Source organism: Manacus vitellinus, unplaced genomic scaffold, assembly GCF_001715985.3.
Source record: "Manacus vitellinus isolate BGI_N305 unplaced genomic scaffold, ASM171598v3 scaffold_0_pilon, whole genome shotgun sequence".
NCBI classification, from domain to species: Eukaryota; Metazoa; Chordata; class Aves; order Passeriformes; family Pipridae; genus Manacus; species Manacus vitellinus.
Genome location: NW_021938789.1, coordinates 43,559,098 through 43,627,851, shown reverse-complemented (window position 1 = coordinate 43,627,851; position 68,754 = coordinate 43,559,098). Strand labels below are relative to the sequence as shown.

Genomic DNA, 68,754 nt, shown 5'->3' with positions numbered 1-68,754 from the left:
GAGAAAGAAGGGAAAGGTGTGTTAAAGACCTACTGCTGTCCTTTCTGCTCTTTCTGATCAACAGAGAACACTAAAGGTTGAAGTTACGTACTTGACCTGCAGGTTGCAGCATGAGGCACTTGAGCCCCAGGTGAGCACCACGCTCACTGCAGCCCCCCTGCAGCAGAGCAGGGGCTGGTGGCCCCGTCCACAGGGGAACACAAAGGAGGAAACTCCAGATACCAGGCCACGGAGAAAGGAATTACATACTTCCTACAGCATGGTGTAAAAACATCCCTGAAGTGTTTCTGTTGAGAAATCTCCTCCTTCCTTCCAAGCTTGGAGCCTGCACCTGTTTCTTTCAGATGCAGGAGCAAGGCACCATTCTTTCTCCCCCAATTTTGCCATTAGTTCAGATGTTTGGAGTACTCAAAACCTTGGCATTCAGGTCCTCAATGCCTGAACAGATTCAGACCATCATCTTCCAGGATGTAAAAGGCTTAAAGTACTCTGGGGTACACACAGGCACATCACATCACCCAGTCCTTCTCATCCCACATAAAGAAGTACTTCCCATCATTATATGAAGGAGTGGGGGAAGGAAGAGGCTGCTGCTCCACTTCCTTTTAAGATGGGGTTTATTTCTCAGTGTTAAGACCAGTGCCATCCTCTTGACTCATAATCCCAGCAGAACCAGAGCTCTTACTGCTGAAGGTGGCCATGGGAGAGTTTTCAGGTTTTTTTTCTTTTACAACCCAGCCAAGCTAATCTAGGTTAACCTGTTTCTTCCACTCAAGGTTTGCTTCAACTAACACATCAAGTACTTTGTCTTCATAGTATTTTACACAAGGAAAACCATCCTGGGCTAAGTACACTTCCTTATAATGTCATGGCAACACAGCTGTACACTCCTAAATCACAGCAAAAAAACCAGCCTAGTGACTGGCAAGAACAGCTTGGGATTGTTGTTCAGCTTCCTTTTAGTTTCCACTGCATTAGCTACTGGAACTTCATTTGGATTTTCAGGCGTAATCATCTTCCTCTTATTTTTCTGCTCCTGTTGTGATTATTTGTAAAAATGACAGCACCATTATCATCTTGTATGTAAGCCTTCATACAGACCACTTTGGTAAAGAGATTTAACTGGAGGGGATGGCTTAAAGTGCAGTTTGCTCTGAAAAGGAATGGGGAAAGTGGCATCCTGGGGCTCCCAGTCTGCATTTCAATTACTGTTGTAGGCTGTCTAGGCTAATGTGCCTGATTTGGAAAGCAGAGAGGGGGGGGGTGAGGGGGTGGCATTTCCCCCCATCTATCCCTCCCCAAACAGATGCAACAGATCTCCTCTGACTAGCCCTTCTCCCCACCTGTGTAGTCCTGGCTCTGTTGATATTTGTACAGGCATAAAGCTGGTCAGATGGCAGGAATCCAGTTCTAATTAATGGGAGCAAATGGTTTGCTATAAACAGAGGAAGGGTTGGCATGGGGGGAGGTGACAGATGTCAAGCAAGGGGAAAACATCTATTAGCTGTTCCCTCCTCCAACAGCCCCCCGGGGTACATTTTCTTTGCATGACAGTCCTTCAGTTCAGGCCCTGGTTTAAAATATCCAGACTCCACATATTGGATCTGTATTTGAACCTTTGCAGCATCCACGTAGCCTTCCTAAGGCAGGACAGGATACTGGAAGGGACCATATAAGGCAGAATTTTAAAACCTTGAGCTTGCCTGCTCTTCAAGGAATTATACTCTTATAATCAGTAACCCTGGCAAATCTCCCCTTCTGTCTCTCTGCTGTTAACACTCTCCATACCAGAAACAAACAGGCATTTTGTCAGAGGGCTGCAGTTTGCAGGCATTTATTCCCCCAGCTCTGAAGATGAAAATGATTGCTCATTTGCACCACAGCATTCCAACATCTCTGGTGCAGGATGCAACTAAGAGCAGCCCGTTTCCACCTTGACCCAGCTCCTGTAGCACCCTGCAGAAACTCCTCAGCTGAGCTGCTCCAGCGAAGACAGGGACTAAGTCCACGGCACAGCGCACGTGCCTCGCAGAGGACATTCTGGGCTTGTCTTGTCCAAAATGCCAGGCAATAAATACTAGCACAGAGGAAACTCATCTGTACCAGGCCAATGACACTGTGAGGAGATGCCAGGGGATACCAGCCAAACCAAAGGAGGAGAAGGGAGTCTGACAGTTCCTGGACCACTCGAATTGCCAGGCACAAATCCCAGCCATGTAAGGTGACAAGACAAAGATAAGCCTCTCTCATGGGACTACCAAGAAGAAATTTTTAGATCTGCTCTCTTGATAATTTTCCCAGCAGCAACACACTGGCATTTTACAGAAGGATTTGTGTCTCAGGGCTTCCTGGCCCCAGTGCAGGCAGAACACAGCTTCCAGGTTAAATCAAATTGAAAACCAGATGTGCTTCTGACAAGGAAACCAGGTCAAGTGTAGCCACGAGGTTTCAGATCTCCTGCAGCTGTGCCAGTTACATGAAGAAAACAGTGCCACCTCCTCCTCCAGCACATTCTCTATTGCTGCACAGCAGCAGCTGCTTCCTTGGGAAAGGCAGGCAAGCAGTTTAGTTACACATTCTTAGACTCCTCCCAAAAAAACACATTTTAAATGCAAGGGAAAAAAGAAAACTTCAAAAAGTCTGAAGAGGACAAGTTTCCACGAATCCAACAAATATTCCAATGTGCTCTCTTCATGCATCTGCAGTTAAGTGCTATAGAACTACCCAAATACACAGCTAAGTACAGGTATCACAGAATCACAGAGTGGGTCAGTTTGGAAGGGATCACAGTGGGTCACTGGTCCAACCTCCCTGCCCAAGCAGGGTCTTAGAGCACATGACACACGATTACATCAGACTCTTCTTGAATATATCCAGTGAGGGAGAACCCACAACCTCTCTGGGCAGCCTGGTCCAGTGCTTGGTCACCTGCACAGTAAAGTTCTTCACGTTCAGGTAGAATTTCCTGTACATCAGTTTCTCATGTCCTATTGCTTGGCACCACCAATAAGAGCCTGGCTCCATCCTCTTGACACCCTCCCTTCAGACACTTGTAGGCATTGATGAGGTCCCCTCTCAGTCGTCTCTTCTTGAGGCTGAACAGACCCAGATCCCTCAGCCTTTCCTTGTAAGAGATGCTCTACTCCCCTCATCATCCTTGTTGTCCTCCCCTGGACCCACTCCAGGAGCTCCATGTCCTTCTTGTACTGAGGAGCCCAGAACTGGACACGGCACTCCAGATGTGGCCTCACTGGGGCTGAGTAGAGGGGCAGGATCACCTCCCTTGACCTACTGGCAATGCTCTTCCTAATGCAGTCCAGGATACCACTGGCCTTCTTGGCCACAGGGGAACACAGCTGGTTCATGGACAGCTTGTTGTCCACCGGGACCACCAGGTCCTTCTCCACAGAGCTGCTTTCCAGCAGGTCAACCCCAAGCCTGTTCTGGTGCAGGGGGTTATTCCTTCCCCTGCATATAGTCAGGTACAGCTGACATTTGACCACCTGGGAACACGAGCAGCCATTTTATTCCTCTTCCTAAGAAAGTAGTCTGCTGCCAGTTGATAGTCACAAGTTACACATGGCTGTTAAATGACATTGTGGAGATTTACCTAAAAAGAAAGCCATGGTCTGTCACCCTAGAAAAGCCAGTGCCCTCTTCCAGAAGGGCTATATGTTATACTTGTGCTGATAAAACACTAACCAAAGATCTGCTGCATATGTGATGCCTGCCTGCTTGGCTCTAAAGCACAGACTAAGCAATGAGCAGACACTGTTTGATCCATGGAGGGCCCTGCTGCTAGCAAGTATTCCCAAACTCCTGGAGAAGAGCAAACAAAGTTCTTGCTTGTTCAGTTAACACTGATCAATTACAGATAAGAAGAGAGATTATACATTACACAACTTCTTGCCACAGAGGCTGGAAAGAGATCTCTCCCCTGCCACACACACACAAACATCTTCCAAAACACATCTGGGTTCCTGTTAGGAAGCATGGTTACCATTTTTAAACGACTGCCAGAAGAGAGTCAAGCCTTCAGTGCAAGGGAGAGCATGGAAGCGCTAGTCCGAGACATGCCCGTCAACAAGGAAGGAGATTCCTCCTGCCACTCAATCCAAATTATAATAATGCATGTGCTGGGCCAGAGGGAGACAACTATGCCTAAGGAGAAGCATGACTTGGTAGTAGAGAAGAGCTCTGCTGCCTGTTCTTTTTTCTGCTTATGGATGTGATGTTAATATTAAACAGCACATTAAAAGACAGTGCTCAGAGATAGCACTTGACCCCTGCCTTTGCCTTCACAGGCAAGCACCTTCCCCAGTAGGTTCTCTCCTTCCCCAGCTACAATTTAAAAGTGGCCCAAACAGAGGTGTGATGCTTGTCAGGAGCTCGGTTTCCCCAAGAAATGAGTGTGCTTTGATCAGAACTTAGGCAGAGGAACTCTTTGCTTTGGGGTCAGGTCACACGTCCCTACTGTCCACACTGTCCACGGCTGTGCTGTGGGACTCCCATTCCGAGCAGCCCTGGGCAGGTACAAAAGCAGAATCCATCTGTTCATAGATGTCAGGGAGATTCATCACCTCCAGGGGTAAGTAGTGACTGAGCAGGGAATATACGGATTGCAGTCATGGATTTCAGCATCTAAACTCTGCTTAGAACCTACTTTAGGTATCCAAGCCCCTAAATTCAGTTTCTGGGTCACAGTTCCCTTCCAAAAGGGTCTCCTCCAAACCACACAGGAATGTTACAGCAATAAATACATTAATAATTTAAGTGTTCAGATACTGTGGTAACAGCACCTGAATAATTTCATATGCTCGAACGGGGAGAGCTCAGCTGCTTTTCTTTTTTTCTGTTTATGTTAACTTTCTTCTTTCCTGCTTTAAACTTCCACTCCTATGAGATAAGCCCTATTAAAACACTTGGCTTTTCCTCATCTTTGCTTTAAAAATACCTCCCTTTACAGAATTGTTCCATTGTCAATCTGAAGTTTACATAAAAAAAAAAAGAAAAAAAAGAAAAAAGGGGGGTGAGGGAGAAGGAATGAAAGAGATGGCTTTCTATAAAATCTTCCAGTTCATCTAGCCCATCTCAAAGCAGGTATAGGCAAGAATAGCTGTTCAGCACGCGTGTAAAATTGTTTTACTAAATGTGGAAGGAGAAGCATTGATTCAATCTCATGGACATGAGAAGTCAAAATTGCACAGAGTTGCCATTAGTGCTCTCACTGCTGTGAAATCTGAAAGGAGGAGAACGGCCACTCGTTCAGAGGCCAACATAAAGGCAATGAAGGAAGCCAAAATTACTCTTCTGAATTTCCTCTCACTGCTGCTATAATTGGGCACCCCAAGGTATTCTCTTCTCATTCACAATGGTGAGCAGTCAAACCTGCCAGTGCACGCAGAGTAGGCAGCACAAAATTGACAGCCAGGGCAAACTTTTTAATTGATTTTTCATAATATAATCAATAAAATATTTCATTATGACTCATAAAATCCTATGTGCAACATCAAAAGATGGGAAAGGTTCTGTAAGGTCTGGAGCAAGAAAAAAAAAAAAAGCCCAAAACACTAAAAAAAGAGCAAAAACAGAGATGCAGATCTGCTTACTGCTTTTTCCCAGTAAAAGCCCATACAAAATGGTTTCCTTTTCGATTCTAATCGCATCAAGTAATAGCTAGCTGCAAGGGGAAAAAACCAAAACCCACCGGCCAGAATCAACTTTCAGGTGGAGAAGTGACACCCAATCCAACAACCATGCTTCTAGTTGTCTGGGACAGCAGGAGCAACACAAAAGGATTAGCTCTCCGCATTAGAGACGTGCTGTATTGCCTTGTTCAGAAATAACAGCACAAAACACTAAACAAAAGAGCCTGCAGGCAAACTCTACCAACCTTCAGTGAACTGTCCCAAAGGTAAAGCCAACAAGTGCATCTTGCTGCTGGTTTACAGAAGGGCCCTATCCCAAACTAATCACCCATGATCTCTAATGAGCTGATGATCCTGGGGTAAAGGGTATTTTCTACTCAAATGCATTCCGTTGTCCACTGGGGGTAAGGTAATTGGAGGTGAAGATACACTAAAGGAAGAGAATTTCAGTAAGTCTATATATGCAGAAAGCAAACACTTTCACATCCTCCTTTGTCACGGTCGGTTTAAGGGCCATTCACTTAAGAGTTGGACTCGATGATCCTTGTGGGTCCCTTCCAACTCAGAATATTCTGTGATTTTTCTGTGAAAGAATGAAGCAAATCTTTAAGTCTATAGAAAGTACATGGTCAGAAATGCTACAAACTCTAGGAGCCTTCCCAGGTTTTCAGCGTGCACAGCTTGAAACCTTTTAAAGCCACCTGATTCTTGGAATATAAGCAGGTACTTCAGCTTCTTTTTAACATCTCACATTAACTATCCAACACTCAGCTGGCCACTTTGAACAGTATTTGAGTGCAGACTAACTGTGGATCAGACTACAGTAGCATCTATTTCCATACTTATTAAAACTTTTTTTTTAATTTCCCCAATTACAGATTTACAATGATAGACCTTGTTTATACAATTTTTGATTGCTCACAAAATAGTCTAGGTACACTGCAAAACCTGGGATTTAAGTAGTACAGATTCTGGAAACTGGTTTATGGAATGAACAATTTTCTCAGGGCACTGCTTACAAGGCTGAGCTCAGCCTGTGAGAGCTATTTAGGATGGTGCTGCCCTGACCTTCTTGCCCTTTCAAGACTCCAAGAAACTCTCACAACAGCTTAGTTCTCCAAAGGTTCTTCCCAAAAGGCAATTAATAACCTTTTAAAGCACTAAGATCACAGTGGATATAGGACTTGTGGGAAAGTTCAAGGCAAGACAATGCAGCCATTCTGCAGAGTGCTTCAGAGTACCCATGAAGGTAGGAGAACTTGCACAAAAGCGAGTGAACCACACTCACCCTTGCCCTATTTGTCAGCAGTACAACAACCAGGCAAACTTTGCAGAACTCCAGCCAGGTTCACCACAGTTTTTACTCCAAGATGCACACAAGCTGTACTGAACTAGAAGCACCATCTGGTAACTGCTACCAATAAAAGCAAGATAGGGACTGGGGATTTCTGAATGGATCATATGTGACAGAGGAAAGATTGGCTTGAGAGAGGAAAAAAAAGGAAAATGTTCCATCTCAACTTTCCCCTTATAGAAAAAGAAAAAAAAACACAACAGAAAAAGTGAAAATCAGCATAATCCTGCCATAATACAGAAAAGGAAGGAGTGGAAGGACAGGCAGAGAAATTGTAACTGTTTTTTGCTGTGGATGCCATTTTACAGTTGCCTGTTGCAATGCAGGAGTCAGGCCAAGACAAAGAGGATCATTTAAGCAAAGGTAATCTACTGAGTATCGGTTTCTCCTTCATACCATGGGCCTCCATGAGCAGGGACCTGAACACAAGCTGTGACCAGACAGTGCTACCTCCAGAGCACACCCCTGGGAACCAAGCAGGAGGAGGTTGGGTGGAAAGTGAATCCACAGGAATGGCACAGAAATTGATGCAGGCAACCAGAACACAGTTTTCAGAGCTGGCACCACATGCAGCATGGGAGTACCAAGACATCAACAATGACTGCAAAAAATCTCAGTTTTCTTCAGGGTCGCATGAGTTTCTGCAGCTTCCAACTTCCCCTAGGGATTTGAAGATTTGCTTCTCTGCATCCATCTTCAGGTGCTGAAGAGATCTATCTGCCCAACATGTTAGAAACAGATTTCTTCTAATAGAGAAGATAACCAGGGTCTTTAGTCAGCACCATTACTCAGACTTTTACGCATCAGTTACAAGACCTCTTCTATCTACTAAGAAATCATGCTTTCCTCATCCCTCAGTAGTCTCAGACCTTCAAACCTCAGTGTATGCTGATTGGAACTTCACAGGAGCTATAGCACCCTTTCAGAGCTCTCCCCTCTTCTGTCAGGTTCACTACCAAGACTCAACACATCAGCTGGCAAAGAAACTTTAAGAGGAAATACAAAAAGCCATTCTGAGAATTATTAGGTGATTTCTACTTGTCTTTATGTTATTTCTGTTCATAGAGGGTTATTTTAATAAACTGTATGCTTGTGCACTGCCCTCCGTCAGTCAAAAACCAAAGAAACCCAAAAAAACCTGCTTATGCCTTCATGATACTTTCCTGTTTATTACTATGACCATCCACACTAATTCCAAAAAATTAACAAAAACCTTCAACAGAAGCTCACACAGGATCCTGGAAGGGAACATCATGCCATGTTCTGCAGCCACTGAAATGCCAATCTCTTGGTGCTTGTAGCTCAAAGTGTTTCCAAAAGATCAGAAATTATACCTACAGGTGTTCTTTATTCCCCTCCTCTTTTTTTTTTCAATCCTCTCTACCTCCGTTCATAGCAACTCAACTGTCTACCATGCCTACAGAAACCAGTATTATAAAAAAATAGTAGTAACTCGTAAGAATATTAATAGAAAAGCTTTTCTCACAAAGTGGCAAGGAACAGGATGTAAATCAAGATGCTATATGACTCAAAATTCACTGATATGCATTGTGACCCTTTCACGTCTTTCATTTTAAGAGAAGCAAAATATATGAATTAAAGCCCCTCACTTTGGATACTTTGAAAGGGAACTCAGTGAACAACAATCTCTTCAAGTGCTCTCACATGGGAGCCACACCCAAAGCAGGGGGTCATTTTTTATTAAGGCACCTTGAAAATAAGAAAGGAAAAATGGAGCTGGGGATGACTAATTCCCTTAGGCTGGAAGATGGCATGATGACTGCACAGCTAATAAAAATAAATTTTATGCAGAAAATCTGGGGGGAAAAGTAATACACTGTAAGGTAACAAGCAAACAAGAGGTAAGGAAACCCCAGGAGTGAATGCCAGAACTTCCACACACATTAGAAGCAAGTCAGTCTCACTCTTTTTCGAAGTCACACCTGCATTTCTGTAGCCAAAACAGACATCTTGTAAAATGGTCTGACTCATTCTGGATACAGGCAGCATACAAGCTTATTTATTTGGTTGGTAAACCATCAGTAAGTTGTGTAAACAGGTTAAGATCATCTTGTTCCTTCACCTGCTCTGTGCCAGCCTTACTCCTGCTGGGCTTGTCCCCATCGGATCGGGGACATACCATTGCTAATGAGCACTCCCCGAAGCCTCCACCCTGCACAACTGGGAACTGTGTCTCTGTTTGAATAGTTGCATTCCTAACACAGTTTGCTCCTTATCAGCTGGAGGGAGGGGTTTCACGCTGCTAAGTAAATGCTTACCAGCTCCACAGGAAGAGAGTGTAAGCTGTGATTTCTTCTGTAATGCACAGAAAGCATTAGCAACATGAGTAAACAGAGAGAAAGGTCAGTAACAGCCAATTAATAAGCCGATTCCTGCTTCTTAGTGGGAACGCAGTCTCTTAAAGTTAGTAAAAATCTAGCTGAAGCCTGAAACTTTTACGGATGCAGGCAGTGCTGTTTGCTTACTATCTCAAATTTCTGTTTGCTAACCCAGGATTAAACAGTATCATTCCTCTTGACAGGTGGTTTTACCTGTTTTCTTAGGCCCCAAGACACTGACTTAACTTGGACATACAAGCTCTTGTGCTCAATCACATATTTCCTTCCAAAATGTGTTACTTATTACACTAACAAAAGTCTTACCAATGCTTTATTAAAAAAATCAGACAATTGTTAGCTGTAAGAGCATTTAATCACAGCCTGAAAATGGTTCAGTGAAGGAGCAGACTTGTCCAAACGTCACGAAACTTTTCTTTTTCCACCAAAAACCCAACAAGGTTCACACACCTTTTACTGTCTCACAGTGCTTCACAATAACTTTAATCAGAGCCTCACACACCCTCCCTTGCTTCATCAACGTAACAGATGACAAAGCTCACATCACGGCTCATCTCTGGGTTTGCTTATGGAACACCTCCAGGCAAGAAGGCCGGGACAGTATTACAGACACCTTGTCCTCCCCCAGGGTCATTTTATCACATGTGGAACACAGAAAAAATGTGGACAGTTACACCACAGCACAACACAGCAGCATAACGCAGAGTGGTTTTATCATTTCCCAACTGGGTTATGTTTTTACTTAATAATTTTTTAATTTACTTTTTTAGAAGTTATACAGTAAAAACAAGGGGGTGGGGGGGAAATCAAACACCCCGTCAGTTGCCAGGTACTTTATGTCAAAGTACTTTCATATGTTTCAATGTTTTCTTTCCTGACAGTGCTGAGGGCTAACAGCAAGGAATTCAGCCCACAGAGGGACTCAAGCAGCTCCACAGGCAGCACTCCTCGAGTGGAGCTTGGGACTGTGTTAACAGAATCACTGAGCTTACGCAAAGTCCAAAGACAATCAGGTTCCTCAGAAGGAGATGCAGGGGCATACAAGTGGCACAGCCCAGGATTCCTGGCAGAAGCTTCTACAGCCTCCCTGGGACCTTCAGGCATTTACTAAGAAGCAGCATCATTGGTCCACAATGCACATCCTCTGCTTAAAAGAAAACACCTCTAGTCCTACTTTAAGAGGAGGAGTCATTGCCTTCAGACCACAACTAGCGTGGCATTTAGCTGAGATGCAGTAGATTATGCCTTAAACCCCCTCTGTTCTGGAAGGGATTCAAATTTATAATTCTTAGTTCCCAAGAAAGCATCTTAACACTTAAGCCAACAGTATCCCAGAGCCTGAGCTTTCTTCTCTCTCCCAGCAGCTGCTCATGCATTTATCATTATATGGAGAAGAGCATGAAACACTAGAGCCTCCCTCTTCACTTGAGATACAGGCACTCAGACTGTAAGTCTCTGAGGTTGCAAGATTAATTCAAAAGGTTGTATGAAGGCTGCTCCCACTGAACAACTACCCATTTGCACCTCACTGGAGAACTCCACTGCGATGCACTAGGTGAGGACTCCAAGCCCTGAGCCCAAAGAATGAGTTGCACTTACTGCCTCACATTATCACAATCTGCTTTCTCCTTCTGTTAAGCTTTGCATTTCAGCCACAGCTGCCCTTTCATGAAGGGAATTATTCTTCCACTGTACCAGAGCAATGATACCCAAGATTACTGTAAAAGAACAACAGTTCTGCTAAATCTTGTTGGTCCAGTTGCACTACAAAGAAAAATAACTTGTACTCTAAGGTGAAAACATGGTGGGAGGGCCAAGAGGCAATAAAAAGGACAGTTCTGAGTGATCTCCAACACACACTTGAACTCCTTCAAAGTTTAAGCTTCAGAATTTCTTGCCAGTTACATTGCTCAGTGCTTTCCAGACTTTCTAGTAGTAGGTACTAAACCAAACTCACCTCCTTACCTTGTTTTCCCCCAAAGGCTGCTATGATCTACCTTGAAAAGAGTCCTCCCTTCCTTTCCTTTTGTTTTGTAACCTCACTTCAGAGGCAGCCAGTGAACCCTGGGAAGGCAAAACCATCTCCTCACTCCTGGAAAGCAGCCCCCACCCCAGTGCTGGACTAGCCCCAGTCACACCCACTCTGCCCAGCTGCAAACACTCTCAACCAGCCCAAGCCAACAGAGAGCAGGTGAACACATTACTAAATAGCTATAGTATTGTGTCGAAACCAGAGCAGTTTCACCTGGATGCTTTCCTCTGCAACACTGACTGTCATTTTCACCTATAAACTGAAATGCCTATAAACTGTGCCCTTGACTGATTCTGTCTCATAGGTGTGCCAATTTATCTTTAAAAAAGTGGAAATGACAGAACCTGTTTTTTGCATTCCTACCAGTTAATTGAATTTAATTGGGTGGGGAGGAAGGGAAATCTCTCTGCACTGGTTTGGTTACTTTCTGTGTAATGCTGTAATTCAGCTTTTCCCTGACACTACAGAACCCAGCCATCTCTTGCTTAACAGCAAACTCTCATTCAGGGAGTCCAGACGGTTTCTGTGGCTCCACAGCAGTCTGTCTGAGACTGCTGTCTGGGGCACAGAAGCATAATTATTATAATTATGAAAGAGAAAAGATAATAGATACAGAAGTTCTTTTCCCTAATCAGCTCTAGGTCAAAGCTTTACCTACAGCTAACAACGAAATAATCTATTAATGAGCCCACATCAGGAACCAGCATAGTCACAGCAGTGCAAACAGAGAAAGTCATAATTTGCAACAAATGGGTTAGAGCTACATTTAAAAACAATAGCAGTCTTAGGTTTATTTAACTAAAGACATTATTATCTTTAAACTATAACTGCCTCAGTGCTTGGTCTTAGCTTAGAAAGAGAGAAGGCATCCATCCAAAGCAAGGAATGCAACACACTGAAATTTCAGAGTTAAGGCTACCAGAGTAAGTGCTGAAAGTCCAGATCCACCAATGCATTATACAAGGCATTTGGAAAGGTACTTTTTTCTTATTTCTACTGCTACGCATGCTGCTTATTCAAGAGAAAGATGCCATCCATTCCTGAATGATGCTAATGCACAGATCACCAGGACTCAGGGTGTTAGACCATCCCAGAGAGCTTCGAGCTTTCTAGAGAAACTGGACCTTTTTTTTCTTGTACAACTATTTTATTATGTACTTTATATACAAATGGAAGACTAAGAAATTGATTGTTAGATCCACACAAATACAAGTGCATGTTTTGCTTATGCTACAGCTGGATTTTTGTAGTAACAGCTGGTAGACATCCCACCAGCAGCAGAAGTGCAACAGGATGCAGGGAGCTGACTGTCAGCACTGTCAAGATGCACATGTTAGAAGTACTCCTTGCTATGCCTCTGCTATTGCTGTGACTGATAAGCTTTTCAGGGTAGCAGGCTGGAAGTAAGGCTGCTTTTCGTTTTTTTCTTCCAGGAAAGAAACCATTGCACAGACACAAATCACGACGGACAGGTGCTCTGCCAGCAGCCTGCGGTGCAGGTGGGACACAGAGTCTGGCTTTATGTTAGCTCCTCTAATTCTGTTTCAACTGTCATAATTGTGTAGTTATTGGGGGGGTTAATGTATATTTAATATAGAGCCTGCTGGAAGGAGGGTTTGGGAAGAAAGCAGTGCCAAATGCTACTTTTCCTCTGTACAAGCACATACATCCAGGGTATTGTGGTGTTAATGTCCCCTAAGGAACAAGCTATTAATCTATTTGTGGACCTAGGTTTTTGGCACAGCAGGGCTACACAAAAGGACATGAACTGCTGTAGTCTCTAGATTTTGCAGCAAAAGCAACAGTTGTGATTTCGGCAAGTAGGTTCCCCGTGCAACGCGCAGGAAAGGGCTTGATGCTCCAGAGCACAATCCATGCAAACTGCTCACTGCACCATAAGCTGGTTCAACCAGCACCAGGGAGCACCGGAGAGGAAGGAGCTCCTTAAACTCACCTCTTCAGAGGGCTTAGGCTCTTCATGCAGGGCAAGAGGAGGCCCTTCTTTTCATCTGCAGTTCAGCACATTTTGCTCTGCCCTGCCTACCTCTTTGCTCTCATGAGGAAGGGCAACATCCTTAACACACGGCGTGACCAGAGGAAGCAGCAGTTTCCTTGCCCTTCCTTAGCGGTTAGAGCACTCGCTCAGGATGTGGGAATAAAACACAGTTCCGCGTCTACTTGCTGGAACTCAGATCCATCTGTTCAGTTTCGCAAGGGCTGAATTTCCTCAGAAATTGGGGAACTGAACACCATGAGCTATTGTGTAAAAAGATCGCTCTGGAAGCTGCTTGGATCGAGTACTGCAGGGAGAGCAGTCTGTCTATGGCTCAGGTGAGACAGACGTGCCACGCCACTTAGCCCCGAAGAAAACAAAGGTGTTTCTGAGAATGGCAATAGCAGGATTGTCCAAGTCCAAGGATTTATGTACAAAAACTTAGGATCTTATAGTTTCCAAGTTTAGATGATCACAGCTGGCTGCAACAGGAGCTGTACTAGTTCCTCCTTCAGATCAGTGCCTGCAACACCCGTGCTCCAGATCAGAGGCAGGAGAGACGGCATCTCTTGTCTACGATAATCAGACCCACCAGAAGAGTCCAAGCACAGTGCTTCCCAACAACTGAGAAATAAATAAATCCTAGGACTATCTGCCCTATCAGAAAATTAAACAAACAATATCCAAGGCCATGCTTGCTTCCCTGTTACTTACTAAAATCTCCCAACAAAAAATGAAGCTAAAACTCTGTACATCTGCTATTTTGATTTGCCCATTTTCTCCCACTTCGTTGACTTGCTGAAACATGTGAGAGCACACACATGGTACAATTTTAGTGTTTTGCTTTCTATCCTTCCTGGGATAATGCCCTATGTTTTATGCCTGACCAGCAATCCAGGATTGCAACCTGAGAAACACTGATGGTTCTTCAGATACTATAATACTTTTCTAAAAAGATTATTTCATTTCTGAAGGTAATGGGGAACAGCTATCCAAAGCCAGGCAAGGCAGTACTCCTTGTCTTGTATTAAGAAAAGTCTGACAACCTCATGTCAAAGACAGAGGTCACAGCTGTTTTGTTTGTGATCACAGTTAAGAGTTCAGAGACAAATAAGGAAAGCAGTCACCGTAACAGAATTGTTAGGTTCAGTTGCAGGAATGGGAGAACTAGCTTACACTCTAAACAGGATAAACCAGCTCATACTGGTTTACATAAAACACCCTAAATAACAATGCCAACACAGTGTGTCAAATCGCTGAACCAACAGACCACGAGATCAAGTTGCTGTTGGATAATCAACAAGTCCTCTGAGACAGACTGTGCTTATCTTCAAAGAACTGGTATTCACCTACTGATTCTTTAAGGTGTCTCATGTTCTTACACTCCATTTTTCTTTATAAAAACTTAGAATGCCAGAAATATGGTAAAGTATAAGCATACTATGGAGAATATCTAATCTTCTCTGTTCAAATGCACCTTTTTGGCTACAGCTATCACACAACCCTCAACATACAGGATGGTGCTAAGCACTATGCTCCTTCAAAGTCCCCATTACATGACCCTGCACTTCTCATATTATCTTCCAGACTCCCACCCAGCTGAAGTGGCCTTGGCTGATGTACATGTAGAAACATCATCCAGAAATTGCTTTGTATTGCTGCATACTGAATTTAAACCTACCTGCAGTGCACTGGGTTTCTGGTCTGTCTGGCTCTGGCAACTCTGCCTCAGTATGTCCCTGTGCTTTTATTTCTGCAACACAGCAACAATTCAATCACTGTACAATTCTCAAATATGATTCTAGAAATCTGACATAACAAAAGTCCATTTTTATTTGTCCCAGCAATTACAAATCACAGCTGCCTGCTTCTCAGCTTCTGGGGTGCTTTGCTTGTTCCTGATGTTTTGGTGCTTTTCAGGGATAAGATTCTGTTTTGATTTGAAAACAGGAGAAAAGAAGGGAAAGTAACTGTTAACCTTAAAAATCTGTGAACACGAAGGCTATGTGTTCTTTTTCAAGTAATGCATGTTATTTCCTGCCCTTTTATTTGTGATTGCAATTATTCTTATGTTGATATTGTAGGAGTCATAAGGCAATCTGCTTGCTTTTAACTATGTTGACCATGCAAAGCAGATTTTAATCTAAACAATAAGCAGATTCAAGCCAGAAATAAACATGTTGGTGTCCAAGTAAAGGAAGCCTACAGGATGTTCTCGGAGCAAGATTTTTCAGGATTGGTTCCACTGATATTTCTAAAGTGAATTAAACAGTCCTTTTATTGACACTAACAATAGAAAGCACAGTAATTCCAATCTTGATTTCCATTTCTTAACATTTATACAGGCTACCATTTTTTTTGCTTTTTTGCCTTTTTTTTTTTAAGTGATTACACAGCATAGATGTAGTTAAACCAAATCCAAAATGCATCTGCCCGCACTTTTGTCAGTGCTGCATTTCCCCTGACCTATTTACTAAGGAAAAAATTACACTGCAGATTTATGGGGTCTGAAAAAAGCCATTAGTGAGAATTTGATTTGCATAATTAAAGTATCACAGTTGAAAGTAAATGTTATTTATTATCAGAAAAAAAGGAACAATGTTGAAGTGGTGTTATTAGGTGGTCACTTGCATTGCAACAGGGAGAAACGTCAAAAGCATTTAGCATTTTGAAAAAAGGAAAAGTATCTTCAAAGTAGGTCACTTCCAAACACCTAATTCATTCCTAACAACAATTCACTGTAGGTCCCATAATTTATGAATCCCAAGGATGCACTTAAACATCTGCAATTTCATTATTTTGCATTTCATACCATTAGCTTAACATTTTGACGAATCATTGTGCAGGTAACAAGTCGAGAAGTTGAAGATTACAGTTGCAGGAGAAGCAATGAACCCAGCTGTTCAGCATGATCAAGAAAGGATTATTTCCAATGACAGGTCATAGTAGAGGATTTTCTTGCTGTTGTTTAATACCTGTAACAGCTGAAAAAACAGCTGCTTGGTTTGAACATTTCAAAATTCTTCAATGTTTTCAGGGGTTTTGTTTTTAGGGGGTTTTCTTGTGTTTTGGGGAGGTTTGTTTGGTGTGGTTCTTTCAAGAAAGAAGAAAAAAACCTGCAGAGCTCATAATCAACTTGTTTGAGATCTTTCAATTTCATAGAATCCCCCTCCTCTTTTACCAAAGCATAATAGCCTTTCATGAAAACTAGCAGGGTAGGCATACCATAACAGCCTCATGAAAGAACCAGCACTGTTTTAAATACATTCAACATAAGGTCATGAAGTCTTGGAGCATTTCCAGAATGGCAGAGAAATATTATGCAGCCTCTCACTCCTGCCCTTCCATAGAAGCGGCCATGGCTGCTGGTAGGGCAGCATCCCTTGAGGATATCCTTTGCCTCACAGGACTTGCCTTTAGCCAGGGTCTGACCCCCTTCTTCCAGTTTCCTCTCTCCTTGTAACTACCAGAGGTGATGTCTCAACTATTCCGTGACTTTCAGATTCACACACTTTCTCCAAGAATTGCTCCATCACGACATCCAGCCATACACGCCTCTTCCATCCTTTTCTGATGCATCCCATGAGGCAAAAGGATTACAGCAACAATGTCTGCTTTTCCCTCCTCTACCTGCATTCTGCATTTAGTGTTGGACTGAGTTTAGAGAATGCAAACAGCATGTCCAATTCAGCAGTTCTCAAATAATCAGACAAGGAATACCACTACAGACTTCCTGCACCTTACTGATAGCAACTCCTTTTAGAGTTCAGCACTTGTGGCACTGTAGTTTCAAACAGGCTAATTTCACTGGCTTTCCTTCATCTAGGTCAGGATTTCCCAAGCCGTGGTTTCCACACCATGCACGATGTGCAAAGCCAGTTTGAAGAGATATGTCCTAAAACCAGACCCGCCCACAGTTGTTTCTCTGGAGGAAATGGGGACGGTAAACACTGCCCATGCAGCTGAATGCTTCCTCCTGTGCCTGCCAGCAGCCCCAGGCCTGCCACCACATCTCTTTGTGTGATAAAAGTCAATGCAGAAGGTGGAAATTAGCAATCTTCGAGCACTTACTCATCTGCACAAGAATTCTTTTGCTGCTTTGCCCTCTCAGCCTGGGTTTTCACAGAATCAGGCTCTGTGCACAAAGGTATCTGTTTCACCATTCACTAATTTCACTTCCCAGCATGAAGTACAGCACCAGAGACTCTCCTGTGCCACATGACAGTGGGTCCCAGCAGTCTCTCTGCCTTCCCTTTCCCTGACTTGTCCTGAAGTAACCAACAACTATTTAGTGAGGATGTGGATAATGTGACTGTGCAGCCATGCAGCTGTGCGGAGTCATCTGACTGCCATGTGGCACTAATTTGGAAGCTAATCTGGATGAAGCTGTCATTTCCCTCATCTTACCTTCCTTCTTTCCATTTCTCATGGAAGTCTCATAGAGATTCAAATGGCATTTTTCCATTCAGAGTATTGCAGCATTTGCCACAATCTCATTCCAACATCAAGAAAGCAAACTTCAGGACATTCAACCAAGTTTTGCAGGTGGGGGGGGGGAAAGAAAAAGCAATGACAGTAACTCCCATCTCCATGCACACTTCCATAGGAAGCAGCATGCTTCCAGGAAAGCAGTCCTCTGAGTTGACACACTACACCACTTCCCCTTTCCTGTCCTGATCCCTGTGTAAGCAGCGAGGGGGAGAACCTCTGTGGTTACTGCCTTGGCCCCTTCTGCCAGGCAAGCAAGAGCGAGGAAAGTAGGAAAGAGGACTGCCCGGGCAGCAGCGGCTTAGCTACCCCTGCTGATGGCAGGCAGAAGTGCGGGACGCCAGCTCTGCCCTCTGCTCGGGTCTTGGCCAAGCTCAGGGCGAGCCCAGGGAAGCGGCTGCCATTCCTCACTGCTCAAGACCAAGCTGGTAGGTGTTTAACAAGAGTCACCCAAAGGTCACTAAATGATTCAGTCTGCAATAAAACTTGAAAGTCGTGATGCTGTAAATCTGCCACTTGCTGTATCCACTAAATCATGTATAGAAATCAACATCTGTAATGCGTCTTCAGTTTCACAAAGCATGACCACATTTTAAATTTGGGACCTGGAATGCAAGAGACAATTTCACACCTACTTCAAGAGGGAAAATTAACTGAGGCTGAAGCTCACTGTTTGTTTTGGATAATGTTTTCATTTTAACTTAATCTTTCCGCAGCTCCCTCCCCCCCAACATATTTCCTTAAGGCCTGAGCTTCTTTTCATTTGCCTGCACCTCTTCAACCAATTTCCACATGTCACTACTTTAAGGAAATAAAGCATTGTCTCGATACAAGGAATTGGGAAAACTCACTGAATACAGGGGGAAATAAACATCTAAAAAAATTGGAAAACCATGGTAAATGCATGACCAAAAGTTTCTGCAAACATTGAAGTACTTTTTCAGTTTCTCCCAACATTTCCAACTACTGTTTTTCCTCTTGGGTCAGTGCTTGCATCATACAGGATCTTTTCTTGAGAAGACACCATAACTAGGAAAGTACCACAAGATTGCTTGAGAGCTGGATGGTTTTAAGCAGTGAATTAATCAACTGTTCCCCCTAAGAATATTCGCCTTTCAGAAGTGGTTGGGACCTAAAGTAACTGGGGAGGTTGAGGATACCACCTCCCTAACCCCTCACCACAGTCTCCTCATGTTCTCAGAATGAGAAACAAGCTGCTGTGGTCAGTGTGTGTCACAGGGTTTCGCAAATAATACAGAAAAACTGATAGGCTCTGAGAAACAAACCAGGGAAAGAGAGACCTCTTTCATTCATTCATGCTCACAAATATAAAATCAGAGCAGTAACACACAAGGTGGGAAAAAATATCCCTCACAATCTATTTGTTTCCTTCAACTCCACAGTTGTCCTAGAACCCTGATCTCTCTCACGTTTTCATCAGTATCACCTCCATAGTGCATATCAACTCCTCTCACCTGAAACACCCAGATAACTCCAGTTCCAACACTCTTCCTACAAATCTGTGCTCTACAAAAATGAGTGCACAAGCCCTCACCCTGCCTGAACACTCACTGTCCCTGGCCCCAGAAACATAAGCTCAGCAAGGAGAAAACAGTCTAGAGCTCTATTGCTGTCTAATCCACATGGCAGATCAAATTTTCCTTTGTGCAAGTTCCTCAGCTTTTCATTCTCCACTGTGCATCCCTTCTGCTGCCTTCTTGTCTCAACAAAAAATGTCAAAATGCCTCTAAAAGCAGACATATTTCACACAAGATACACATGGGATGCCAAAGGTCCATCTTCTGCTGGAATCACTTGTGGCTTGATCATACTATGATGTTAAGTTCCTGTCAGCCCTCTCCCAGAACATCTGAAATGGACCTAACTAGAATTAACAACTTCAGAATGGGAAAAGAAAGGGGGTGGAGGGGGGGAAGAAGGAAAAAAAAATGACCAAGTGTTTGCCAATAAACCAACCATAAAAGTTCCGTTGAACTTCTCCTTTCTGTGCTTCTCAGATAGTTCTCTTTTTCAGATGGAAAGGGGAACTGTAAAAAGAAAGACTTTTCTGATCCTCTTTCCAAACTGGCATTTTGGTCATCCAGGGTTTGAGGGTGTTGTTAGTGGGTTGGTTTTTGGTGTTTTTTTGAAGGCTGAGTGCTTATTCAAATTCTGCATTTCATGGTCACATCATCCTACCACTAGCAGTGACTCCACTGGGTAACACCCTGTTCCTTAACGTTTAAAAAAACGTACAGAGCTTTTACTCCTGCATTGCAGTCCCAGTTCTGACAGGATCTATGAACAGACCATTTCCCCCTGCTGCAACAGAGCAGAAGAGATGTCCATCACTAACTGTTCACACCATGCCTTGCTCAGAGTTACCACTTCCTCAAATCTGCTGATTTGTTTAGTCTAGTTATCCCTCTGTTGGCCGTTTCTGTCAAAATGCCCTTGCTTCAGTTATACAATCCAAAAACTGTAAATCTCTGAAAGCCTGATCTGAGAGGTGGAAAGCTCATGAGACATTTGCTGCAGTTAGATATTGTGCATCCACAGCCTTTTGGGGACAGTCTACTCAACTGCCTCAATCTTACCCATAAAATCTCTCTTCCAGAACTACTGCTTAATTTAACATAGCTAAATTGTGCATGGTCAAAAGAAAGACATGCAACATTTTCTAATCCCCTGACAAGAGGGAGGATGGAATAAAATTCTGCATATACTTACCTTCCTATCCCTCCTTCTCAAGAGCTTCAGGTTCAAGCAGAATACCTCTTGGCATTCCCCCTCTACCCTGCTGCACTAGGGCTTAAAATAGTAATTAGAGCACAACTTCCAAAAAGGGTAGATCTGCCTCAGCCTGTTTGAAAAGTGAAAGAGAAAAAAAAGCAAGATATCACAGCTATTTTTTGCTGGTAACACTGTAATCCAGTGAATAAAGTTGCAATTGAGTTTAACTTGGCTCCATGTCCTTTAATGTAAATATTCTGCTGCTGGCATTAAACATGTTAACATTTGAGCATATGGTCCAAACACCACACTTTTACTGAAGCAAACATCATCAGCTTGAATAAAAACCTAAATACACAGACTCCTACAACAGAATTTCTTATTAAACTGCTAAAAAATATAGTTAATTATCTGGACTGTATGAATAGTTCAACTTAGATGGCTACAGTCCCATCATCCAAATTATTTTCAGTCACCCTGCCAAAGGAATTGCCTCTAGTTTATACTTTCATCAACATGCAAGATTGAAAGTAAGAAGAAAGACAGGACCACAGTAGGCCTGTGTTATGTGCAGAAGTTTCATGTAATAAAAGATTTTAACCTCCTACCCCTGCCACCAGGTGTGAGGTGAGAGTTCTGTGTCAGTGATGTAGGAGTGTTTTACAGTAACACAGGGTAGATCAGCAATCCCCAAACACCAGCTCAAAGGGTTTGCAGAAGCAATTCCAGTGGTGCTACTTAACCCCTGGAAGGCAGCAGCACTTCACAGTTTGGTTCCGTGTCAGAGAAGTACATGTTGGTTGGTGTTGTTCATGAATGCTCTAGGATTCAGCTGACAAAAGGACACAAGAGGGTTTAGTTCCAGGGAAAAGTACTTCCTCAAGGTGAGTTGCACTTTTATGTCCTTTGGAAACACAAGGCTTGTTTTTCTGCACCTCAGCAACATGTGGTACGTAGATGAGCAAGACTTGAAGATACAACAGCATGGATTTAAGGTCCCAATATCCTACATTTTTACTATTTAGGGCATGCTAATTTAACACTTAAACTTGAGTCCTGCTTCCATGGCTGTGTTACAAGCAGCCACTCTCCTCCACATAACACATAACTGTCAAAACAACAGCACCATGACACAGTAGCACAGAAGTTGATGGGTAAGGTAAGTCTCTGGAGTTCTCCTCCTTCACATCCCAGCCACTGCCCCTCAGTAACCCACTAATGTTCACTGCTCCTCAAGGTCTCTCAATGGCAGAACAGGAATAGCATTTAATTTTTCTCCCATATCTGATCTTTTTTTAATACTTAAAATGTTAGCTCTTTGAGGTGCTATATATATTTTGATGTACCTACTACAATGCCCTCTGATCGTGATTATAAGTTCTCATAGATGCAGAAAATGGTTATGGCTGCAAAATTAGGTTTTTTCATTATTCATATTCTAGAAAATAGTATCTTTAAAATCAGAAAAAATAGCTTCCTAGTTTTGTTATACAGAATAGGTATTTAATTTTTATGTATACTCTGTGTCATCTGATGGGTCAGAAGACTTCAGTGCAACATGGTTTTGAAATGAATAATTTAAAAATAGAAATTTTTAAATAGGAAAATTTATAATTTAAAAATTCAGAAAGCAAACTCCAATTATTACAGAAGAGAACTGGGAATGAGTCAGCTACATCTATTCACTATACAACTAATCACAAGCTTATATTTAGAAAGGGATTAGGCTTTTAAGTTAATATGATAAAAAAACCCTGAAGTTTTTAGGAGCTGGTGTGCATATGTTCACTAACTGCTACAGTTTGCTTGGTCCCTTCTTGGTAAAGGGCATATCTCCCCATATCTATTTCTCTCCCTTCTCCGAAAAAATTTCTTTTACATGAGATCACTAGATCACATGTTCAGTGAAAAATATCACATGCTGTGCAACTTGCATACATTATACTTTCAGGCAGACCATAAGCACATTGGTATGATTCAGAGTAGCTATACTATATATATAACAAAGAGCTTGTATGTCACAGAAACATCATTATGATATTTTCAAGAATTGTGTCACTTCTTCCAAGAAGTATGAATTGAAGAGAGACATCTAAGGCTAATTTGCATTTCAGTTGAAGGTCTCTCCAACCATTCCAGCTCAAGATAGAGTGCTAAGTGAATCAGAGAGCGACATTTACAAAGCAGATTATCAAAATCAGGGAGGAACACCTTTACAGGCTTTGTAGATAACAGACAAAGATGTTCCAATGACACTTAGGTCCACAGAAACACAAATCTCAAATTTCTTTTTGAATTAGGACAGGAGATGCCATTTTCTTTCCCACATTTGTGTCTCCTTGTTCTCTCTTCTTGCTCTCCCAGTTGTATGACTAGCTACAACTTTCTTTTCATATGCACTTCACAATAGCTCTTACCCTGACTCTTTTCTCTTCCAGGATTTCCCTTCCACATACATAGAGCTATAGAAACGTTTTTTGACAGAATTCCAAAACTCCCATTGTCTGAACACTTTGAAGCTTTGTGCTGCCAACCTACAGGGTCAGAGAGACATCAGTCAGTAATAAGACTTCCTTGACCTTTAAAGTTTTTAAGCCACTAATGCCCACAACATTACTGTAACATAAACAGATACTATCCCTACTTATAGACACAAAAAGGGAGAGAGGTTAGTCTGGTTTGTCAGTCAGAAAACTGCCCAAGTAAAGAGCTAGGAATTCCTAAACTCTCTGTTCCCAAATTGTCACAGGCAAGGAATAAATAATCTAGTTAAATCAAGGCAATAATGAGACAAGAAGTAAATTTCAGTGAACAGCTGTCAGGGGAATTTTGTCCTCACCTGACTGTGCCTTCCCTCTCATCTCAGCTCTCCATGGAGAGCAGGCTGCCAAATGCCACTCAGCTAGACGTGATTTTTTTACTACATAGTAGGTTTCTGAATAGCAGGATATTTTCACTTTGACTCTTAAACCAGCTTTGTTCCCAGGCCTCCTATGATTTACAGTTAAAATGTTCAGAACTCCCAGGTGGTCACGAGTTACACTTTTAAACTGGCTTTTCTGCACTCCAAAACCACCATGAATAGGTCCATTAGGGGACTTTAAGGCCTGCTTAAGAATTGAGTCTAGTCTCCCAAAGAACTCACAAGGACAAAGATGCCAATTTACACCTTGAACTTTCACCACCACTGATGCTCTTTTCACTCCTAAGATAATTACCCCATCAAACAACCTTGGCAGATCAGTCTGACTGGAAAAGCCTGAGTCTTCAGTCAATCCTTCAGAAAGCCTGTTAGTATAGCTAACCTCATTGTAAACAAAGCTGGATGTATCCTATGTTTTTCTCCCCTCTTCAGTGCTGGGACAAGTCTTTGTTAGAAATCAGACCACTGATAAAAGAAACTTTTCTACTCCTGCCCAAGGCCACAAGATACCCTAAGGAGAAGCAGAATTTAAAGTTAATTCTTTGTATTCCAACCCAAGGCTTTTGACACCAGATGGATGTTTACTCTTTAGCATACTTAAAATGTGAAATACAAAATGCTTAAGAAAATCCCCAAACCTGTAGTTGGTATAATAGCAGCAGGCAGCAGTCAGTCATAGACAAATCAGTTTCCTAACATTCCAATATCCCTATCCTGATATACACATCAATAAATGAGCATAAAGCCAATAAAAGCTATGAAGTGCAACCATTTCAGTAACTACACTTACTCTCTTCATCCCAAAAGAGAAGTTTATAGGACCATACACTGATCTATTAGAACTGAACACTGCACACCAAACCAGATCTTCAGGTCTGAAAAAAAACCCCTAATTTCCAGGCAAGTATTAATACATACACAGAAGCAAACCACAAGGCGTGCAACTGAACACATAAATTTGCACATGTGTGGTAACACTTGGGTAATGCAAGTATTATTCTTCCAAAGATAATGAACAAAAAAGTTAGAATTAAATTTGGTGACATCTGTGAAGAATCTACAAACTTTATGGGAAAAAGCTGATGGGCAGCAGTGTTCTGGCACATAAGACATATTCTTCATGAAATTATTTTTGGCTTCTGCATTTTCCCTTACAAAACGAAACCTTTTTTTGATCCTTGCAAGTAGACCAAATCATCAACAAAAATCTTTCTTTTGACTCAGCATACTGAATCACTGACAAGACTGAATCATTTTTAACTTAGCAGATCGAGAATGAAAATAAAAAGAAAACCATGCAGCACTACCTGAATTCTGCCTATAGCAGCAGAACACTTAAAAACTTCTGCTACAAGAATTAGCAAAGAGTTAATTAGCCAAAGGTGACAAATAATCACAAAGTGACAATCTACTGCAGTGAGCTTGGCTTTTTTCAGTCTGCCATCTAGCCCCCATCTGTAGTTTCAGGAAGAGAGTACTTGCTGCACAGAACAGTAACAGTAAGCTGTGAGAAATCATCAACTGTGTGTGGATCAGTCGTCAGCACTGCTGAGCACTCACGTCATCTCTGCATAACCCAAGAGACTCTCAGAAAGTCAACTTAACAATAAATGCAATTGCTGCTTTCCATTATTTTCCCTCACTCAAAAGACCAAAGATTAAAGTACTATTTCTGAGCACTTCTGGGATGCAATTTCAACTTTTGTATGGTAGGTAAGTGTTCTTCTTCCTTGGCAAATGCATCCTATTGACCTCTCCAGTCACATGTAATCAGCATTATTACGTGTTGCTCTAACATTTAGGCATAACTGTTTTAAAGCATTTCAGTCACTCCTCTTTAGTTTTCTATTCATTACTTTTATTCACCTGACCCTCCTAGATCTGCCTTATATTCTTTCTGTCCTCTTCGAGCCAACTTTTTTCCAATTCGTTGTCTAAGTCCCAGAACTCCTGTCCACAGAGAGCGGAACCCAGGTTGTCAAACCTGGCAGGAAATCATCCTACACTTCATAGCAAGGGCAGAAAAACAACCTTTACACCCTATTGACTTAATATTGGGGTTGAATTCTCACTGGACTAAAATTGAACTACAAGCCATTAAAAAGACTGAATCCCAGCAAAAGCAAAGAGAAGCATGAAATAATACTTCGGTCAGCTTAAGACTGCTTTCTGCTGTGGTTCTCAAGTGTTAACACAAATGGTAACCACAAGCAAGTTATGGTAAGGCATAACATCTCCTTGCATAACATCTATGAACAGTTCTCCCAAACATATTTCAGAATTACTTCCTATTCTTTTGGGGGGTTTCAGAGGATGTCCATTGTTACTAACAGCATGAAAATAACATCCTAACAAAGGACAGTATCACGCTATTTTCACAGTCCTTTTATTTTCACACTTTATAAAGAATAATGAACATTATTTCCACATAAGTAAAATTCAAACCCCACTTTCCACTGGGAGGATTGATGTGTGGACTCCATGCCAGTAAAAGGTAATACTCTGAGCAGCAGCTAATTATATAAGTAAAAAGAACCTTCACTGTCACAATAGTGAGGAGGAAAAAAGGTAACCTCTCCTTTCTCTCCAAAACACACAAAAAGAGGAAAGCAAGATGAAAAATTATCCTTTAAAGAAATAAGTACGTACATGTATTATATGTTCAACACAGAAAAAAATACAGTTAAGATGGATTTATTTCCTGGAGGAAAAAAAAAATGTTTCTCTCCATGTTCTTATTTACAGAAGATATTAGTATCAGATATGAAAAAGTTCTTTTCATAAAACTATTGCTACACTTAGCTTCCTGCTACAGTGAAACTAATTTTAAATACAACAATATAGGCATATAAATACAAACATACAAATACAAAACAGCCAAAATAAAATAAGGTGTTTATTGCACAGAGTGTTCTTTTTCCTGAGGAGATCTGAAAAATAATATTCTAATTTCTCTGTCCCATTCCTCTAATCCTCTTATAAGCAGACATTCTCTCAACAGCTATTTAATTACGCTGAATTTCTGAGATCCACATTAGTAGCATCCAGTACATTCTAGCAGCAAGGCTATGTGTAACAGCACATCTTTATATCCCACTTGGGAAAAATCTTCAGAAAATGTACACAAACACTTGTCTTCAGACTACTTTCAGCATGACAGTCATCTATTTACATACTCTACATGTAAGAAATATTTTATCATTTTCAAATTTATGGTAGTATTAGGCATTTCCAATCACTTCAATTTTCAGCTTTCCGAAGTACTCCTTGTCAATTTCTTGCACAAAGCCTAATCTGATTTAGAAATCTACTTTTCCTTCTGAATTCATAACCACATTCCAGCAATATACTTAGAAATTAAAAACCACTACTAAAATTATTTGAAGTAAAAATGAAGTAATTTCAAAAAAAGAAAGGAAAAAAAGGAAAAAAAGGACAGCAGTGACCACTGTATAGGGAAAATAATTTGATTTTACACAGCGCCCTTTATTGTCCAGCTGTCCTTAGGTACTTTATAAAACAGTATGCCTCGAAGGTGTAGTGCCATACAGGCAAATGCAGCAGCTGTTGTGCAAGCTACAAGAGCTCACCTCTAACAAGAGGAAACTCATCCTGAGAGGCTCGATGTGAACAAAAGGCACTCAAGAAACATTTACTCTATTTAAGAAAGACTGTACCTATAATGCTGCATGCACATAGAATTCTAAACTATAAAATAAACACAGAAAATCAGTACTGTAAAGGTACGTTGGATGCAACATATCCCTTGACTACAAAAAATGAAAGTAGTCCTTAATATCTGAGATTTATGTTGCATTTTTCATACCACACCTGAATTCTTGTGTTTAAAACAATGCAGAGCTCTATGCAGATGGGAGAACTTCATCTGCTCCTAAGTGCTGTGGCCCAAACTGAGAACTCTGAAGTGACTGGTGCTTATACACTAGACAGTATACTAGAAGAGTCTCTAAACCAGGGATATCGTATCCTAAAATCAAAGAAACATTTCCAAAGGTGAAAGCTTTCTTACTAAAAACTTATTCTTTGTATAGGAAAAGTTGGTACTCCATGGCAAGCCACAGCATAACTTTTTCAGTTCTTTATCTTCCATTTCCCTCCTGTGTCAGCAGTATTAACCTTTTGTTTCCAACACTGTACAAAGCAGACAATGCTCACCTTTGGTCTCAGTAACAAGCTGGATGAAGTTGTCTGTCTATATTATCATTTCCTCTCTTTCTACTTAACAGCTGGCTTTTTTTGTCTTTAATGAACACTGTCGTACAGACAAGCCAGATATAATCCTGCAGTAGGAAAAAATGGCAGATATTTTTACCATGAAAGTACAAAACTTAGTTCTGTACATTTTATTAAGCTTGTCTTATTGAATGAACAACTAACTGTCAAAAGCATACACAATTCTAAAAATGGAAGCCTTCCATAAGGAAAATCCTTCCTGTATGATGAAACACACAACTTATCAAAACAGGATGCAGAACAGAGAGCACATGTGCATCCTTACTTCAATTGTTATGGCATTAGCCCTTCCTAGTTGAATTAATCTTTGGAATGATGTTGTGTTTGTTTTTTTTTAAAGCAAGTATGCTCTGCTCATAACTTTACGAAGCATGCAGAGACAACTGGGCACAAAAGTAAATACAACTCAGGAAACAGTCACCTATCAAAGAACATGGTAAACTCCTAAGCCTATTACATAAAGATTACTGTCTACTTGAAACAGATTAAAGTCAGGGTGGCCAGAAAAGCCCTAAGATATAAATTAACAGTCTTCTATGCACTCGATGGCTGGATTATTCCAAAATCTGGAGAACAAGGTGGAAGACAACTTATCTCCCATCTCATTCAATACTACACTTCATGAGTGGATACAAGCAATTCTGGAGTTCTGAGATGCAGAAATAAACAAACAAGTAAGCCCTCCTCTTCCCTCTGTTCCACCCTGCACAAAGATAGACATGGAAAGGAAACATTTATTATAATGGCAGTGTTTATTTACAAGAGAGAAGGTTTACACAAGTTGAAAAGTTGTTTCAACAGGAATCCAACAATTAGTGCTCTTGCCCATCTTCAAAAAAGGGACGACTTTAAGATTTGATGATGCACCTCCAGAAGACTTTGATGATCACTTGGGACAAAAGTACCAGAAATCAACTAAAACAACAAAAAAAAAAAGTACATCAAGAGTGACATGAGTTCTATACAACCAGCTGGACACAAACACTTGAAAAAGTAATATTCTCCACTTTCAGCTACCTCCTCTCCCATAACAATCCCTCTGAGTGAGCTCTATCCCCAGCTTGTGCAAAGCAGGGCCTCAAAATAATATCTGTTCACTCTAACAATTAGTTTGGCTGAAACAATCCTGCAACAAGTTACAACATTGTTGTGACCATCTCTGGAAAACATCAAAGACCAGGCAGATTATGTTCAGTTGTCTGTCAGAGGTCTGAGATGTAATACTTTGGTAAATAAATGCTATTTATTGGCATGCCATATAAAAGCAAATGGAATGCAACTTGTTTTCCATGACATGGACTACACAGATGTTACTTTGTACACAATCTGGAACTCGGCTCATGACTAAGTTTGAGTTACTGTTTTCATAATTCCCTCCATCTCAAAAAGAATGTATGCCTTCTCTATAGTTCCTGCCAGTAGAAAATTTTTTTTTAAAGTAGTTAAAAATGAAAATGTAGGATGCATTCTTATTTCCTAAAGAAAAACACATGTTCTGTTAACAAGAAGAATAGTCATAACAGTGAAAAGATAAAGTTTTGTCTTTAGAACTTACACTTGAAAAGTAGGTATGGTTATGCCAATTTTGGGAAAAGGAGCTGTTCATTTGATTAGTTTGCTACTGTGAGGTATGACAAAAACTAAGGCAAAGCAATCTATCTCCTCTGCTTTAAAAAGGATAAATGTCATGCATTTGTCTAGCATAATCAATGACAGAAAAATTTTGTCTTCTCATCTTTTTATGTGGACTACACTTTCACTCAAAAGGAATCTCCCACGAACCATCCATGAATTTCTGTTATGTTCTATTTAACAGGGGACAGGCGATATGATATGACAGGATATAACTATTATCATTTTCATATACACAAAACCACCTTTTTTCAGCAAAACAGTTATGTCAATTTTTAAAGCAAGCAGTTAGAGAAACAGTATGGCATCTGGGAAAAAAGGTACCTTCTGGGGAAACAGAATCTCCATTCACATGCACTGGTGCCTAAAAATAAAACAAACCAAACCAAGGTATCAGTATTTAGTTAAGGTTTTACAGGTAGCACCCAAACTCCAAGTTATTTTACTCCTCAAGGCAAGAGGTATTAACAAAAACAGAACTTTCTCTTGCTCCCACAGGACAATATTCCACCTTCCAGATTTCTCACCCCCAGTCTACAAATTTCTTTGTTGCTCATAAATGACAAACCAAGCACACGAATAATTACTGATAGATTAACGCCTTACCTAATATAAAGGGGATTTCCCTACTCTATCATCTTTGAGGATAATAGGATTTGTTTTTTTACATACAAAAGGGTAAAAATGCCTTTCCATTTATTATATTCCACTGTAAGATATGCATGTGAATATATACACACACACACACAATTTGCATTACATATATGAAAACAATTTATGTGATGATACTCTTTTACAATCACACTTTGCAAGAGCAGGATTCAGTTCTGCGGAAAAGTGACAATTTCTTTTAAAATTTAGGTCTGACATTTCAAAGCTGGATATGCCATTATTCAATCGCAGTATTACACAGCATGTCTTGTCCTGTAACGTAAAGGACAAAATTAAAGCCAGTTTTAATACTGTCTGGAAGCAACCTGCCTCGTGATGAGGATTCAGCCATCCTCCACTGCCCTTCCTTAGGACAGCGCAGCACTTGGACTGAGCTGCACTGATGTAACATTCCCTGAGCAGGCACAAGGCTCTACACACTGAGGAGTGGATTGAAGCCTATGAGGAGGGAAGGGAGAAGGAGGAGTCTTCTTCCCACTTCAGGCAGGAAGTCACTTCACCTGCACAGGTGGATTATGTGACTGGTCTGAAAGGATGTACCAGTAAGACAAACGTAACCCAGGTCTTCCAGGTCATATCACCAGACTATCGCCTCTCTTTCCAGTAAAACCCAAGCTTTACCTCATAAGGCAGGGAGAACCAGTGGTCACCATGTATAAGCAGATGCCTGCCACTTCTCAAAAGTGCTCAATTGCTCTAATTGCTCAAAAGGTTTGAGATAAGGACTCGGCACCTTTCCCCCAGGATCAGATCAAAACCTCATCCCACTGAACCAGGATTCTCTTCACTACACAACACTTTCAACTGGAACACCATTTAAAAACCAAATAAACTAATAAAAAACAAACTCCAGAGTAAAAAACCCACCAATCTTTTGTTTCACAACTGAAAAATGTACAGAAAATTCTGCCTCTAGTGAGTCCCAAATGGAAATGTCCTCACAGAAAGCATGTAGGGAGAAAGGCAATTGAAAGACTTTCCTGCTTAGATCTGAATTATTCAAAACACACTAGTAAACATACAGATTCAAATTTGTTTGGAGATTTTTTTAAATTATCAGGAAAAGTCAAATATTTTCCCCTGTAAAACACTGTTCTGCATTTTATCAAAAGAGACACCATCTAGTAAAGCTTTCCTAACACACTTTCCAATATTATAAGGGAAGAATTATGTGATATGTCTGAGAAACACTGCTCTACTAACTATATATAGATTGTCTTGGAGATTTTCCAACTTGCAAAGTCCTCAGCAGCTTCTTCAGAGAGCAAGCAGTTCTTAGGATTAATGTTAAACAAAGGTTTGGCGATCCTGGTCAGTTTTACAGATGGCAACACTTAAAAGCCTCAAATAAACAGTATATCTTAGCACTAACGGGTTCATCTACAAAGCTCTATTCCCTGAGTTTAGTTTTCAACATATACTGACAGTGAAGCTGAGAAGGAGATGAAACAACTTTCAGAGGCTAGAGAACACTAGAAATTTTCACCATGTAGTGTTAAAATTCAACTAGGTTTGTTGTTGCAGGGGTCTGGTGCATTTTTGGCTGGTTCAAGTGAACAGTACACGTGCTTATACACATAGATTATCTTCCATCTCTTTGGAATTGACTGAACGTGGCAACTTCACCTGCCATGGAATCATTCCTGGTTGGCCACCAATACAGATGACAGTACACATGCAGGGAACTAACTCAATGGAGTGGAAATTCTCCAATGCAGACAAGCCATTTTAACCCCCATCAGTAAAATACTGAAAGGTCAAACAATTCTGAAATCAACTGTATTAACTTGGGAATTACCCAATCAAAATCTACATGAAATTCTGATTAGTGCATAATTTGGTAAACATTTGATAAGGATCTGAATGTTTTCCATTTGGTTTTTAGTTATAGTTCTTCTGCTTGCCATGAAAACTGTTCCATAACAATACTGAGTGTTGCCTTTTGGGTTTTGGTGTCTTCTTTCAGGTTTTGTTTGTTTTGGGGTTTTTTTGAGAACATATATCTGATTTAAGGCAATTATCACCCACTAAAAATGCCACAATTGGAGTCTGACCCTGGAAACAGAATTGTAGGGAACCAGCTCTCACTGAACAAATAGCTCAGAAGTTTTGCAGTAGCTAAAATATGTTTCTTACTGTACTTGCATACAAAATCTCTTCCTCAGTTTTCATATTTTGTTTTTATCCAGGAGTTAATAGACGAATATAAATTAGAAGGAAATGTATCTGCTTTTAGTTTATATAAAAAACTCGACAAAAAACACAAACACCCCTGCAGACAGACACAGGCAGCTTTCATTTAAAAATCACCACAGCCATTAAAATTCTGCAGCCAACACTCACGTACTTTCACTTCAGTGTGAAAGAGATGAATGTCTGACAACCAAAGCATGCAGTATAGTGTACTAGACAAAAAGATACCTGCTTAAAATGTGCAAGTCAACCTCCCAACTTATATTTAGAGTTCAACTGTTCACTATTCCTATTTCAAGGTCATTTAAATTTTTTTAGTTAGTGTTATTTTTAGTTATCGTAGATTGGCAATTGCATGCAGCATGAACAGTATTTAATAGAGTATTGCATATTTTCCCAGTCTGGAAAGTACCAAGAGACAGCACCCATCAAAGACATAATTAAAGACTTAGACTGAACTGAAACAGAATCATGCAATGGAGTATGTGGAGACAACTTCACAAAAACATTATCACTTAAAGAAAAAAATGTGAGGTACAAAGAAGCCAGGAAATTATACTATTTGATAAGAAGGCAAGCTTTCATAATAAAAAAAGCATTAAAGTTTGATACAAGGTACCTGTTTTATGAACTGGTTTTATTAACGTCCTCCCCTCCCCTCAAAACAAGAAAAAATTTGATTTGTTATTAAGAGACCAAGTAAGGCACACTGATGATTTAATAATTATTTACCCTATGTGCTTCAAAATACAAAGAGCACAGAATGCAAAAGGAAATATTCCTTTGCAGGTGTGTCACCATTCAAATATGTCGGGACTTGAAGTTTCGGTTGCATTTGAAGACTCACTAAAAGTTATTGCAAATTTGAAAGTACAGAGGAGGTAAATATTTGCTTACAGCTGTGACTGACATGTCTAAAAACATACCTGAATTCCAAAATGTGTTTTTCTTTCATTTAAAACTTACGGTCCCATTAATCAGCATTCACAAATGCAATGATAAAGGTACTTTTAAAGAAATGCTGAAAGCAAGAGACCTCTATAAGAAAAAGTTTGGTTTGTTACTTCTTTATGACTTAAACCAACTTTTCTTTACAACTGACAGTCTTATTTGCTGGTGACAAAACAGCACCCAGCACAACACATTCTTCCTAGAAATGCTGTTGGAATGTTAACTGCACAGACAGTGGATGGCATGTCCTTTGACTCCTGAACTTGCATAATTACTCTGACTATTGAGGCAAAACACTGGGTGCCCTGGCAGCCATGCACATGTGCAAAATACCTGCTGCACTCATGTGGTCATGAGCACAGGCTCAGTCACACACAGCACATGTTGAAAAAGAAAAAGTAATACCTGGGGGCACTTTTCTCCATGTAATTTCTGGTAACTTTGCTTAATTTCTGCCATCCAAACTAGCATATTTTGAAATGGAAAAAATTCTCCTCCACTAACATTTGCACATGAAAGCATCAGACCTGCAGGACATTTTTCTTGCCTGAACAAGAAACCTGCATGTTTTAATTTTATGTTAATTTTCAGAATATGACAGACAATCTTTAAGAAACATTCAAAAAAGCATTCCACTCTCTTACAGCATTGCATTTAATTATACCAGTAGACAAACAAAGGGTCTGTTTAGTGATTAGGGACTATAGTCAGCTAGTCAATGACTTCTAACACTGAGTTGTAACTCATGGCAACAGGGAGACAGAGAAGACAGCAGACTAGATACAAATAGCAGTCCATCTTGCTATTCAGGATCAGAAGAAACAGAACTGCAGAGGGATGAAAAAAAATAAAAAAACAAAACCAAAATAACCCCACCAGAACAGTAATGAACCTGTCAGAAAGCACAATTGGATCACTGCAATGATAGTTTTATATTGCAAAGCTTACTCTTCCCCCACAGCCTTTGTGCTCCTGCTTTTACTTTATGCCTTAAATTTTTGCTTAAGGACCATTTCAGTTTAGCTACTTTATTTCAGTTTTGGAGCTCTGAATCTTCTTTTCCTATTAATCATTAAAAAAAAAAGGGGAGGGTGGAGGGGAGTAAATATCCTTACCGACTGAACAATTGACCGGGCATCCTCCTCACTGCAACAAAACGGGCTGCCACTCACCAGAACATTTGTGCTGAAAAATTAAATTAAAAACATGCTTTATCAATCAGTGGAAAAAAAGCCACTCACAATTAAGTACCTATGGAAAAAAAAAACCATCTTCACATAGAGAGCTCAGAACTGTGTATCTGCAAGAAATGAGGAAGTTAAAAACACAAAGTAACCAGTAATGCTCAAAGGAACAGGCGTGTGGAAGGATTCTTTGTTCCTTTGGGTTTGAGGGGGGTTTTAGGCTCTATGTTCTACATTAGTGCAAGCAGTACTCACACTCAGTGCTTCTGGCTGCTAACTTGGGTACAGTTCAGAGGACCACAGTGAAGAAACTAAATGCCCCCAAAAAGTCAGCAGAGATAAGCTGGCACTTCCTGAGGCAGTTGAAGAAGACCTAGATGGCCAGCACAGATCATGTGAATATCCCCTATCTCCTATGCCTTGAAGGATGGACAGATACTGTGGCAGGTCACAGAAGTAACAGCAGGTTACTTCAGTAACCTATCTGCAGTATCTAACAGGAAGGAAAAGCAGGCCAAAATTCTACTCCTACATAAAACAGGAGATACCTGTAGTACTTCCAGACAGCAGACAAACTCTGGGGCCAAATCCCTTGAAGAAATGTTTCCCTATGAATCTGTATCCTTTCACACAGAAAGTGAGTTTGGTCATGAGTTTTTAATGTCCTACAGAGTAAACTGCAAGAACTTCAATTACTCAAAGTAAGACTGCAATTTTAATTTTTTTTTTAATTTTATCAACATTAAGCTCAAAGTGCCTCTTAAATGATAAAGACCAAAATTTGAATATTATCCTACAGTATTCTTGCCATGCAAAAGTAAAATTAACAACCTGTCCAACTGCTAAGGTGTTGGGCAATTGCTGGACAATCAGCTCCAAGAAAGAGAGAGAAAGTCGCATTTCCCCAAAGCAGAAGACAACAATAACTACCTAAGAACAGCTTTTCCCACAGTCCTTGCCCTCTGGTTTAGCCAATGACAATCTACAGTCCTTGGAAAGCACCAGCCCTACTATTCAGGGCCTCTAGTGCCAGAACTGCCAATGCAAACCAGTCCAGAGAGTTTAATAAAGTCTATTTTAATTCAGACCAGGCCAAAGACTAATAAAGAACAATAGTTTGGTTCTCTCACTCCAGAGAGCAACTAAAAAATATGGAATGCTAAGCTGCCAAAGAATTTTGCAACAGAGCAGTGCAGCAGTGAAGGATAGAATAAACAGTGACAAGAGGACTGGTATAGGATACCAAGATTCCCCCAGATGATCCCGAACAAACACTCTGGGGCCATTGCTCAAAAGCCAAAGTAATCTATGCCACTTTTATGTAATGCCACTTACCAGTAAATCATCATCATACAAGGTGCAATTAATCAGTCATGCTCTATTATCAATTAATTATCAATCAAACCCATGAGTATTCCTGTTATCTCAAAAAAAAATAAATTAAGCAGTTCATGGACAGCTGCAACATGTTGAATAGCACCAGTACCAGCACAACACAAAGAGCAAGAGACACGACTGGATACTTACCAATTAATAGTACCTCCATCAGCTTTTTTATGAAGCAAAGCTTTCCAGTGTTCATGGGTGGATTTAATAATTTCAGCAGCAAAATCCTAGTTTACATGAAGGAAAGTTTTATGAATTAAACTGTTAGTGAACAGAAAAAAAGCCACAGAACTAGTTTATTAAAACATACTATTTCATGTGGTATTATAAGGGGCGTCCTTTGAGGCCTCATTAAATTTCTGGAGAATATAACATCCTTTTTATGAAAAGAAACAAACTTCACTATCTTTCAAATATACTGGCTACATATTCAGAAGTTCCCTCAGTCCTCAGCCAGAAAATATGAATGGTGCATGAAAGAAATGAAATCAGCACTAGATGCTAAGCAGACCCCTACTGCTGCAGAAAGCTGTACCAGGTCCTAAATGGGACAAAGTGTGTGAGCTATGACTCTGCTGCTACATGTGAGCATCAGGGTCAGAATTAGGGTTTCCCCTCCAGTAACAAAATTTGCATTTACTTCATTAATTGCCCAATCGTATACTTAAGCATTTGCAAGAACGTAACATGTCAGCTGCTTAACAGTTTCTGTTTGTTTGAAACAAGACTGAGCTTAAAAAAAAAATAAAGTAAAATAAGCCCTCAGTATGCAGATGATGATAGCTAGACTGGCTTGCAAAAAAAGCTGCCAACAGAACATTCACATTTCCTAACAAGGAGTGACTTGGAAAAGTGCCACTGGAACATTGTGAACTTCACCAGAGCTGCTGGAGCACAGCCACAGCCGCCTGGCCACATCCTGGGTCTCTAGAAATGCTTGAGAATTATTCAAGTGCTCCAAACCAGCTATCTCAGGGCATTTAGTGCCTCCAGGCTGAACTCCAATGGCCTGACAGGGGATATGCTGTTCAACTGTGGCTCCAGAGCCACACTCTGCTTTACAGTGCAGAAAATCTCTAAGACCTCTTCTGGGAGAACAGAGGAGAGCTCAGGTTATCAAAACTTACAACTCCACACTTGACTGATTTTAAAGACAGTTTTAGTGCAGAAGGGAGTCAGGGCATCTCTTTAACCAGCCAAAACATGTAAAGTTGCCTGTGCTAGTTAGAAGACATTATATAACTTAGATAGCACCCTGCAAGGTGAACTAGCTGACACATGGACATCATTCATTAGAAACCTGTGATTCTTTGCCAAGAATAATCTACAGAGTGTGCAATATACAAGTTGCAAAGCAATTTTACTGAAATCACATCCAATTTCCTCTGGAAAAATCCAGGTATTTTCTTCAACAAGGTCTACTCCTGGGTCCATTCCCCTTTCAAACACCAGCCATTTTAACTGTAGGTAGTTTAAAAAGCCATTCATATTTTCCAAAAAAAAAAAAAAAAAAAGGGGAAATATTTTTTCAGCCTTCAAGCCAAACAGTTCAAATGTTTTTACACAGAATTACCAGGAAAAAGTATATCTTGAGAAAATACCTAATATGAAAAAATCTGCAACCCATTGTCTGCATAGCCTTAATAAAAGTCAGAAATATTATCAAATAGGACTGAAAAAACACCTGAAAAGACAATCTGTTCATTACTCTGACAGAATGAAAAATGCCTTTAAAAACACCAACAAACAACACAGATATGTGTGTAAGTCTCGTCAGCATTAGGACTGAATATTTTTTGCAGACTTCCTTTAATGACCTATGCATTTTCCCTGAATAAAATGGACAGCAGCAAATATTATTTAATCGTAGCCTAATAAATTGTATTCAGAAGTCCCTCATATCAAAATTCTTTTCATTAAGCCTCTTCCTTCACAATTCCAAAAATTCTAGGAGGTATTATAGAGGCCACATGACAGAATGATGCATCTTTGATTTTGCATTATCTTTACCTTGTCTTTAAATTCTCCATTAAAAGCAAAATGATTTTCTGGTTTATCATCAGGGACTTTATATAATCGGAACCAGTCAACTGTAGCCTCAAGGTAACCCGGTTTGTGCTTCTTGACATCATCAATATCTGTAGGTTAAAAAGAAAAAAAAAAAAAGACTGGATCATTTTTAATCATTTTTAATCATAGGTTTTGTAACATTCATTTTTTAAAATTTCCTAGAGGATCTGCAAGCAATTTGATTGCACTGAGCACTTTCAAAGTCATTGGGGAACTTCACTTTATTACATTTGCTGCCCAGAGTTGAATATCTTACGATTTCACAACCACACTAAGCAGGTAAACCAGTTGCCTCCTGACATTCGTTAATTAAGACCCAAAGGGACAATGAATGAAAGGACCATATTTGTGACAAGAGAAGAAGAAAATTCCATATTTATAGACTTTCGTCTTAGTAGGTATCTCTTGCAATACTTAGATTATTCACTGAGGTAATTTTTTTCCCCAGCAACTGCAAGGGCTACAAGCATTTTTTGGTAATGAAAGAATAGCTAGTAAAAACAATTTCAACACATGGATTTTTAAACTAGCACCTCAAAACAAAATACAGGCATGACTTCTCAAAGTTGTATTAAAGGTATCCCTTTGCTCTTCTGAATTTATGACTTCCAAATTCAGCCCCTTCAATAAAAGATAGATATGTGCCAGGAGCACTAAACACTAACTTTACTGATAACACCTTGGTATCTGCATATGATAAGCACATCACAATGATAAGCAAGTCTGCCTCTACCTCTATAATCCCAATGTGCAAACAGGACACAAAGGGGAATGTATGCCACTTGTGGGACACCCTTGTGAGGCAGAGATGAACACTGCCACAGTGTGTACACAGAGATTAAACACTCACATAGTAATTCTGCTTGAAGACTACACTGCTGTATCAAAGATGCAGCTCGTGATCTTATATGCTTACTTGCAATGGGGTGGTCCTATTAACCCATGGGTAAATTAATTCTCTGTCAATATGTTTACGTGGTTAAAGCCTTCAATACTTTTCTAATTGATTTTTATACAATAAAGGATTTTGTCCTTTCCAGAAACCAAGTACTTTGTATCTGGTGTAATCTTTCTATTTCCCTTTTACAGTCACTTCTGAGGGAAATGGGAGCTGACTTTTTATTGCTGTAGTCTTCCAGTTATTTCATAACTTCACTCTGCTCAGGCCACCTTCCATAGTGTTACTCTCCTTCTCTACCGTTTTGCAAGTCACTCACTCATGTCTCCCTTCCTTATCCCCTCTTGCTCTCTCTCAATACTGCTTGGCTACTTCATTCTCTTCTCCCATAGATATGCCTCATTTAATGACATCTGCTGATTAGCAGTGATTCCTGATAAGATACTCTTCTGTCTACCCAGTCCTAAAAAACAGATTTTCAGAGTTGTTTAGTCCACGGAATTGACACCTACTCATGTGCTTTCCATCTTGAAGTGCCTAAATGTCTTTTCAAAATTTCATCGTGAACCTGAACAAAAACATTAAAGTATTTCTAAAGAGAGTAGTAAGAGACGAGGAAAGGTCTTGTGCTACAGACCATTCAATTCTCAGTAAACCACCAGAAGAGATGACATGTGGACTGAACAGCCAGGCCAAACCTCTGTGAGAAGATATGCTGAGTATTCATAAGCATCTGATAGATGCCACTCCCAAATTCCACTCCATTACACACTACCCAGAGAATAAAGCATAAAACCTTGAAGAACCCCATGTAAATTTTTGCTTTTGCACACACTTAATAGGGCTACGTGTTTACGGACTTAGAGTAAAACACATTTTGAACTTGGCTGCTGGCCATCTGTCTATAGGAGATTAGGGAGTTGCATTGGCAGAATCCCAGAAAAAAGCAAGGGCACGTAAGGCTGTGCTAGAGGCAGGTCTTCTAGCTGGAATACGTGTTTAAGAGCACAAGAGGCATTTCACTAGGATGGGTGGGCAAGACCAACCAGAAGGAATGATTTAGAAAAGGGTAGGATCAGCTGGAGCCAGAATGCTTCATCTGGGCACTAAAAAAACTGCAGCTTCAAATCGGTTTCAGGGCTCCAGTGTATCTTCCTGTTCTCACCAAGCAAAAGAATATCCCTCCTTCAACTTGAATCCTTGTCATCTCCTCCTCTTTTGAGGTCTGAATTCACAGTTTATAGCATTTGTTGAAGAGACAGTATCTCCTCAAGTCTGTAAAGCAAACCAGGCTGCTGCAGCAATGTCCTTGGCTCCCAGCAGTGGACAAACTCCAGATCTCTGTCTCCAGACACTACTTAAATTCGAGCATGCTTTCTCACACTGCTGCTTCTTTTTTCTGGTTCCTGTTCCAGCAAATCTCTCTCCTAACTCTGCTTCTCCATTCCCCCTACTTGGTTATTTGCTTCCCATTCCCATAAAAACTTCATCAAAAATGCTTTACTGTCTACTAACTGACACTTGGTCCTTCTAACTGTTGTCCCTTATTTATAAGTTTTATTTAAATTTCTTTAAAGGACTTAAAGATTAGGATAGGCTTTGGGACAGACTTTACTTCCTTATGATAGGGATGACCATCTTCATGGATAGAATTATCTCCCCGAATTTCACACTCTTGCCTAGGTAAAATGACTAAACAGAATCAGGCTACAGCATTATATGGCTGTTGAATACTGTCTTTGAGGACTTAAGAAGACAGGCATTGGCTGCTTTTATTTCCTTGGTTCCTGGCAAGTTATTCTCCTTCATCCCTGGGCTTCACTTCACTGCTCTATACTATAAAGGACAGCTACTGAGCATCAAATGAAGCTTAAATGCTTGAGGAAAAAAAAAAGACCCAAAACATCTGTATTATAGTGGGAGTTGATGGCAAGAAATAGAATAAAGTGCAACAATGCAATAAAACAAACAAAAAAATTGATCCTGTTGCTGTGGAGTCAGCACATAGTACAAAATATAAGGAAAACAGCAGCTCTTGCATCACTCAACAGCCACCTGATCAGTTCATTAAAAGTCACCACAGAAAAACTTTAAAGACATCTCATCTTCCACTCCGAAATCCAAACAGCCTTTTTGGGACATCAGGGGGAAAAGGAGAAAAACACTCAGAAAACAGAAGAGCAAGCAAAGAAAGGTGAAATAAAAGATCACAATAAGCAGTACCATGATTTACCACACTAATATCTATAGAAGATAGCTGCAAATTATTTTAATTTAAAAAAAAAAAAACAAAACCAACTTAGATGTCGTTTCTACAGCAAACACTGTTAAGACACTTTTTTCTGACCCTGACTGCTTACCTTCCCTCAGAGCTATATACTTACACTGATGTCAAAATGTGCTAGGCAGGTTTGGGAGTAGCAAGCATGTACATGGCCCGTGAAACTATGGCAGTTCATCTCTGCAAGCAAGCCCTGCTCATAACAGAGTAGAAAGGCCAGGTTGCCGCAGGTACCAGCCAGCAGGTACCCACTGGGCTCTGGGTGGTTATTTCTTTATACTGCCTACGTAATACCACAGGTCTCATTTTTCTGGGCACCAAAGTTAAGCACCAAGGGTTAAAAAGAGATAGCTAATCACATTAAGGGTTGCAGTTTAGTCTCAATAAGGAAAACCTCTAGAGGTTGGCACAAAGAACTGCTGCTAGCTCTCTGTCAAGGGACTGAGCCAATGTGAACACAGATCCCACTTCTATCTGGCTTTACAAAGGAGAGCAACAAAAGCATTTGTACAAAACTACCATTTTTAGTACAACAGATGCTGCTTCTTGCAAGCAAAGCTAAAACAACATGCTTGCAGCAAGCTTTCTAAACAAGGTCTGTGGGAAGAGAGGACATATGTTTTTAATAACATCTTATAAACATTTACAGGAAGCAGCAGCTACATTCCATATAAAGGCATTTGGTGTATTTTGAGCAGGGGGTAGGAGGGGAGCCTTGGTACATATAATTAATTTCTTTATACTGAGTGCTTACACAAATCCACAACAAAGGTTTCATGGGCCTCTGCTGCTTCTCTGCATATAAATACACTCATATGCAAGGAGGGGTCTGTAACAATATATACAATATACTTTGGTTTTGCCATTTAGGGTTTGATCGCTTAACCCTATCTTGAGACGCACTTTATAAAAGCAGCATGGCAACATCATGGCTAGGCTTCATGACAGCACAGTTAACTACACCAGTGCCAGCAAAAGGCAGAGCAACAAAGTCAGCAGACATCAGCAACTGCTGCTGAATACATCCAGGCACCTTTCCAGTGAGCAATAGCAAAAAATGGCTGCTAAGATTCCAGGCGGGTAAAACACCTCCCAAATGCCACCCAGCATACATGACTAGTCCAATTTGCTGAAGGAAGGAGAGCTGACCTTTTGAGAGTCAGACTCTTCATAAGCTGCTTCAAACACAATTCCTGCTTCAGCTGCCAGTGACTTTTAAAACCTCTTGGCCAACATGAAGAGGCACATACATTTAGACCAAATCACAGCACGAAAATATCACTCCTCCTTTACGGTCTCAACTTAGTAAAGCACATCAGATATGCATGTAAACTCCAATATATTAAGTTCAATCCAAATTATGAGGTAAGCAGACAAGTAGCCTTTCTACTCCTGGCTACTATTTCACTGAAAAAAAAAAAAACACAAAAAACCAACCAAAATGCAAAAAACAACAACAACAACAACAACAACAACAACAACAATAATAATAATAATAATAATAATAAAATCAACCAGGCCTATTACATCACCAAGATTTAGTGTTTCAGTCTGCAAGGAGCTTTAGGTCCTTTCTCAGAGTTGCTTGGTCTAAAGTTACTTTGCTGGTCCACTAATGGCCATCTGCCTAGCAACTGCCTGAGCACAAAGACAATAGCCAATAAATAAATCTGAAGATGTCTAGTTTTAGTCTAAAAGAAACTTTCACACACAATTACCTGCATCTGACATACAGCTTATATTTGGTGTGAGATTGCCACCACTTCCACCAGAATTAAGTGCTATTATTTCAAAGAGATTGCCTTCCAAAGTCAGTCCAAAACGACACTAAGCCCTTGCTATTCCCACTGATGACACAGTTCCCACTTGAATAGGTGCTAAGCATTGCTAATCATTCCTGGGTATTGTCACTGTAAATTAGAGTTTCTCATTGCTCTGTGTGAAAGAGAGAGTTCTAGGCAGGGTCTTCAATTTAAACCAGTATTTATCAATAAATGCCTGCAGGACACAGTACGGCCTGAGTGCTATGAATGAACAATGAGAACCATTCAGAAGTTGGGACTGCTCAGTTCTAAGTTCTGTGAAGTCTCAGAAAAATCAATGGCACTTAGGAGAACATTCACGATCCCAGAAGGAGAATATACAGAGTACCTGGGGTGTGCTTAAAGCGGCAAGAGGAGTTAACACACTGTGAGGGCTCAGGATGGGGCTTGCGAGTAATCACCACTCTGGTGTCTCGGAATTATCTTTTCCAAATGTTCACTGGGGGCTGTGCACACACTGAGCTGAAAGCAAATGTGATGATTCTCAGTCCAATTGGAAATGCTTAACAAATTATACAAAAGTGACTGGACAGGACTAGAAGGCAACACTTAGCCTCATCTTCCCCAGGAGGCCACCTCGGTAACAGCAGCACGTGAACTACCGAGGAGAGACCAGTTATATCTGTAGCTGCCGTCCCTTTACGCTGAAATAATTAACAACTTTGGAAAGGGGGAAAAACAAGTATAAAAGGACATATTGTACTGCTGGCTCCAACAGATTTGTTTGTTTTCAGACAGGAGAATGATTGCTGTTAAACACTGCAAGCCAGTCGTGTTTTGTGAAAGCAGATGGGGGCTTTTTCCCCCTTTTCTTTCTTTTGTAAATCCTAGGCTGCAACTCCAATCCCAAAGGGAAATCATATTAAATTGGATAAATATTTCTGCACTTCTCTGTATCTCAGAGCAGTTCTCGAAGTTTTGCACATATTCTCTGATAAGAAAGTAGGCACTCAGGAACCAACTAAAGGTAATGGTTTGCCCATACTCCCCCCTTTTTTTTCTTTTAAATAAGATTAAAGCTCCTACTCCCCCACTCCCAAACTAAAGCTGTAACAGAACTGAAGTAAATCATTACCTGGGGGGGGTTGGTACGAAACAAAAACCAACCAACCAACCAACAAACCAGCAGAGGACTTTCAAATAGAAATAGTTAATCCAAAATAATAAATAATACTGGAATAAACTGCCACAGTTTTGCCCCAACTTAGTAGACTCCTTTTAAATTCTTTCATCCATTTTTCTGACTACATTCTCTCAGAAACTGTTAAGCAAAAAATGTAAGACTTTAAACAGAACAGTGTCTAGAAATGAAGGGCCAATTACTTGTGTTTTAACTACTGACACTTATGCATTTTGCTGCACATCACAAAGTGGTTTAAATTGATACTAACATTAACAGCAAACTATTACTTACTATTTCCTTAAGCTGAACTTCTTAATCTCTATCAAAGTAGTTAAAGAGTCATAAACACTATGTAGTAATTCATCTGCCCAATGATTTAAATCAGCATCAACCCAAGAGTTTCCTTTTCCTCATCTCCTCTTCTCCCCTTCTTTCCCCACAAGTCAAGTATTCTCCATGCGAAAGCAACCTGCAAGAAAACTGAGAATGAAGGGCCAGTCCAGTGACATACTTTATGTTCAGAAACCAGGACAAAGCCTCAATGGTTGAGGAACACAATTGCTTAAAAAACTACTGGATAGCCCTACTCCTACAGAAAGGTAACTCTGTGCCTTGGTGCTCCCAACCAACAAAGAGCTCTGATTGTACATACCTGATGGGTATTGATTGCGTGTGTATATATATATGTATATATATACACATGGGGTTTGATCTCATAACAATCATTTTTAGACAAACCTCCTCACTTAATTCTCATGATTCCCAAACACTGCATTTGAGGAAGAGAACCTCTGTTTATCCAGAGAAAAGCTGTACTTTACCTGTGCTGTAAAAACCTACTTCCCTGCAGCTTTAACACATCTTCAAGCAAAATTAGATCTCATCTGCTATTCACGTAGACACATTTCAGTATTTGAATTTCATTTGCATATCAGAAGAATGGTAACAGGGAATATAAGTCTGAACAGGATATTTCCCCCTGCACAGCTAGGGGGATATTAGGGTGATACTAGGGTGAGCTGCACTAGCAGTTTACTTTGCAAATTTTCAGGTTAAAAGGGGAAACACACTAAGCAACAAACCCTGGAAGTAACACACTTACAAGTGACAAAGTACTAGAAATATACAGCCTTTTCAGAATGCAACACAATGCCTGCAAATATAACAGGCACAAACACTTTCAACAAGGAAAATAGCAGTGTGCTATGTAACGCAAGTGGGTAAATATTCACTATTACACAGGAGATAAGCCTGTAATTTTAGGAGGTCACTTTCTAAGGCAGTTGTGTTTCAGAAGTCAAAAGACTTTCTGTATGACAGGTCCGCTTGAAAATCCAAGTGAACCATTTCAAAAAAGTTTACTGTGAAAGCACATATACCCTCCATGAAGGAAGCACCTGACTTAAACAGAACAATAAAAGAAAAGTCTTGCCTTTCCACTGTGTGCCTCTTCTTGTCCTGGGTGGTCTAAACTCAGGTACCATTCTACTGTGCAAGTTGTGGACCTAACTTGCATAAAGAAAGACAAAAATACTTGCCATGGATTTTATGGGCTTCTGGGTCATCCACACTGATAGCAATTATCTTCCAATCTGTCTCTCCTTCATCAACAAGAGCTAAAACACCCAAAACCTTCACTTGAACAATCTCACCAGAAGAACGAACCTGAAACAGAACACATCACAAAGATCTGGAAAACACCACAAAGAATTTCTCCTTTACCTTACAAAAAAAATAGTTTTACTACGTTTTTGACTAGCAGCTATAGCACTATTGCAAGATAGATCTGAAAACCTAGCACACATGTGTTTAACATTTCTAGCCTTTCTCCTACTATTTGTCAACCCTCAATCCTCTAGTCAGCATTTAAGTACACAAGAAGCTAGAAAATATTTCCTTCCTTTTTACCCTAGTTCCTCTACCCTTTCTTGATCGTCACTCCAAACTGCAAGTCAAAAGTAGCTCATACTCATTTTTTAACTTATTCCTGTCTCTTGACTGTCTACTTTCCTCAACTCATGGTCGTAATTTATCTCTTGTTATTCCTTCCTCTAGACTCCAGTATACACGCATAAACACACAGCCCTTCCCCAGAAATAACAGCACAACTATTTTTCCATTATCTTAGGAACCTTCTCTCTACCAGAAGATACTCCCTTTGTAACTCCTTCTGGATCCCTTGAAATTCATCTTTAGGCTCCTCACCTCAAATAGTCGGTTACCACCTTCACTGAGGTCACCAATTAAATTTCCCCTTACCTAAAATATCCCAAGATATCTCTCTTCCAAACTCATTAATTTCATAACCTCATTTTTGATACCACAGAACATTGCTTCATTCTTCACTGCCTCTAGATATGTACATTTTTCTTTCAGTGAGCTAAACCTTTTCTTTATACCTACTAATGGTTTTTTCTGCACCTCTTTTTCATCCATCCACTTTGTGACTCATAAATCTGCAACACGGCAACAGGTTCCTGTCTTCTCTAGAAGAGGATCTACTTCTGTTTGCACCCATGAGTAAACTCAAACTTACCTCCTTTGTGGGTCTGACCTTGTAATTTTAATGTGCTAAGGCTGTCATACTTCCTCATCTTTCAACAACCTGTTCACAGCTACAATACTCCTAATAGGAGGAAAAGAAATAAATCTTTTCCTTTCCCAAAAATCTTAACTCCCTCCTACCTCACACAAAACTCAATGTCCAGCCACAGAACTTCAGGACGGTGTTTTTTTATTTTCCCTTTTATCAACTACAAACACTTTACCAAATCCTTCTTTTTTTCCTTCTTTTTAAAAATCCACAATTTCCTTACCTATTCTCTCCTTAGATCCTCTGTTTATACTGTCATCAACCCCTAATACTATTACCATTTTTTTTGTTTTCCATCTGACCTTCTCTTCCAGAAGTTGTTGCCAAATTATTAAGTTAACCTTGATAAATTAAATTAATCTCAATAAAGACAAACCTTTGAACCTATTTCACAAACGTCAATAGGATCGTTATCCCCACAACATCCTGTAATGGTATCTGTATGGTTTGGATCTTCCCAGGTCTGCCAAAGGAAAGAGAACTATCAGTTATCAACTAAACTGCAATCATAACTTGTCTTACCACTAAATTACTAAGATTAATAAAAACACCAATAAAAACATCAGCTTTCTGAGAACAGGCTTGCTCAATGGGAGAAGAAAAAACAAACAAACAAACAGCCAATGGACTGACCTTGAGTAACTTACACTCAGGACAAGTAACATGAGGATTACTGAGGACACAGAAACAAAAATATTAACTGCATCCATGACTCAGCAGATACACTTTACCCAATTGCAGTGATTAAGGCATCAGAGGATGCTGAATTCAGATTTTTGTAGTTACTAATGGTTATGGGATCAAGCTAGGATATCTTACAATTACGTTTTCATTATGCTCTTTAAATACCATGACACTAACACTTATTGCTTTCAAAAATATGGAGGCTTTGAGCTAACTATCCTCCTAGGCATGGATTTGTCAGAATCCAATAAGCTTTTTAAAGTTTTCAGATTTGGGTATGAAGTATTTCTTAATATTTTGAGATGTGTACCTTCCCAAGAACAGTGAACTGCTTAAGACCAAAAAAGTTTCTCCAAGGGTAAGTTTAAACCCCTGCTCTGAGCACTGTACAAGCAAGGAGTCCTAACCAAGTTATACTAATTTAATTACTAGACCAGTACATGTTCTTACTCTTACTGGCAAGTAACTCATTCTACAGTTGAGAAGTTTTTCTGTTAACAATTTTAAGTCCAATGAAGTTTCATTGAAAAGATTTTAGAAAGCTTTTTTTTTTTAAGGAGCTATGCTGTTAGCTCCTGCTGTCCATGATCATAACTCCACCTCAAAATTGTTTATTTTTCCAAAACTCTTCCAAAGGGTTTTTTATTTAAGACTACATTATATCAGTGTTACTTTTCTGCATAATTTCATCTCTTCACATCTAGGTTAAAAGGAAAGCTCACTAGTTGTTCTCTGGACAGTAGAGTAGCTTCTGCTATGATAGCAAATATTCTAATATATTAAAAATTAAAAATTACAATTATTTCCAGCCCTCTCCGATTTCAGGGTTCAACGTTCAGTGCTTATACAGTTAAATGTAAAGAAAATAAACTACCCTTTTCAAGCTCCATCATGTTCTTCAGTACTAATTTAAGTCCAATGGGTTATTCATAGAAATGAAAAAAGTTTAAAACTTTTCATTATGCTCAAAATTTCATGCATTAGTTGGCTTTTCAAGGCTTGAAGCTTTGAATGCCTCCTGATCAGTAAAGTCTCACAGTTCAGAGAAAAGTTAAGAAAGGCAGTTGAGGTTTAATCTAAAAAAGAACAGCCCTTGTGTTCTTCTTAGTTAAAGATATTAAGAAATCCCAATTAAAATTTATGCTGCAGCATATGAAAATCCTAAATGAGTTTTTTAAAAAATGCCTTGTTTAAGCAGGAAAGAGCTACTTGACAAAGTATTCTTGAATGGCAGACCATGACAGTTTAAGTCTGTCACTACAGCACAGAGACAGACTAAAGATTTGAGATTTCTTGACCATTTAACTCCTTCCTAAAACATAGCTCAGATTTACTTTCACACCCAAATTCTGATCAAAATTTATGGACACAATAAAGTTCAACATAAAAAAAATCCTAATTTACAAATGTATCCAAGAGAAGCATCCCTCTTGCTGCTGATTTGCATTCAGGCAGTATCCAAGATTTACAAGGCAATTTACACAGAAGACAGAAAACTTTCACCATTATAACAAAAATGTTACCTGTGGGAGGGCACCATAATTCCATATATAACCCTTGTGAGGAAAGATATTTGCCACATATCGAAGCTTCCCTTTCTTTATATCTTGTTTAATGGGATTCAACGGCTCCTCAGTGGCAATCTAAGCAGATCGTGAAAAAGGGTGGGGGTGGAAAGGGGGAGAGAGAGAGAAGGAGAATGATAAAATGGAAAGCAATTCATTCCATATTGAACCAGTTAGAAAAATTCATCTGGCAGGCACATGCTTGTGGTTTGAGAATTATTAAAAGTACAATAGCTTCAGTCTGAATCTCAAGGGTCATATTCAAAAAGCAGCTTATTAAGGTTTTAAATAATGCTGTAAAGTGTGCAAGAAAAAAATGAAATCTAGAAGAGAAAGTAATAAATTTATAAGGAAACTGTCATGGTCAAACATAAATACTGAAAGGAACTTAAGTCAGAAGTTTGCACTTTATAGTAAAAGTTCAACAGACATGCAAATGGTGGTACAAGTTCTTCTGACAACAGGGACTCTGACACTCACAGAGGAGATGTTTCATGTTCTTCTTGCCCTCTGTTCCTTGCTCTCCTATTGCACACATCCCTTATTTCCAACACCTTTCAGCATACAAATGCTTTTTAGCAAGCACGAATTCTCTATAGTCACCAAATGCCAACTTAACGCAGATTTGGAACAAGTTAAGCTGGCATTAGAAGAGGGCATTCTTAATCCCAAAGAAGCACTCTCAGAAGGACAGAAGCTGAACAGTATCATCCTCCCCAAAACCTCAACTACAAACCCACTGCCATATGAATTACCTACCACAGCTAATTCACTGTAACCACCCTTTTGACACTACATACCGCAATCCAATCCATGTTAGCTTGGTTCTTGCCTATGAACACTCATCTGAATGGCAAAACATTGGTTACCAGCTGAAGTGGTTACACTGGCTCAGGCAGTGCACAGCTTCCATGCATAAGCACACAGCCCTTAGTCCACATTCATTTTACATCCCTGTAATTTACCTAAATTACCTCTCTCACTCTGGTTACAAATCCATCCCCAAGGAATTCCTCCTTTCTGAACCACAGCAACCTGTCAATAAATAGCACATACTTATTCTGCAAGTAAACCCTCCCCAACAGCTGAGATGATGGTTCACACATTTCTGGTTTCACACTGGATTCTACTTGCTTCTGGTCACAACTTAACACTGAAGACCTTAAATGTGCCACCTGGGACACTGACAGAAGTGGAGCTCAGCAATGGAAACTGGGACAAAGAAGAGTGACTGCCAGCAGCAGACAAAAGTTTCATGAAAAGCCCCTTCAGTAAAATCAAGGGAAGAACAACAGAAACACAACAAGGTGATGAGTAGAAGATCTGTCACTGGGGATGTAACAGCAGGTAACATTCACTCTAAGGCAAGATTTAATTTCCTACAATCTCCATTCCACAAGAGGGAATCTCAGCACAGAGATGCAAAGTATTAGCAGGTATTAGCAGCTTACCACGGTCTGGACTGAAGGAGTGCCAGGACACAATGGCATGGCAAGACAACTGCCTTAACGACTGATGCAGGAAATTTCAGCTATATTAGAAGTTAAATGTTAGAGAACTACATCTAGTCTCCTCTATCAAGCCAGAAGAGTCTACACACTACAGATTTCTGAACCTACCAGGACAGTAAACTTTTCTACCCCTGACATAATGTGCCAAGAGAAGAGGAGGGAGAGTAACCTGAGCTTTAGGCAAAGAGTTCAAGTAGAATTGTCAAAGGAAAATTCTAAGAAAGAAAACTCAGTTTCCACAATAAATCATCAGTTTAAAATACAAGGTAAATATCTAAGGTAACCCTGGTTGCAGAATAACAACTGTGAAGGTAAACACAGTTCAAATAATTTTCTATAATCAGGGAAAGGAGAAAACAAAACTTTGAAATAACAGGCTGGGTAGGTTCTTTGGTATTATTTTCAATAATTAAAATAGTTAACAGCTCAACCACAAGCTTCCTTTAAAGCAGCTGGAAAACATCCCTAAGATTAATACAAGTGTTCAGAAAGATAGGACATATCCTGGTGAGATGTGTTGTTTCACAAACACTACAGATGAAGCCCTATTTGTAAAATATCTCCCTGCAGGAGATACTTTCAATCAGTGAGGTCCCCAAGTAATTTTTTTTTTTTTTGTCACAAGGAAATGCTTTTTTATTTTCAACTCCATTTGTCAGGATTTGGCCTAGCACCCTATAGAGTGGAAATGATTAATTAAATTCTCTGAGTGGAATGCTCCACAAACATGAAAGACTAAAATGCTGGACAACATCCTGAATATCAGTACTTCCGAACTCTGCTGCAGGTATGCTGCACCCTCCAGTCAGATGGTTGAAGAGAAGACACTTCTTATAATTGCAAGGAAAGTGTCTGTATGCACCACTTCAAATCAATTTTTTAACAGAGATTTCATGTGTAAAGAGTAATCCACACTGTGATTAAACTCAGACTATTGAAAGCCACTTCATTGTCATAACTTCCATAAATACCTATATAATCAAGGTATTTTTCTTAATTACCTCCATTTTTGCATTAGTCCAACGAGGCACTTCTACAATCATATTATATAGGACCTAAAACAAAAAACAGTGTCAGAACTGAAAATAAATTCCTCTTGGCAATTAGTATTTTACAGTAACACAAATTCTCTCCTCTGCATTCAGCAGCAACACACATCACATTTCTCTGTTCCAGCTGCTTTTACTTGTACAATTCATTTAGTTCCGCACAATGATATTCAACCTCCTTGGTTCATCCTTTCCCCACCCCACTCCTTTGAGAATACAAACAACAAAAAGTAATGGAAATACACATGATGGTTTTTATGCCCATATCGATATTACTCTTCACAAAATGTTCAGAATTTCCATGGAATGGTTTGCTACATGGCAGTGGTTCAGCCTACTAGTCAAAGAGGATTGGATGTTTCTATAGAAAAGAGTTAGCTTCCCTTAAGCAGTGGAAAGGACAATGCTTCTGTTTTTTTCCCCCTAAGGATTTATTTCTTTAAGGCCCTCCTCTTTTGACTCATTAATTTTTTTAAAAAACCCATGCAAATGCAACAACCACTGACATTTCTGATTCTCAGTCAAATCTAGTTGAAGCGAGGTGATACTAATCCAAAAGCGATGGCTGAGGAAAGATATGGACACAGATACCTCACATTTGTGTTAGGCTTCTTCCTAAGTGAAAGCTGTTTTGAGAAGGGGGTGTGGGAGGAATAAACCCAAAACATGTAAACTTGCATGTTTTTAGAAGAAAAAAAAGTAGTCTACACCTTTCTTACTGAGGAAGTTAAAGCAGTATTTTCCAAAGAGAAAAACTCTGTGTAACCGCCGTAAGATTTCTTCTTCTGAAGCTGTCAGAGGTGAGCACTACCAAGGAGTGGAGTATTAATTGAATTGGGTAACTAGACTAAACCATCAAGCAATGTCTACAACCTATTTTAAATTACTAAAATAACCCCAAAAATATCACATTGCCTGGAACATCTCTTCATAGCCAAAGAAAACTTACATTGGTATTAACAATCACAACAGTTCAGGAAAGGCAAAGTATGTTTTTGCAGAAATTTGTAGGAAAAAAATATAAAGTTACACGAACTGAAGACTTGCACTGACTCTTTAACAACATTGCAATTAAGGCTCCAGTGGACCCTTAAATATTTGTATTTTTGCTCCTTGCATCTTGCAGCTGCAACAAACAAATACCATTACCAGGGTCAATGTCACAGTCTGATTAAAGTAATTCCAATGGTTCTACGATCATGTCCTCCCAAACAAATCTGGAATGTGGAAAGCAAGAAAGCAAAGGAAAATCCCAACTGTCACTCAGCATTTCTATAATGAGATCACAAGCTATGCACAATCCTAACAGCAGATTCCCAACAAATTTAAATTATATTTGCCATCCATAAGTACTGTGCCCATACTGCAATCCGTGGCACATCAGATGGAATCACTTTTCCCAAGCACGTCATCACCAAATAAAAAAAGATTTAAAAAAAAAAAAGAAGAAAGGTGCTTCAGATAAGTTTCAGTTACATAAAGTACACCTTATGTATATAAGAATAGTTGAAACAAAAGTAATCAGAACAAGGGCTCAAAAATGTCAACACTGAGGAAGGAGACAGAACAAAGCAACATACATGCACCAGCAGGTAAGAGAAGGGTTGGAAGAGTGCCCAATAATGTCTGCACATCCATCTGGGAAACATGTGGCAAACAGAAATGCTCAGCATGAAAGCCAGTGCTGACAAGAAACTCTTACGGAACTGCCAAGCAGGTCGAAGAACTGTTCTGACTGGTAGCTACAGGTAGAAAACTTACAAACTACTCCTGGAATTATACATGATGTCTTCCCCTCTACCACAATCCTGTATTTTTCTTTATATGCTGCTATACACTTTTCTGACCATGTCAAATACAATGGCTTCAGCAACCTCTAAACTTGGTTTTGAGCTTTAATTAGTCACAGTTAGTCCAGGTCTTCACCAAATCAACCCTCAGGGCTGGACAACAACTGGACTGAAATGAACACAATGTTGCTCTCACAAACAAACAAAAAAAAATCACTTGAATTTAACTCAGCTCAAAGACCAGGCCCTCATAATTTGTGGTATCAGTCAAATGTGAGTTGTCAAGAGTCTTAAATGTGACAGCCTGACAGATTAATTTGTATGCAAAAAAAATCCCTGAAATACTCTCTAATTCTAAGCTGCCACAAGCATTTACAAGAGATTAATGACTTCATACAGTGTTTACATTTAAAAATAAAAAGTTTTATTTATAGGGTAATCAAATTTTCACAGTGGTGAGACTAGATCCACTGGTGTGGAAAGAAGAGCATATATTTTGACAGATAGAGAGAAGTAGACTCCTCTGGTTTTTAGGGGTTTTTTTCCTCCTCTTCCTATCTTGTTTCCCTCCTTGCCTAAGTATCACCCAGGAATATTTCCATCGCTCTTATTTTCCCAGATCAAGCACCTATTCCTTCTAACCACTTGAATGCTGTCTCCCATCCCTTGCTGAAAACTGTTCCCGCCTCAACTGAAAACAGAAATGCAAGTGTCAGACACCACTTGTCTTCACAGATTACCATCTGCATATGTCATTCAGTGGTTAGTTTTGGCTGGGGAATGCATCTGGTAACTGATATTTTTATCTTTATTTTAAATCAGTAAAACAAAAAATTCCACCCCACAAAACCCCCCAGTAAGCACTTCTACCCCCCCAAGCAATGGTGAGACTGCTTCAATAGCCCACTTGACACACCTTCAAATGACAGAAAAAATATCTCTCATCAAACAAAAACTATTGCTTGCAAAGTTTACCATTTAACTGCCTCAGTACAATAGCAGTCACCTGGTCTGCCTGAGATCATTGCTAGCTGCAGACCAGATTTAATCCCACTCTGCACCTGATGTAGAAAGGACTCCAGTTCAGGAGAGCCAACTGTACAACAGGCCAGATGGAGCAGCCTCATGCCAACTCTGTGGCTGACACTCTCCTCAGGACAGTATTCCTGGAGCATGCAAGAAAAAAGGAGGAAACAGTTTCCTAGATTCAGAGAAAGAGACAGAACTCATCTGCTAGGGAAAGAGCACTGACAGAGCCCAGAGGGACTTTCAACCCAGGGTATTACGTAGCTTTTTTGACTTTGAGTCAATATGAACACGAGACAGACATTTGTACTTATGTTCTATTATACCTCGAAGAGGTGATGGGGGCCAGGGGGGTGTGGAATCTATTTGCTCAACACAGAGAAGTCAAAAGTGCATTTCCTAATTCCTAAAACTGAATCAGCAAATCAGCAGAAAATGACACAGTAGAACAACCAGTATGTCTAAATGATACCCTTTATTTCCTAAGAACTACACACTAAGTACATTACATGGGAACTCACATAGGTTGTAACTGTTTGCTTTATCAGGGTGTTGTCTTTAACACTGCTTGGCAACTTATTGCATTCCATTTCAGCTGAACATCATTTTTAATGTATCATGATATAGTTTTTGCTGAGACAAGCAAAAATGTCTCTCTCACACACAGACAACAGAAATGGGTTTTAATTTTTGAAATAGGAAAACCAGAGAAAGATAAAAAAGATACACAAAACTACTTTGGCACATTTGTACAGCAAGTATCAAGAAAAACAAGCAAAATACAGACTGCTGTACGCAGGTAAACTATTAGTCATCATTCTCTACTCCAAGACTGATGGCCAAAAATAACTGCTAGTTCTGGCTGTACAGATTCTTACAGAAGATAGCTCATTTTGATCAGAGTTTGTCATTAGAAATCTGAATATCAGAAGAGAAAAAAAATAAAAAGACCTTTCTTACACTATTTTTACAATCTGCCTTTCTGGAATGCCCTATACCCGTCTCAAAACCAATTCTTCCTTACCTAACTTTCCCTTTGTTGTTCAACTATTTCCTTTTCCAGTCATTCCAAGTTCCTTAGCTTGTGCACTTGAGGAAAGGGTTTTGAATAAGCATGATTTTGCTCGAGGGTTGCAACCCTTAATGCTGAACTCTGAAGGTTCAGCTAATTTGAAGCAGAAGTGGAGCAACCTCTGTAGAGCGAGGAAAGTGATGAGGGAAAGAGACAACAGAAACTCAGTACAATTTCATAAAATGACAAACATCACCACTTTTTAAGGCCTGATTGTGATTCGCCATCACCTTGCATGACAAGGAGAAAAGATATGCTAAAGTTGACAATTATTTTAGTACTTTTTATAGAAGTGTACTTAAAAAAATCTGAAAGCACTAGATGCAGCTGGTCACTCTTTGTCACAGTGAAGTTCTGAGCTCAGAAGAAAGAGAGAAGAAAAAGCAGCTATCATTTCCTTTTATTTTCTGTCTGCTGATTTGCAGTCTTGCAGGGATTCTCATCAACCATCAACTGAACATGGCAGCATCCACCTGAGGACTAACAAGAATGAGAGTGATAAGCTGCAGTCCAGCAGCAGTGTGAACAAAGGATGATGTTTGAAAGAAAGAAAAAAAAAAGGAAAACAAGAAGGCAAACATGGACTGTCATTAAATATACCCAGAAATAAATGGAGTGGGGTTTCTTTATAAAATGAGTACCCATGTTATAAGCATTCCCAGTGTAACACTTCCTGTAAGGTATTTGCCAATGAAAACAACAAACCAGATGCCAGCAACATCTGGACACCAAATAGACTGTATCTAAATGAGAAGGCAGTGGAACTTTTCCAACATAAATTAACATGCCACATAGCAAAAAAAGGAATGCAGTGAGTGCCCAGCACAAATGCAAAGTGCCTGCAGTCTCTTCATAGTGTACTTCTCTCATGTTATACTGAAAAGGGAATCACAAACACTACACTGGTTTTTACACACAGGTATCTCACTGGTGTCAGGCATATTCTCTGATCACCCAGCTACGGGACACATTCATCTGCAGAACTACAGTGTACAACCATGACATGAATAAAAATGAAACACTGGCTTTCTCAAGTTTAAGGAACCATTTATTTGAAGTTAAGCTTGATCAAATCACTGATGTAACTTTCTCAGTAAACCAACTCTACTCTGGGTAGATTTCAGCTGGACTGCTGAGTGAAGACTACTTCTACTCTCAGTATTTGTCCCTCTACAAGAACACAGAGCAAGGCTGCAGCTAATGGACACATCCTCAGAAAAGAGCTGGGCAAGTTCAAGCATCAGGGTGAAAGATTCACTGATAATCTAAAATTCGGAATACAAATCTCTGACCACATAATGGACACATTATAGCCCAAGTTACATATATTAAAAAAAGGTCTAACATCAGCAAGAACTGTAACAGAGGCTGTAGTTAAGGTAGAATACAAAGTCAGTACAAAGTGTGCACCTGTTCTGCACAGAAAATGATGACAGCTTTTCCTTTCTTAAGAAACATACTGACTTTATCATAAGACAACTCTGACACCAGTTTTGAACACTGAAGCATAAAGTCTCTATCAGATCACCTATTCAGACAACATGACCACTCTGATAACCCTTTATATCTCACCTGACTAGTTAATTTATTAGAAATTTCTGCCTCACAGAAGCAACTCAGCTGAAGTTCACAAGGGCATTCCAGCACTGTGCAACCCACAGGATGCAACAAAATAAAAGCTGTCTTGTTTCTTTCTTTCTACCTTTTTTCAGATGCTCTTGTGAGTGTCTGCAAGTTAGAGAACTATAATCTCTACGTGCTTGGACAGATTCCTTACCAGGACGTACACCTGAAATAAAACTTTGTATTCAAGAACACCTGGGTCCTCTGAATGATGTGACACGTGAATACCAAAGATATACAATGACAAGCAGATTAGAAACGCTTTCACTACAGCAGGAAAGCAACATGTCACATTAGTCTTGAAAAGAAAACGATGACCTCTTCAAACCTTCTTCCTGCCAGACATGGAAGACCATATTCAACAATCAGGCTCTGACAGTTTTGACTGTAACCACAGTGGAAATATCCGCTCTTCCAGACAGAGATGTGAAACTTTTGAAACCTTTCACAGAGATTTACTTGGGTAGGAATGGATTCCAAGTGCCTGCAATGCTTAAGGCAATGCAGGAGTTCAGACTGCAAACTGCTAATAATTTTGAGACTGGAGCTGAATATGATTTCTTTCAGCATAGTTTCTCCCTCAAAGTAACTTCTCTCTAGTCTTCAAATGGTCAAAAATCATCTGTGAAAGCAAAAAGTCAGTTGTCAGCAGTGTCTGCAAAGCTAAATTTGGGAAGATCTAAAATGTTATGTGAAATGGTTGCATTATTGAAAACAGTTCCTACAGAAACAGCACGTTTCCCTTAGAACTACAAACAGACTGCAAAACAGTGAGCTGTAGGATGTGCATTCCCCTACCCCATGACTGCTGAAAGCTGAAACTCCTCTATTTTGAGACTTTCTTTTCTGGCATCAGGAACACCTAGGTCAATTTAAAGTAGATTAGACAGATTGAAGAGACTCTTGCAGAATTATCTTCAGTTTCCACAGCTAGACTGCCATCTGATGAACAGCAGCTCAGCGTAATTTAACACACACTCTTAAGAGGGTTTGCCCTTGTCCAGAGTAACAAATAACTGTCACCCTAAAAGCACAAGTTTTAAAGATGTCAGTGTGTTTCCAGGTTAAGAACAAGTATCACCTTTGAATTCTGGTCAAATTCAGTGCAAGGATCAACTGAACATCAGGTATCAATAGCAACCTGTATATCCCTAGACAAGAGGAAGGAGTACAGTGCTTCAAAGATCTTCTGAAATCAGTACATGATAATCAATTCCTGATTTTCCTGTTACACTCTGATTAAGCTATGCTTTCCCTGCATACACACACACAGGGATGCATTTCTCACTAGGCCAAGGCAAAGAGAGCTGCTGAAGAGCCCAGTGTAGAAGAAACTGCTTTCCTGAACACAAAAATTCATCTGTTTTCTCTCTCCTCCCCAACTCCCAAAGATAATGGTGAAAAAGGGTTTTCTAAACTATTTGTTTTCTTGCATCTCACCATCTAAGTAAAGACCAAGAACGTTTGGGAAGCCTGTAGTCTGTGCATTCGCTTACTTGCATCAGAAACCCACTAAGATTGAAATGTACACTTGCCTTTGCTCATTTTCTGTAGCTCTATTAAATCACAGTCCAGAGTTCTCTAACGGGAAGAATTATATGAAGCAGCTCTAGATGCTACACTGTCCCAGAAAGCAAGAGCTGCTCATCCTCACTAGCATTTTCCAGCCACCTCTCCCCAGACTACAAGAAACATGGTTTTCAACAAGCTAACATGCTTCTCACTGCACAGACAAATGCAGTTTTGAACATTTTTAGATGCTGCATAAAACATAGTTGCACCTGGCAGGTATTGTCACAGTATTTATAAGCAGGTAAGAAACAGAATACTTGACTTGCAGCAAGGGCGGTAAATAAGAACTGATGTTGCAAGACAATGATTTTTCAAAAAAGTCAACTGGCACATACTCTTTGTCCTGAATAATTCCTCTTTCAGACATGATTCTACACCTACTAGACTGTACTTAAATGGGCATCAAGCTACAGGAAATCTAAAACACATTACTTAGGTATTGTAGCTTGAATGAATCACAGAGCAAAGGGAGAGGAAATACACAGGGCAGGACTGTGTGGGGACTGTTGCACAGCAGAAGAACCAGTGTACCACACACTAGTTGCAAAACTATGAGAACCCAGACAGTTAGAGCAGTTCTTTCACATCAGATGGGTAGTTACAGTTTTGCAATATGACTGGCCGAACAGATATGAGGAGATAAAGCTTGGGACACACACCTACCCACACACATACATACATCATGGCCTTAAAACAGTTTGGTTCATTTTTTTTTCTTTCACATTCTTCTACTAACTTTTAGATGAGCCTGTGCCAATCAAAGCAGAGCAAAAAGTGTTACATTTTGGAAAAGACACTTGCATAAACAAATCTTGTTTCACAGAAAAAGCTTGAGCAGATCTTCCATGGTTTTTGGGCTTCTGTTAGGCTTAAATTCAGTGCTGGATAATGCTGAACTATTAGCAGATGTGATTTTTCTCCCTTTGGGCTTCCCAGATGAGTACAGAAAACAACATATCCTCAGCTTTGAGAGGCAGATACTTAGTATAATTTCTGTCCTAACATACTTAGGACTTCTGAAGTTCTGTATATATAACAAAGATTATCCAGAGAGCATAATGAATATTTCATTAATTGAGGTTTAACTGCAAATGTTTCTGAATGCAATAGTAAAAAAGATCTACACATCTACACTGTACTAGTCACAACAAACCTTTGAAAGAGTGGTATAAGTGTTTGCCTTTGAGAACATCTTGATGAATAAAAGAATTCTGACGTTTCTGGTCCATTCAAAGAGGAGAATATTAAATCCCTTTAAGCCTTTTCCTCCTAAAAGACTTGCATTTGAGGACATGTCAACTTTATTCACTGAGAGCAAGTTCACTTTGCAGAATAGTGAACTGATGTTGGAAAGGAAATAGACGACATAGTTAAAAAAAAACCCAAACCGAAACTTCGCAGTACCTCAGATCCAGTAGTCTTTGCCCTCTTTGCAGGAATTTCTTTATCCTATAGGGAAAGAGTGAAGTAAAAAAGTGTATCAAGAACATCAGAGAGGAATACTGTATTCACATAACTATAGACAACAGTAGTTTGCAAGGCAATTGAAACACTCTTTTTTGAGCATAAAGGTCTAAACTATAACTTTTAAAAGTAAGTACTCAGTTCTGTTTCATTGTGACATTTTAACCTTCAAGATGTTAACAGAAGAAGATAAAAAATGTACATGGATACATCCACCGTCTCCCAACTACTAAGAAATTTAAGCAGCAATTTAGGTCTGTCCTCAACTGATTAAAAACACAGTCATCCTTCTGTACAGTCGAAGAAGAAAAAAAAAATCTCAAATAAACAAAACAAGTATGGAAAATAAGGCTGGAGTTATCCATCATAAAGTCCACAAAGCTTAGACCATGGGGTGGAAAGCCTGTAACATACAACTCTTTAAGTCCTCCTCTGACAAAGAAGGCAAAATTAAGGGAGACCTTCACAATGACTCCCCTTCTTGCCACCCCCCACCCTGCCCCGCCCAGGCTCTCTGTGAGATGGAATGCTATTTTCCTGCTCACATACCAAAATGAAAGTCTCTCCACATTGATCAGACACTGCTGTACTCTAATTTAATCTACTGAAAAATTACAGACTATAGCCCACTCCTACAAACTCTAAACTCTACATATACGAACAGCAAGGTCAACAGAGAATGTGTGATGGAAATGCCCATTGATTGTCCAGCACTAGCACCCACTGAACAGGGCATCTTATAATGACACTCTGAATGAGATAACTTCCATTGACTAGCACTCAGGTCTCCTGATCAAAAAAGGTTTCATTCATATTTTAAATCTCTCGGTTTTAATAATTCACAAGATTGGCTCATCAGTTCAGAAGTCTCCATCTGAACGCCTTAAAACTACTGACCTTTCACATCATTCATATCATCCATAGAGACTCGGTAACAGATCAAGAAAACAGCTAAAACCCTCCCAACCTGTTTGTCTAACAAGCACACCATGATAAGCAAACCCAAACCTAAACTGAAGACTGGCAGTTCTCCCACCAGTGACAGACAAAACAGGCGTTTCATTATTGCTATAACGAAGCCCCAGGGAGGGTGGCTAACAAGACGTGAAAGTGCTCAGCTGCACCTCACGCACTGCCATTCTCCAAAGGTGTGATTACCACTTCTCTCTTGGGCATTAGTGTTGCCTTACAATTACAACGCTCCTTCTGGGAATTAAAGACGTACACCGTAAGTTGCGCAAGCACGTGCTGTACATATACTACAAAGAAACGCACACTTTTAATTGTAGATGCAGAAAACCACCAATTTAAAAAGAGTAGCAACAGAAAATTAATTCAAGCACACATAAACACAGACCTAAACACAGAGAATAATCACAAGGTACAGTGAGGGTTCCTCCTGCCCTCAATCACTTGAGGACTTAGAGAGACACCTAGGCTTGCCTACACAGCAATCATTATGTTTCATTGTAAGGAGAAAATTTGGTGGAATTATTGCGCCTTTATTACATAAGGAATCAGCCTGAGTTAGACTGGTCCTTTCTGGCACAATACATCTCTCCATTGATTATCCAAAAATCTTTGTGTTTCAAATTAATTGTGTTTCAAGGCATAAATACATACCTCTTTAGATGCAGCCAACAGTGGAATGTCATGAAATGGGGAAATATATTTACCATCTGCATTCTCTGAAAGACAGAACAAAGAAGCAGCATCACAAACCTAAAGATGTGCCATACAATGTTGGTGTTGCTAAACATCATGCAGTACAGAAATGTATATATGCTACGATTATGCATTAGTTAAACTTTTCCCGAAGTTTAATTTCAAGTACTAAAAATTAACTTACATGTAGGACAAGGAATTTGATTGTTTTGATAAAGATTCATTAGAATCAATTTTATTGCTTTAGTATTCAACACTATGCTCCTCTTCTGACTACCTGGCAACACAAGCTATGTTAAGATGAAAAGATCCTTTCATTCTCTTTTCTTCTCACTGGCCATACACAACCATTATCAGAGGAAAAAAAAAAAAACAAAGGAACTTCATGTCCATCAGCAATAAATGAATTAATCTAGCAATGTCTAGCAATGTCTCTAGAACAGTGTGATTTCACTGTATTTCTAATAAACTGGGTTTCAGGACCACAAAGAGAAAATCCTCCAACACAGCAGGCCAAAGTTTGATCAAAAGAGTGAGGGATAGGACAATTGTTCAGGCCCTAGATATGAAATACCACAGAAACTGATATTAACTTAAAGGGGGCCCAACTGCACTTCGGCCTTGCTCCCACTTGAGAAAGAAACAAAATTCATTGGAGAGGATGTTTAAGTTTTTCAAACTACTCCACTGAATTTTTTTCAACATACTAAAAGCCCAAGTACCACATAAAAACAGTGCAAACACTAACTCAAACCTCAAGGAATTTCTCCTCTGCTAGTACCTCTATTCACAGTAAAGGAAAAAGTAGACAAGTAACATCACTTAGCTTTGGACTTAACTTTGACCACCTCAGCAAAGAGAAGTGAATGGAGTTGATCTGCAACTCCTGGAAGCCTCCCAGATGCTTCCCCCAAACAAAACAAAGTTTAGTGCTAGGCTGTTTATTCCCATCAAAGAAAGTGACTTTCCCAGATGAGCTCGTGGGCTGGCAGCCCCAGGGACTGAGCACGAGGCAGCTCTGGCAGGACGCTGCCAACCGGGTACGCGACGCCTCCGCTTCTCCCACACCAGCGGACGTCAGAATTGACTGCTTATAGGTCAATGGACCAAAAACGTACAAAACCACTGCTAGAGATTTGGCACCCAGATAGACAACACTGTTTCAAAAAACCACTGCCAGAGAACTGGCACACAAGCAGACAACATTGTTACGAAAATGGGTAATACTGAACACGGCACACCCTCAGCTCTCAGCGGGCCTTGAAGAGCCTCCTGGAGCACTGCCCGTGTCTTCGCCGTGCCACTGGCTGGCCCCCCCTCGAGGCCGGAGCCCCACGTTTTGGGTGCCAGCCTCCCATCTCAGTGACGTGTATGGAGGGAGGGGGGTGCCCTGGTCACAAGGGACAGGCTGCGCTGTCACACCGCAGAGCCTCCCGTGGCTGTCCCCGGGGTACCACAGCCCCCCGCCCCAGGCTCCCACAACACGGCGGCGCTTCACCCCCGGCGCCCTTCGTCCTCCGGGGCTGGGGAAGGGCACGGCAGAGCCGGGGCTGAGCAGGCCCAGCATCCCCTCCAAAAGCCGGGATCTCCACAGGATCCGCCCCCACACTCTAGAAAACACTGCTCCCTCCCTGCAGCAAGTGGGGTGGCTCACCGAGCCCGATGAGCCTCCGCGGAGCGGGACCCGCCGCCGCCTTCTCCCTCCGTCGCCCCGCGGGACGGGGAAGGAAGGGGTTTACGGAGCCCGGGGCTGCTACTTACTAAAGTAGAGGCGGTAATCGGGCGAGTTGGGCCGCCTCGCTGCTCCGTGCTGTAGCGGGCCATGGCGCCCAGGCGCCCCACCACCCCGCGCCGCCAAGCAGCAGCCGCGACAGCCCCCGCGGCGCCCGCATGATGGCGGCGCCGCCCTCCCCTTCCTGCGGCGCCGTCGCTGCGCCGGCCCTGCCCGCCTGCCCCCGCCGGCACGGAGGCCGCGGGGGCCGCCGGGGGCATCAGGGGGAGCGCCTCAGGCGGAGAGGGAGGCTGTGGGGTGCCCGGCCTCAACGGAGAGCTCCATCGAGTTGAAAATAAATAATAATAATAATAATAAAAAAACCCCAACCCCTACTTGACGTTGTAGGTGACCCCCAGCGGGAGCCAGGAAAGCCCGGGCAGGGTCGTACCCCAGCTGTGCCCAGGCTGAGGTGTTCTCAGGCCACCAGCACTGCTACATGGAAGGGGTTGCCAAGAAGATGGAGCCAGGCTCTCCTCCGTGGTGCCAAGCAATGGGACATGAGGCAACGGGCAGAAACTGTTGCACAGGAAGTTCTACCTGGATATGGGGAAGAACTTCTTTACTGTTTGGGTGACCGAGCACGGGAACAGGCTGCCCAGAGAGGTTGTGGAGTCTTTCTCACTGAAGATATTCAAGAACTATCTGGATGCAACTCTGTGCAATGTGCAGGGAGGTTGGAGCAGATGACCCACTTCCAAACACCGATTCTGTGATTCTGTGTAAAGTGTGGATGCAAAATTAAGGGTGATGGTAGTAGGGTTGCTATCCCTACCTGAGGCCCACAGCAGTGTGAGGACCCTACCATGCTGCTCCCTAGTTCGTTTGTTTGTTTCTTCTTGGCACATGGTTTTATGTCACCCAAGCCAGTTTGTGTCTGCACTGCTTGTGGCCCGGCTATTTGCATGGGTTGCCCATGGCAGGTGAATTCTTATATTGAACGCTGCTGATACTTAAACTAGATTCTCATCTGTATTCATGTTGTGCTGGTTTTAAAGCTTAATACCTCTACATATGATCTGATTCCTTTGAATTCCCTTTTCATTGATCTTTGAGGGCAATTTCAAATTAATTTCCTCTGTCGATAAGGGTGATAGTTCTTGGAGTAGTGCTCCTTATTTGTGGATCTTTCAAAAATTCCTGAAAAGGGGCAGATACCACTATTTGCATTTCATCGACGGAAAAAATGAGACAACAACTTTTGTTGTATCATCACTTAAATCCGAAGCCAATTATCTTGTGTATTCACCGTTAAAGGTGGTCAATATTAGCTTTGAATTTTAGCTGTTTCAGTTTGAATTATCTTGAAAGATTTCTGCAGGGTAACTCCATGTTACCCTCATTATTTTATACAGTATTTTAAATGTTACTGGGAATTATTAATTTGCAGCAGAAAGGCTTAGTCTCTTCAATCAGATTTTAACAGCATATAACTACTTCTTCCCATTATTTCTTCCCTCTACTACTTTGGTAGATCAGGAAAGAGTCAGGATTGTATATTCAGCATGTGCAGAAAGGACAAAGAATTATTTTACACTGGAGCAGGAGATTTTCATGATGGCCTCAGTCACTGTTCCCCCATGTACTACATTGAAATATGTTAGTTGCTGTTCTGGATCTTTAAGGAATCTGCATTCTAGTATGTAGATTTTCCATTACAAGAAGGCTCTGGGGAAAAAAAAAAAGCTGTGGTCTTCTCTGATTTGTGCCACTGCTTGCTGTATTTATGACAATAGACTTATCTCCATGCTATTTTGCAGGCCCATTGCCCACTTCTGCAGAAGCTGCAAAATAGTAGTTCATGTTCCACTAGAGGAGTTGGCATCTTTCTTCACTGAGTTCATCAAATGCAAGGTTATTGGGCTAATCCTCTCCATTTGACATGTAGGGATGAGATTTTTCATAGAATGGCCTGGGTGAAAGGGACCTTAAAGACCATCTAGTTCCACCCCCCCTGTCACGGACAGGGACATCTTTCACCAGACCAGGTTGCTTAGAGCTCCGTCCAACCTGACCTTGAACACTTCCAGGGATAGAGCATCCACAGCTTCTCAATTCCAGTGCCTCATCACCCCCACAGTAAAGAATTTCTTCCTAGTATCTTCCTAATATCTTCCTAACATCTTCCTAATCTAAACCTACTCTCAGTTTGAAGCCATTCCCCCTTCCCCCTTGTCCTGTCACTACATGGGCTTATAAAAAGTCCCTTTCCATTTTTCTTGTAGGCTCCTTTCAGGTAATAGAAGGTCTCTGAAGTTACTGATATTTTAAGTTTATCAAGAGGGCAAATAATCTGCTTTTCATATGGAATAGTTAAAAAAGGGAAAACCTAGATTTTTTTTCTATTATAATAAAATCTATTCTTACATGCTTTCTTTGAGCTGGCCTGCTGCTGAAATGGGCAAGGTTAAAAGGAAACGTGCCACAGGCCTAGCCTTCCGCCTCTGCTTAGTTCTGAGGAATCTGGATTTCATCTATGGAACGTCAGAACCTTTGAAAATCACTTACTGAGCACGCACACAGTACTTTTACACTTGCAAAGCTAGCAGTTGGGTGCAAGGTTATTGTAGTAGGAGTCCAATATATATTTATTTCCCTATACAAGCTTGAAAGTGAAATACGTTGCAGTGGCCAGGAGTCCCTGTAAGATGCACAGAGTCTGAGCACAGAGTTCTCCATTGCTTTGTGTTGTGAACATGGTCTTACCTAAAGCTCTCTCAATTGTAATGGGAAATGGACTGTGAAGCACTTCATTTTTAATTTATAAAGTATAAACAAGTTTCTGTGCAGGTACTGTTTAGATGCATAGATTGATGCCATCATGTTACCTAGCAGGGGTAGATGATACAGCAGAAAACCACACAGAAACCTTGTTAATGCTGCCAGAGCAGAGAACATGACATTTTAGGACTCTGAGGTATCCAAAATTACCCTACTACTGAAGAAATAATAATGCTTTAAATAGGTTTTACTGTATTTTTCAGTATTGTGCATTATATTACACAGAATATGGCAGAAGTATGCACACAACTCCTCAAGTCATATTTGGGTAAGACAGCTTCCTGATTAGAATAAATCTACCTAACATCCTTGAATCTTTGAAACAGATTAATGTTTTTGTTCCAGTATTTACCTTAAGCAAATTGTCCAGAATTACCAAGTCTTTTACTACCAAGGGATTTTTTTACATTCATTCCCAAGCATTTTACATCCAGATCCTTGTAGTATGATTCCAATTGGGCCAGCAATAGGCATTTATAGGACTGATCCCATTTGTTGACCTTGAAACAGCTCCCACTGAAAAACAATAAAAATATTGCTATTTATTTCAATGCAATTAGAACAAGATCCTTAAGACTTAAGTAGGACTTACATGGTACTTAGGTTTTATGCTTGCCCTCTGCACAGGGGTGAATCTCATTCCAGCAAAATGCCACTGGAGTATAGCAAAAACTCAGCAACAATATAATCATCTAAGCCTGAAGGACATCCTTTCTTTAAAAGTTTGTACTCTGCAGTGTACATTTACATTTATTTTAGATAAATTTTTATATACATACCTATGTATTTTAAAATTAAGGGTTTTGCCCATGAAAATGCTGTGCAAATTAAATACAGAAAACGTATTATAATTTAGACACCCATCCTCCTGAATGAAAATAATTTTCATCTTTTCAGCTAATAAGGCTTTGAAGAATTTCATTAGTACCACTATGTGCTATTTCAGTGCATTCACTCTTGACTGGTGATCACATCATTATCGTTACATTTTGCTGTAATAGAACTTCTATCTCCATGGCTTATAAGACCATTAGTCTGAAGGAATCAATTCCTGCCAGCCTTCTGTTTTGCTGCTATGTGTGTGCAAGAGGCCAGCAGGAGGATAGCCACCCTCCCTGTCCAACCACCTCTGTAGAACAGGTCGCTGCTTGCACTTGCTTACCAGTGTTTCCTTGTTCAGCCATCACCATCTCACCAAGGTGCCGATGGATCAGCTCCTACCGGTGCTCCCTAGATCAGACCAAGACAAGCAAGGCCAGTTGATAGAGAGTTTGGGCTAAGTTAGTCAGGCTGCTTTACAGCCAAAGCAAGTTAAGGAGCATGAACAACTCCTCCTGCAGATCTATGCACTGACAGTCTGCAGCAGGAGGAGGAGGATGAGTTGTGGGAGTCATTGGCACAGCTGGATCTGGGAAAGGACATCTAGAGAGGATGTCTACACGCAGACTACTCACACACGTATTTGCATTTTGCTCACGGATGTTGCCTGATGGCAACAAAACACTGCATCATCTTGCTAAGAGGAATAATCTTCTATTTCAGTAACTAGAATTAGGTTTGTCAAGTTATGTTACTTTCCCTCCCAATGTGAATAAAAACACAGACTCCTATCCCAAAGAAACTAAGTACCCTGGGTCAGACTGCAAACCCTTTTTTTTTCTAGGGGTGAATTCACTTCAGCAACCCAATTGCTTTAAAGAGACTGATGCTCTGTATTTATGCAAAATTTGGATTTACATTACCATGTTTAGGAAGACGTCAAGTTTACATCCTGGATTTTTCTGAATAAATTGTTTATCTGAGATGTTTGTTTATTTTTTAACCATGCTTTTTGTTTAGGCTCCCCACAATGTATGTTAGGATTCACTTGCCAGACTTAGCTTCTCTGGACCTCTGCCTAGGAAGCGATTTGGCTATCCTGAGGCCAAGACGCCATGGTTGAGTCACGTTTTGTAGGCTATGGTAATTTTTTTCCTGTTAGACATCTGTATTAAGTTCATTTTAAGCTCTGTGAACGAAGGATTTTCAGCCTACCCTAACTCTCATCAAAACTTGTTTGTGAGTAAAAACTAAAACTTTTTTTTTTTTAAGACTCTTATCTTTGATACCCAAGGCAGCTTCCCCATTACAAAACAGAAATCACGAAATAGTATCTTTTCCTATTCATTCTTTCATTGATTCTTTCATATAAGTGCGTAAACACAAATAAAGAGAGGGGAAAAATGATGTAAAAATACTGTCTGGAAATATGAAGTTTTATTGTGAAGCTGCAAATCTGTAATCATTCAAAATAGGGACTTAAAAGGAAAATCTTGCCTGTTGTTCGTAATAGTTTTTTGGCTCCATTCCCATCTTGATTTGTGAATTGCCAGACATAAGGTTCTCAAAGATTCCTAGAGAAAATATTTCACCTTTGGTAATTTCTACGCCCCCCTATTTTACATCGAAACATAATAAATAATAAAGATCCATCTTCCTGTTCTTTTACCTGTGCCTCGCTCGCTTCCTTGTCTTTCCTTATTAGCTTTGATATCACAGTGCCATCTACTTGATCAACAGAGTCAGTTTATTTTCCTTGGAAAATAACTGTGCA

At 40.3% G+C, this 68,754-nt stretch overlaps 1 protein-coding gene across 1 annotated transcript; it reads right to left on the bottom strand.

Moving 5' to 3' along the window:
* Positions 1–28,515: 28,515 nt before the first annotated feature.
* Positions 28,516–63,501, bottom strand: PPA2 (inorganic pyrophosphatase 2). Its single transcript, XM_018072539.2, is given in 14 exon segments — positions 28,516–28,697; positions 29,739–29,778; positions 34,346–34,415; positions 35,942–36,027; positions 37,811–37,938; positions 45,534–45,660; positions 46,965–47,051; positions 48,796–48,915; positions 51,350–51,403; positions 59,885–59,929; positions 61,568–61,632; positions 63,371–63,403; positions 63,406–63,448; positions 63,451–63,501. Coding segments are annotated over 14 exon segments (978 nt in total). The 3' UTR covers positions 28,516–28,668.
* Positions 63,502–68,754: the final 5,253 nt, after the last annotated feature.